Below are 72,089 nucleotides of genomic sequence, written 5' to 3'. Positions count from 1 at the left end.
TTGATGGTGCCACAATCGGGCAGCACCTCTGTACTCGGTCACACGTTCGGTGTTGATGACGACGTCCTTCTCCCCGTTCCAGCGGGCAGCGGAAGTAGTAGATCCTCCTTGGAATCCCGACATCACGACGGCATGGTGGCGGTGTCGATGGATAACTCCGGCAGGGCTTCGCCTAAGCGTATGCGGGAGTTGTATGTGGAGGAGGGGTGCTAGGGTTTGGGAGAGGGGTGCCTTGGGCGCCGGCCATGAAGGGGGGCAGCCAAGGTTGGAGGCAAGAGTGGCCGGCCACCCTCCCCTTGTCCCTCATTATATAGGTGGAAGCCCCAAGAGTTGTAATCCAAGTCTTCGAATAAGACCCCAACACCAAAACTTCCCAAAGGTGGGAAACCTACTCAAGGGGGGAGTCCTACTCAAGGTGGGACTCCCACCTTTCCTTGAGGTGGGGCTGGCCGGCCACCAAGGTGGAGCCCACCTGGGACTCCTCCCCCTTAGGGTTTGGCCGGCCATACTAGTGGAGTCCCTCCAGGACTCCACCTTTCCATAGTGCCTTTCTTCCGGACTTTTCTAGAACCTTCTAGAACCTGCCATAAATGCACCGGATCATTTCCAAACTTGGAATATGACTTCCTATATATGGATCTTATTCTCCGGACCATTCCGGAACTCCTCGTGATGTCCTGGATCCTATCGGAGACTCCGAACAAAACTTCGAACTCCATTCCATATTCCATATCTACTTAAACGATAGCAAACCTTAAGTGTGTCACCCTACGGTTCGCGAACTATGTAGACATGGTTGAGACTTCTCTCCGACCAATAACCAATAGCGGGATCTGGAGATCCATAATGGCTCCCACATATTCAACGATGACTTAGTGATCGAATGAACCATTCACATATGATACCAATTCCCTTTGTCACGCGATATTTTACTTGTCCGAGGTTTGATCATCGGTATCACTCTATACCTTGTTCAACCTCGTCTCCTGACAAGTACTCTTTACTCGTACCGTGGTATGTGGTCTCTTATGAACTTATTCATATGCTTGCAAGACATTTAGACGACATTCCACTGAGAGGGCCCAAAGTATATCTATCCGTCATCGGGATGGACAAATCCCACTGTTGATCCATATGCCTCAACTCATACTTTCTGGATACTTAATCCCACCTTTATAACCACCCATTTACGCAGTGGCGTTTGATGTAATCAAAGTACCTTTCCGGTATAAGTGATTTACATGATCTCATGGTCGAAAGGACTAGGTAACTATGTATCGAAAGCTTATAGCAAATAACTTAATGACGTGATCTTATGCTACGCTTAATTGGGTGTGTCCATTACATCATTCATATAATGACATAACCTTGTTATTAATAACATCCAATGTTCATGATCACGAAACCATGATCATCTATTAATCAACAAGCTAGTTATACAAGAGGCTTACTAGGGACTCCTTGTTTGTTCACATAACACACATGTATCAATGTTTCGGTTAATACAATTATAGCATGGTATGTAAACATTATCATAAACACAAAGATATATTATAATAACCATTTTATTATTGTCTCTTGGGCATATCTCCAATAGTCTCCCACTTGCACTAAAGTCAATAATCTAGTTTACATTTGTAAAGATATAACACCTTGGCCTTCCGGTGCTTTATCATGTTTTGCTCACGGGAGAAGTTTTAGTCAACGGATCTGACACGCTCAGAAACGTATGTATTTTGCAATTCATTTGCGTCTTAACGCATCACTAATTTTCCAAATGAGTCGGCATTAAATATGTTTGGTCTTCTGGTGGAACCTTAATTCCGCAGTCTGAAATAAGTCACTAATATTGTCACATACAATATAGCTTCAAAGTTCTGACACTATCGGAACTACACCAAGTTCTCGAAGAACTTCTCGACCCAACATCCTCAGTCATTGTTCAAAACAATCACATGCTTTGCCTATGTTTGTAGAATCCGTCACAATATTTAGATCTCATCTAAATCTAGCATAGATTTCATCTAGCTCATTGTGCTACCTTTTAATCAACACTTATCCTAATTGAGATTTGAAATTCATTTTTATATGTGACCAAACCAACATCGGTGCAACACCTTACAGCGATTTGTTTGTCATTTCTTCATACAAAATTATATATATATCCTTGGTTCTTCTTAAGTACTCAAGAATATTCTTACTGTTTTTCAATAATCATCACATGAATCATTCTGGTATATGCTTCTAACTTTTTAGAGCACAGGACATCTGATTTTGTACATTTTATTCGTGATCTAAAATCACTGATGTGGCTTTACTCATTGAGTGTCAGATACACTCAAGTCTTGTTAAACCTTCACATGAAAAGAACACCTTCTTCATATTTCTATGTTGAACTACTTCAATATCCATTCTATGTACTTTGACTTAAACTTATTATGTGTTTCAATCTATCTTCATAGATCTTGACACTAAATTTGTTCCAGTCCATATCCTTTCATTGAAGTTAATTTCCCAATGAAACCTTTTAATCAAGTATATAATTACATCATTTATAACCAACTATATGTCATCTACATAAAGTAATATAAATATGTCTCAGCGCTCCCACTTAATATCTTGCAAATGCAAGAATCTTCATCGTTTCTGATGAAATCAAAAACTCTTTGACTATTTCATCTGGTGAAGATTCCAACTCCGCGATACTTACTTCATCCAATTGAAGTTCGTATACCTATCTAGTATTCCACGGACTAGCAAAACTCTTGGTTGTATCTTGTATACACCTTTAATACACACTTTTGATAAGTAATGTATTTTGCCATCCTACTAGCATATCTCATAAAAGAAATATGTAGTGATTACTAGAATAATCCACATAGACTATAAGCATTGCTACGGAAGATCTAATCTTACTGTAGTCAACTCTTTGAACTTTGTCGTAAACAACTTTTCGACAAGTCAAGCTAGATCCATTTACTTTCAATAAGTATTCATCTATCTTGGATTTTATGGCGTATAGCCATTTTAACGGAGTCAGGGCCCATCATAACTTCTTTGTTTGTAGTTGGTTTATCATTGTTCAAAATCAATCCTTTGTCCACAAATCATTTATTTGATCACAAAGTAAACCATACCTACAAGGTTCAATATGTACTTCGATCTCTATGGCTAAAACACTTTGTAGTCAGGGGAGCCATGATCGTCGTGGCCGCTTCCGGAACCAATTTCCGATGCTGCGCTACCCTGATCATTATGCTCAGGTTCATAAACCTTATCAAGTTCTATTGTCCTCCCACTCAAATACTTCGCAAGAAAACAATTTCTTGGAAATAAGCAAGTAACATTGACAAAACACTTTTGTCTTTTACTTCATAGTGGAAAGAATTCCCAATCAATTCTTTGGGATAACCAACAAAGACATTTATCCGATTTTTGTTGAAAAACTCTTAGACCAAAAATTAAAGAAAGGACTATTAGGGTTTATACCCATGCCATAACTTGTATGGTGTCATTTCAATGGATCATGATGATGCTCTATTTAGTGTAAAAGCGGTAGTCTCTAAAGCATAATCCATAAAAATATAATGGCATCAATATTTTATCTCATCATTGACCCAACAAGGTTTGGATACATCTCTCGGAGACTCCATCATCACTATGATACTCCAAGAAATGTGAGTTGTGGAACAATTTCATAACTCTCTTAGATGTTCGCTAAAACTAGTAATTCAAATATTTCCACTATGATCTAATCATAGATATTTGACTTTTCTATAACGATGATTTTCACTTCATGCTGAAATTTATTTGAATCCATTCAAATGTTTCAAACTTCTTCCTTATCGAATATATCCACATATATATACTCAATTCATTGTTGGAAGTTTTCATGAAGTAGAAGAATCTCCCGCACACAACTATGCCCAGTGAACCACATATATCATCATGTATGTTTTCACTAAGTTAGTTGCCCGTTCAACTCTTGGCCTATGAACGGTATTTTAGTCATTCTCTTTAGAAAAGATTTGCAAGCGCCAAACGATTCAAAAATCAAATGACTCCAAAAATCCATTTGCATGGAGTTCCTTCATGCGTTCTTCTCTAAAATGACCTAAATGGCGGTTCCACAAATAAGTGGAATTCAAATCATTTGCCTTATGGCATTTTAGCGTCAGTGTTATGTATGTGTGTTTCACTTAAGATTTATAATAACTTATCCATCGTACATGGAGTAATGTCATAATTTCAACAACTCATTGTTTTATTTGACCAGAGCAAAATAACAATTATTAAGTTCTTTATTATAAATTCTAAGGGCTAGATAGAATGCCAACGACGAACATAATAACACTTTATTTTTGTTCCAGACGTCCATTCCTATCATATTCCTTGTCAGTCACTTAGGCCATTATATTCTTGTATTGCGTTATTTTGTATGACACTTCATACCAACCAATATGGTACTAATACCCAAGAATTTCATTGTATGACCTAATCTAGGAATACAACCATATCATGTATATCATTTATATACACCTGAGCTAGACTTTCTAGTCTTTTCTTTCTTTTTGCCAAAATATCTTTTGTAGTTTCTCTTTTTAGCTTTCCTCATTATTCAGAAAAACACTTCAACATCATTAACTTCTAGTTTTGTTGGTCAAATACCAATAACCTTGAGGTTCTTACTTTGAAGTTGATCATCATATGACAAGTGTTTCAGATTTCACTATTAGTAACCTTTTAATATGATGAACAATTTCACTCATAATTTTATCCATCATATCATGACGACTTTTCGAGACCATGTCTGTACATGCTAGGCTCGTAAAGTTTAACCTTAGTATTCGCATGTGCAAATCTGGCTTGCACCCATTGTAAGCACACGTAGAATCTATAACACCCGATCATCACGTGATGCTACGAAACTACGAGTCTTAGCAATGGTGCATACTAAGGACTATCACTTCATGGATATGCGAATATCGTTAGTGCCCCAATAGTTGGAGGATTGGGACGCCTGGCGTCTTCAACCTTCATACATTCCCATAAAACTTATGAGTTTATGTAGTCTCACCAAATTATACTCTATCATCTTGCAATAAGGTCTTAGATATCACATATATCTCATACCTTGATTATTTCTGAAAACTAAATTTTCAGCTCCTTACTTTTCAAACAGATTTGAATTTCAAGTTTCACGGAGACAAGATAACTTTAGGTACTAATTGAAACCATAGTTCTTTGAATCAACAATGTGAGGTTTACTAAAAGTTTGCAATAGGATTTAATCAATTCTTGATTCTTTTAACAATACGGTACCAATCCGTAAAGTTTCTTGTCAGATTTTAACAGTATTTCTATCTCAATTACAAGACTAGCGCATGGTAGAAAACGGATGCCAATACTACAAAATTAATTCAAAATACTACTCAGACTATGTTCATGATAATTAGTTCATGTTTTAATCTAATTACTAATGAACTCCCACTTAATACAACATCCCTCATAGTTGTTAAATGGTACACGATCCACATCCACTACACCAAAACCGATCATCACGTGAGATGATGTAGCTTCAATGGTGAACATCAACATGTTGATCATATCATCCATATGACTCATGTTCAACCTTTCGGTTTCCGTTGTCCCGAGGCCATGTCTGTACATGCTAGGCTCGTCAAGCAACCCCAAGTATTCTGCGTGTGCAACATGGCTTACACCCGTTGTTTGTGAATGTTGAGTCTATCACATCCGATCATCACGAGATGCTTCGAAATGACGAACTGTTGCAACGGTGCATACGAGGGGAGAACACTTTATTATCTTGATATTAATGTGAGGGATCATCTTATAATGCTACCGTCGCGATCTAAGCAAAATAAGATGCATAAAGGATTAACATCACATGCAATTCATATGTGATATGATATGGCCCTTTAGTCTTTGCGCCTTCGATCTTCATCTCCAAAGCACGGACATGATCTCCATCATCAACGGGCATGATTTCCATCATCGTCGGCGTAGCGTCAAGGTCCATGGCACCGTCTTCATGGTTGTTCACCTCATGTAGCAACTATTACAACTACTTTGAAATACTACTCAACATGAAATTTAAAGACAACCATAAGGCTCCTGCCGGTTGCCACAATACAATAATGATCATCTCATACATATTCATCATCACATCATGGCCATATCACATCACCAAACCCTGCAAAAACAAGTTAGACGTCTCTAATTGGTTTGCATATTTTACGTGGTTTAGGGTTGCTGACGTGGGAGTTGACGTGGGATCAACGTCGCCAGAAAGTAGCTTCCTTGTGACGGTAAAGCACTCGTCCGTTGGGAACCCCAAGAGGAAGGTATGATGTGTACAGCAGCAAGTTTTCCCTCAGTAAGAATCCAAGGTTTATCGAACCAGTAGGAGTCAAGAAGCACGTTGAAGGTTGTTGGTGACGGAGTGTAGTGCGGCGCAACACCAGGGATTCCGGCGCCAACGTGGAACCTGCACAACACAACCAAAGTACTTTGTCCAAACGAAACAGTGAGGTTGTCAATCTCACCGGCTTGCTGTAGCAAAGGATTAGATGTATAGTGTGGATGATGATTGTTTGCAGAAAACAGTAAAACAAGTATTGCAGTAGATTGTATTCGATTGAAAGAATGAACCGGGGTCCACAGTTCACTAGAGGTGTCTCTCCCATAAGATAAATAGCATGTTGGGTGAACAAATTACAGTTGGGCAATTGACAAATAAAGAGAGCATGACAATGCACATACATGATATGATGAATATTGTGAGATTCAATTGGGCATTACGATAAAGTACATAGACCGCTATCCAGCATGCATCTATGCCTAAAAAGTCCACCTTCAGGTTATCATCCGAACCCCTTCCAGTATTAAGTTGCAAACAACAGACAATTGCATTAAGTATGGTGCGTAATGTAATCAATAACTACATCCTCGGACATAGCATCAATGTTTTATCCCTAGTGGCAACAGCACATCCACAACCTTAGAACTTTCTGTCACCGTCCCATATTTAATGGAGGCATGAACCCACTATCGAGCATAAATACTCCCTCTTGGAGTTAAGAGTAAAAACTTGGCCAGAGCCTCTACTAATAACGGAGAGCATGCAAGATCATAAACAACACATAGGTAATAGATTGATAATCAACATAACATAGTATTCTCTATCCATCGGATCCCAACAAACACAACATATAGCATTACAGATAGATGATCTTGATCATGTTAGGCAGCTCACAAGACCCGACAATGAAGCACATAAGGAGAAGATGACCATCTAGCTACTGCTATGGACCCATAGTCCAGGGGTGAACTACTCACTCATCAATCCGGAGGCGACCATGGCGGTGTAGAGTCCTCCGGGAGATGATTCCCCTCTCCGGCAGGGTGCCGGAGGCGATCTCCTGAATCCCCCGAGATGGGATTGGCGGCGGCGGTGTCTCTGGAAGGTTTTTCGTATCGTGGCTCTCGGTACTGGGGGTTTTGCGACGAAGGCTTTAAGTAGGCAGAAGGGCAACGCGGGGGGCCACACGAGGGCCCCACACACCAGGGCCGCGCGGCCAAGGGCCAGGCCGCGCCGCCCTGTTGTGTCGGCGCCTCGTGGCCCCACTTCCTTTCCCCCTCGGTCTTCTGGAAGGTTCATGCAAAAATAGGCCCCTGGGCGTTGATTTCGTCCAATTCCGAGAATATTTCCTTACTAGGATTTCTGAAACCAAAAACAATGAGAAAACAAAGAATCGGCTCTTCGGCATCTCGTTAATAGGTTAGTGCCGGAAAATGCATAATAATGACATATAATGTGTATAAAACATGTGAGTATCATCATAAAAGTAGCATGGAACATAATAAATTATAGATACTTTTGAGACGTATCAAGCATCCCCAAGCTTAGTTCCTACTCGTCCCGAGTAGGTAAACGATAACAAAGATAATTTCTTAAGTGACAATGCTACCAACATAATCTTGATCAATACTATTGTAAGCACATGTAATGAATGCAGCGATTCGAAACAATGGTAAATGACATGAGTAAACAATTGAATCATAAAGCAAAGACTTTTCATGAATAGTACTTCAAGACAAGCATCAATAAGTCTTGCATAAGAGTTAACTCATAAAGCAATAATTCAAAGTAAAGGTATTGAAGCAACACAAAGGAAGATGAAGTTTCAGCGGTTGCTTTCAACTTGTAACATGTATATCTCATGGATATTGTCAATGTAAAGTAATATAACAAGTGCAATATGCAAGTATGTAGGAATCAATGCACAGTTCACACAAGTGTTTGCTTCTTGAGGTGGAGAGAAATAGGTGAACTGACTCAACATAAAAGTAAAAGAAAGGCCCTTCGCAGAGGGAAGCATTGATTGCTATATTTGTGCTAGAGCTTTGGTTTTGAAAACAAGAAACAATTTTGTCAACGGTAGTAATAAAGCATATGAGTTATGTAAATTATATCCTACAAGTTGCAAGCCTCATGCATAGTATACTAATAGTGCCCGCACCTTGTCCTAATTAGCTTGGATTACCGAGATTATCATCGCAATACACATGTTTTAACCAAGTGTCACAAAGGGGTACCTCTATGCCGCATGTACAAAGGTCTAAGGAGAAAGTTCGCATTGGATTTCTCGCTTTTGATTATTCTCAACTTAGACATCCATACCGGGACAACATAGATAACAGATAATGGACTACTCTTTAATGCATAAGCATGTAGCAACAATTAATGTTCTCATATGAGATTGAGGATATATGTCCAAAACTGAAACTTCCACCATGATTCATGGCTTTAGTTAGCGGCCCAATGTTCTTCTCTAACATTATGCATGCTCTAACCATTAAATGAGTGGTAAATCTCCCTTACTTCAGACAAGACGGACATGCATAGCAACTCACATGATATTCAACAAAAGAGTAGTTGATGGCGTCCCCAGAAACATGGTTATCGCACAACAAGCAACTTAATAAGAGATAAAGTGCATAAGTACATATTCAATACCACAATAGTTTTTAAGCTATTTGTCCCATGAGCTATATATTGCAAAGATAAAGAATGGAAATTTTAAAGGTAGCACTCAAGCAATTTACTTTGGAATGGCGGAGAAATACCATGTAGTAGGTAGGTATGGTGGACACAAATGGCATAGTGGTTGGCTCAAGGATTTTGGATGCATGAGAAGTATTCCCTCTCGATACAAGGCTTAGGCTAGCAAGGTTGTTTGAAACAAACACAAGGATGAAGCGGTGCAGCAAAACTCACATAAAAGACATATTGTAAAAATTATAAGACTCTATACCGTCTTCCTTGTTGTTCAAACTCAATACTAGAAATTATCTAGACCTTAGAGAGACCAAACATGCAAATCAGATTTTAGCATGCTCTATGTATTTCTTCATTAATAAGTGCAAAGTATATCATGCAAGAGCTTAAATATGAGCACAACAATTGCCAAGTATCACATTATTCAAGATATTATACCAATTACCACATATATCATTTTCCAATTCCAACCATATAACAATTTAACGAAGAAGAAACTTTCGCCATGAATACTATGAGTAAAGCCTAAGGACATACTTGTCCATATGCAACAGCGGAGCGTGTCTCTCTCCCACACATTGAATGCTAGGATCCATTTTATTTAAACAAAACAAAAACAAAAACAACAGACGCTCCAAGCAAAGTACATAAGATGTGATGGAATAAAAATATAGTTTCACTAGAGGAACCTGATAATGTTGTCGATGAAGAAGGGGATGCCTTGGGCATCCCCAAGCTTAGACGCTTGAGTCTTCTTGATATATGCAGGGGTGAACCACCGGGGCATCCCCAAGCTTAGAGCTTTCACTCTCCTTGATCATAGTGTATATCATCCTCCTCTCTTGATCCTTGAAAACTTCCTCCACACCAAACTCAAAACAAACTCATTAGAGGATTAGTGCATAATCAAAATTCACATATTCAGAGGTGACACAATCATTCTTTATACTTCTGGACATTGCACAAAGCTAATAAAAGTCAATGGAATCGAAAAATCCATCAAGCTTGACAAAACAGGCAATGCGAAATAAAAGGCAGAATCTGTCAAAACAGAACAGTTCGTAAAGACGTATTTTTAACAGGCACCAGACTTGCTCAGATGAGAAAACTTAAAACTAATGAAAGTTGCGTACATATCTGAGGATCACTCACGTAAATTGGCATAATTTTCTGAGTTACCTACAGAGAATTAGACCCAGATTCGTGACAGCAAAGAAAACTGTTTCTGCGCAGTAATCCAAATCTAGTATCATCCTTCTATTAGAGACTTTACTTGGCACAACAATGCAATAAAACTAAGATAAGGAGAGGTTGCTACAGTAGTAAACAACTTCCAAGACTCAAATATAAAACAAAAAATACTGTAGTAAAAACATGGGTTGTCTCCCATAAGCGCTTTTCTTTAACGCCTTTCAGCTAGGCACAGAAAGTGTGTATCAAGTATTATCAAGAGATGAAGCATCAACATCATAATTTGTTCTAATAATAGAATCAAAAGGTAACTTAATTATCTTTCTAGGGAAGTGTTCCATACCTTTCCTGAGAGGAAATTGATATTTAATATTACCTTCCTTCATATCCATGATAGCACCAACAGTTCGAAGAAAAGGTCTTCCCAATATAATGGGACAAGATGCATTGCATTCAATATCCAAGACAACAAAATCAACGGGGACAAGGTTATTGTTAACGGTAATGCGAACATTATCAACTCTCCCCAAAGGTTTCTTCGTAGAATTATCAGCAAGATTAACATCCAAATAACAATTTTTCAATGGTGGCAAGTCAAGCATATCATAAATTTTCTTAGGCATAACAGAAATACTTGCACCAAGATCACATAAAGCATTACAATCAAAGTCATTGACCTTCATCTTAATGATGGGCTCCCAACCATCTTCCAACTTCCTAGGAATAGAAGTTTCGCGATTTAGTTTCTCTTCTCTAGCTTTTATGAGAGCATTTGTAATATGTTTCGTGAAAGCCAAATTTATAGCACTAGCATTAGGACTCTTAGCAAGTTTTTGTAAGAACTTTATAACTTCAGAGATATGACAATCATCAAAATCCAAACCATTATAATCTAAAGCAATGGGATCATTATCCCCAATGTTGGAAAAAAATTCAGCAGTTTTATCACGAAGTTTAATGATTTCAGCAGTTTCAGGCAGTTTTTCGCGCTTTGCATTAGAAGTGGAAACATTGCCAACACCAATTCTTTTAACATTATTAGTAAGAGGTGCAGCAACATGTGTAGCATTAGCATTGCTAGTGGTAGTAATAGTCCAAACTTTAGCTATATTATTCTCTTTAGCTAGTTTTTCATTTTCTTCTCTTTCCCACCTAGCATGCAGTTCAGCCATTAATCTTATATTCTCATTGATTCTAAATTGGATGGCATTTGCTGTAGTAACAATTTTATTTTCATTATCCCTATTAGGCATAACTTTCAATTTCAAAAGATCAACATCAGCAGCAAGACTATCAACTTTAGAAGCAAGTATATCAATTTTCCCAAGCTTTTCTTCAACAGATTTGTTAAAAGCAGTTTGTGTACTAATAAATTCTTTAAGCATAGCTTCAAGTCCAGGGGGTGTGTTCCTATTATTGTTGTAGGAATTCCCATAAGAATTGCCATAGCCGTTGCTATTATTATAAGGATATGGCCTATAGTTGTTACTAGAATTGTTCCGATAAGCATTGTTGTTGAAATTATTATTTTTAATGAAGTTTACATCAACATGTTCTTCTTGTGCAACCAATGAAGCTAACGGAACATTATTAGGATCAATATTTGTCCTATCATTCACAAGCATAGACATAATAGCATCAATCTTATCACTCAAGGAAGAGGTTTCTTCGACAGAATTTACCTTCTTACCTTGTGGAGCTCTTTCCGTGTGCCATTCAGAGTAATTAATCATCATATTATCAAGAAGCTTTGTTGCTTCACCAAGAGTGATGGACATAAAGGTACCTCCAGCAGCTGAATCCAATAGGTTCCGTGAAGAAAAATTCAGTCCTGCATAAAAGGTTTGGATGGTCATCCAAGTAGTCAGTCCATGGGTTGGGCAATTTTTAACCAAAGATTTCATTCTTTCCCATGCTTGTGCAACATGCTCAGTATCCAATTGTTTAAAATTCATTATGCTACTCCTCAAAGATATAATTTTAGCAGGGGGATAATATCTACCAATAAAAGCATCCTTGCATTTAGTCCATGAATCAATACTATTCTTAGGCAGAGATAGCAACCAATCTTTAGCTCTTCCTCTTAGTGAGAAAGGGAACAATTTTAATTTTATTATGTCACCATCTACATCTTTATACTTTTGCATTTCACAAAGTTCAACAAAATTATTAAGATGGGCAGCAGTATCATCAGAACTAACACCAGAAAATTGCTCTCGCATAACAAGATTCAGTAAAGCAGGTTTAATTTCAAAGAATTCTGCTGTAGTAGCAGGTGGAGCAATAGGTGTGCATAAGAAATCATTATTATTTGTGGTTGTGAAGTCACACAACTTAGTATTTTCAGGAGTACCCATTTTAGCAACAGTAAATAAAGCAAACTAGATAAAGTAAATGCAAGTAACTAATTTTTTTTGTGTTTTTGATATAGCAAACAAGACAGCAAATAAAGTAAAACTAGCAACTAATTTTTTTGTGTTTTGATTTAGTGCAGCAAACAAAGTAGTAAATAAAATAAAGCAAGACAAAAACAAAGTAAAGAGATTGGATTGTGAAGACTCCCCTTGCAGCGTGTCTTGATCTCCCCGGCAACGGCGCCAGAAAAAGAGCTGCTGACGTGGGATCAACGTCGCCAGAAAGTAGCTTCCTTGTGACGGTAAAGCACTCGTCCGTTGGGAACCCCAAGAGGAAGGTATGATGTGTACAGCAGCAAGTTTTCCCTCAGTAAGAAACCAAGGTTTATCGAACCAGTAGGAGTCAAGAAGCACGTTGAAGGTTGTTGGTGACGGAGTGTAGTGCGGCGCAACACCAGGGATTCCGGCGCCAACGTGGAACCTGCACAACACAACCAAAGTACTTTGTCCCAACGAAACAGTGAGGTTGTCAATCTCACCGGCTTGCTGTAGCAAAGGATTAGATGTATAGTGTGGATGATGATTGTTTGCAGAAAACAGTAAAACAAGTATTGTAGTAGATTGTATTCGATTAAAAGAATGGACCGGGGTCCACAGTTCACTAGAGGTGTCTCTCCCATAAGATAAATAGCATGTTGGGTGAACAAATTACAGTTGGGCAATTGACAAATAAAGAGAGCATGACAATGCACATACATGATATGATGAATATTGTGAGATTCAATTGGGCATTACGACAAAGTACATAGACCGCTATCCAGCATGCATCTATGCCTAAAAAGTCCACCTTCAGGTTATCATCCGAACCCCTTCCAGTATTAAGTTGCAAACAACAGACAATTGCATTAAGTATGGTGCGTAATGTAATCAATAACTACATCCTCGGACATAGCATCAATGTTTTATCCCTAGTGGCAACAGCACATCCACAACCTTAGAACTTTCATCCTTTGTCCCGCATTTAATGGAGGCATGAACCCACTATCGAGCATAAATACTCCCTCTTGGAGTTAAGAGTAAAAACTTGGCCAGAGCCTCTACTAATAACGGAGAGCATGCAAGATCATAAACAACACATAGGTAATAGATTGATAATCAACATAACATAGTATTCTCTATCCATCGGATCCCAACAAACACAACATATAGCATTACAGATAGATGATCTTGATCATGTTAGGCAGCTCACAAGACCCGACAATGAAGCACATAAGGAGAAGACGACCATCTAGCTACTGCTATGGACCCATAGTCCAGGGGTGAACTACTCACTCATCAATCCGGAGGCGACCATGGCGGTGTAGAGTCCTCCGGGAGATGATTCCCCTCTCCGGCAGGGTGCCGGAGGCGATCTCCTGAATCCCCCGAGATGGGATTGGCGGCGGCGGCGTCTCTGGAAGGTTTTCCGTATCGTGGCTCTCGGTACTGGGGGTTTCGCGACGAAGGCTTTAAGTAGGCGGAAGGGCAACGCGGGGGGCCACACGAGGGCCCCACACGCCAGGGCCGCGCGGCCAAGGGCTAGGCCGCGCCGCCCTGTTGTGTCGGCGCCTCGTGGCCCCACTTCCTTTCCCCCTCGGTCTTCTGGAAGCTTCATGCAAAAATAGGCCCCTGGGCGTTGATTTCGTCCAATTCCAAGAATATTTCCTTACTAGGATTTCTGAAACCAAAAACAGCAGAAAATAGCAACTGGCTCTTCGGCATCTCGTTAATAGGTTAGTGCCGGAAAATGCATAATAATGACATATAATGTGTATAAAACATGTGAGTATCATCATAAAAGTAGCATGGAACATAAGAAATTATAGATACGTTTGAGACGTATCAAGGGTTTTCGAGTAAGATCCAATCTACCTACGAACATGAACCACAACGGTGATACTAGTGTTGTCAATAGAAAGAGTAAATTGAATCTTCACTATGGTGGGAGAGACAGACACCCGCAAAGCCACTTATGCAATACAAGTTGCATGTCGAACGTGGAGCAAGTCTCATGAACGTGGTCATGTAAAGTTAGCCCGAGCCGCTTCATCCCACCATGCCACAAAGATGCAAAGTACTCGAACTAAAGACAACAAAGCATCAACGCCCACAAAACAATTGTGTTCTACTCGTGCAACCATCTATGCATAGACACGACTCTGATACCACTGATGGGATTCGTAGCACAGAAAACAAAAAATTCCTACCGCGAGAACGCAATCCAAGCCAAGATGCAATCTAGAAGATGGGAGCAACGAGGGGATGAACGAGACTAACCCTTGAAGATTTCCAAAGCCTACAAGAGGAGGCTCTCGTTGCTGCGGTAGACGATCACTTGCCGCTTTCAAAAGCGCGTAGAAGATCTTGATGGTGCCACAATCGGGCAGCACCTCCGTACTCGGTCACACGTTCGGTGTTGATGACGACGTCCTTCTCCCCGTTCCAGCGGGCAGCGAAAGTAGTAGATCCTCCTTGGAATCCCGACATCACGACGGCGTGGTGGCGGTGTCAATGGAGAACTCCGGCAGGGCTTCGCCTAAGCGTATGCGGGAGTTGTATGTGGAGGAGGGGTGCTAGGGTTTGGGAGAGGGGTGCCTTGGGCGCCGGCCATGAAGGGGGGCAGCCAAGGTTGGAGGCAAGAGTGGCCGGCCACCCTCCCCTTGTCCCTCATTATATAGGTGGAAGCCCCAAGAGTTGTAGTCCAAGTCTTCGAATAAGACCCCAACACCAAAACTTCCCAAAGGTGGGAAACCTACTCAAGGGGGGAGTCCTACTCAAGGTGGGACTCCCACCTTTCCTTGAGGTGGGGCTGGCCGGCCACCAAGGTGGAGCCCACCTGGGACTCCTGCCCCTTAGGATTTGGCCGGCCATACTAGTGGAGTCCCTCCGGGACTCCACCTTTCCATAGTGCCTTTCTTCCGGACTTTTCTAGAACCTTCTAGAACCTGCCATAAATGCACCGGATCATTTCCAAACTTGGAATATGACTTCCTATATATGAATCTTTTTCTCCTGACCATTCCGGAACTCCTCGTGATGTCCTGGATCCTATCCGAGACTCCGAACAAAACTTCGAACTCCATTCCATATTCCATATCTACTTAAACGATATCAAACCTTAAGTGTGTCACCCTACGGTTCGCGAACTATGTAGACATGGTTGAGACTTCTCTCCGACCAATAACCAATAGCGGGATCTGGAGATCCATAATGGCTCCCACATATTCAACGATGACTTAGTGATCGAATGAACCATTCACATATGATACCAATTCCCTTTGTCACGCGATATTTTACTTGTCCGAGGTTTGATCATCGGTATCACTCTATACCTTGTTCAACCTCGTCTCCTGACAAGTACTCTTTACTCGTACCGTGGTATGTGGTCTCTTATGAACTTATTCATATGCTTGCAAGACATTTAGACAACATTCCACCGAGAGGGCCCAGAGTATATCTATCCGTCACCGAGAGGGCCAATTCATTGAGTTGTCAGGGTAACATGGCCAAGGTGTTACAGTACTATATAAGATTTATCAAAAAAACATGTGGTAATCTACAAGCCCTTTGAATACAAGAGAGGAAAATGAAATAGGGTGGCAGATTCCTTATCCATAGTTCAATACCAGTTAAATGCACTAATGGGCACTGTAGCATTATATGCTTGGATTGTTGATGTGGTAAAGATCTATGAGTCGGACATGGACTTTTAAATTAGTTGTTTACCTAATAAAATCATAAGGTAAAAAGTAGAATTATTTTAGGAGATGCCAACACACTCATAAATAACATCTTGCTAGCCATTCACAAGTCTAAAATGGGAGGACACTCCGGGGAAAGAACCACGTTATATAGAATAAACTAATTTTGTATTTTCCTAGAATGATAATTGATAATGGCCAATTATCATGAAATGCGCTGCTTGACAGATCAACAAACCATGAAAAACAAAATACCATGGCATGTTGCAGCCTTTGTGTCCCTGACATGACTTGGGCTCACATCTCTATTTATTTTTATTAAGGCTTGGCCAAGTGTGGTGTTTTCGAGGCCGAGCTACATGTAGCTCTTTATTTTTTAACACTCAAAGTTTGTATAAATTTTAAAAAAAATATTAAAAAGAATTCTAGAGGTAGACAATGATGTATGCTATAATGTTGTAAAATCTCAATGCAAACTAATTTGTATTCTAGGCCACACGAAATTGACAAAATGAAATTTTATAGTATTGAAATGTGCACTATTTACTATAAAATTTGTCAGAAACCTTTTTTGTGTGTAGCCTAGAGTATAAAGTAGTTTGTATTGAGATTTTACACCATTATGGATCCAACGTTAGCTATCTACAGAATTTTGATTCAGATTTTTTAAATCTTTGCAACATGAATTCTGAGTGTTTGAAAATGAAGGCCTACATGTAGCTCGGCCTCCGTTTGCACTTTCCTAGCCCTATCCACCTCTCAAAACAAGGATATTATCCTTGTGGTTGTTAACTGATCCAAAAGGTATGATCGCTTCATTGTCGTGAAACACCCAATTATAGTCAAGATGTTAGCCAAAAAAATTCATTGATAATATCTTCAAATTACATAGCCTACCTAATATTATTGTTATAGATAGGGATATAATCTTCGCTAGTCACCTCTCATTGAAATTTATTCACATCATTAGGCATTAAACTCCTCATGATTACTTCTTACCATCACGAGGTCCACTATCCTCCATCGGCCTTTGGGCCGGCACCCCAACCCTAACCTCTCCCGCACCCCATCCTCCGCCGCCACCGCCGGTAGCGCCACTGGGGCAAAGTCCCTCGGTGCGTGGCAGCGGCGGGGGCCCTTCCTCGTCGATGCATGGAGAACGGCGGTCGGATCCCACCTCCTCGATGCATGACGGAGCAGGCGCGTGTGGGATGGACGACGACGGCGGCGGCCCTCCTCCCGTCGGCTGTCCCCTGGCGAACCGGCCGGCGCGGTTGGGATGGGCGGATCTGCGGTCTCCCTCCTCTCGTCGGCTTCCTGCAGCACTCCGACAGGGGCTGGTGGTGGGCGGCGGCCAGGCCCTCGGTCTGCGCCATGCCAACCACCCCCACCTCTCGTCGGTGCGTGGATGCGATCTCGGGCATCTTCCGCGACACGAGGGCGTCCGGGGCAGCAGCCTTGGGTTCGACGGAGGAGGTGGCCTCTTCTTTGCCGGAGAGGGTCGGCCTGCGGTTGATGGTGGTGGATTTTTGATCTATCACCGCCATCCGGCGGTGAGATGGAGGTGCATGGATGCCGGTGATGGTGTCGCCGGTGGAGGGTTGGGTTGGCCAGCCCAGGATGGTCGCCGACGTGGGGTCCGACCTGAATAAAGGCGGCGGTCCTAGGGCCTCTCTTGCGTGAAGAGGAGGACCTACCGGAGGCCTGGACTCGTGATCTGGCCGGAGGGTTGAGTTCCGGAAGGCTCCGCCGGCGAATGTAACAGTGCTTTGCTAGGAGTTTGCTGGATCGGAGGTATTCGGTCGTGCGCACCCATGCGTTTATTCCGACCGTTTGGTTCTGGAGGGAGCGGCGCGAAGCTCTTTTTCTGTGTTGACATCAAGTGACTATGGATCCATGATGAAAGTCGGAAGAAGAGAATTTCATGAAGGCCGGAGGGGAGGACTAGCTAAGGGTGGTTCAAGTCTCCGCGCCGTTGAGGGGTTTCAGGGTGAAAACCCAAGGTCTGGCCTTAACTGGTTGTGCCTGGCAGTGACCTTGGTGGAGGCATTGTTTTGAGAGTGGGGACTATCTTCAGGGTGAAAACCTAAGATCTTTGATCGGACGACGATAGTGTTTGAGCACTGTTCCCTTCTTGGAGGCGTCGTTTTTTGGAGAGTCTGTAATTCAGGTGTTGTCATGGCGGTGAATGTATTGCTGTTGTTAGGCCCGAGATACTGTAGCGGGACTTTTGTTTCTTAGTTTTCTTTTCCTTTTTTGGCTGTGTGCATTCGTAGTCTTGATATTAACATATTCCCTTTATCGAAAAAACATATAGATGTCCAGACCTAAAGGGTGAATCAATGCCTTGATATCCACGTACGGTGCATGTCCTTTACACAGCCTACAAAGTAGCACTCCTGGCTAACACTAGCGTAATGGTGGTACAAAACACTAGTTCACACACTTGAAGAACGGCACCATTCTAAGCTCTATATGGTTTGCCTCCTCTCCGAGTTGCTGAAATGTTCTTATTAGATGATACTGCTGAAGAAGTTGCAGCAATGTTAGCTAAAAGATAAGAAGCTAATCATATCATCAAAGAAATTTGCAACAAGCAAAAGAAAGAATGATTCACTACACCAGCCGAAACGGACCTAAAAGGGAACTTCAAATTGGAGATAGGATCTACCTCAAGGTACACCCATATATACATTCCTCTCTAAGAATCCAGAGATGCATTTAAAATTGTGTGGCCCATTTAGAGTATTGGAAAAAAAATTAGCACTACATAAAAGTTACTCTTACTTGAAGGATGCCTTCTACATCCAACATTCCACGTAAGCTAGCTCAGGGAAAATATTTGACCAGTGGACATTCCAACACCAACTCTGCCCCTCATTGATGCTAAGAGCATCTCCAGCCGCGTTCCCCAAACCGCGCCGGATTGAGCGTTTGGGGACGTGTTTTGTTCGTGCCGCCTTTGGGGGACGTCGCTCCCCAGCCGCGTCCCCCAAACGCCTCCTCCAAATGAATATTGGTGCACGAAAATAAAGGTTTTCATTCAATTTTGATTATATATTACAAAATTTGAATGAAAACGGCTAGATTTCATCTAAACCTAGACTACTGACCGCCCGGCGATGCGTTCGACGGCCCCGCCCCGTCGTCGCCTCCCCTACGCCGCAGCTCCTCCTGCGCGCGCCTCCTCTCCTTGCGTTCGGCGGTGGCCAGACGGTGCCGCTCCCGCCGCGCGTCCTCCTCCTCCGCCCTCCCCTGCTGGGCCGCCTGGAGGGAGAGCTCGACGGCGCGATGAATCTGCGCCTCTTCGCGGGCACGGGCGTCGTCCTGGAGCTTCTTCTCCGACTCGAAGGACTCGACGAGCGCGCGTTGCTGATCGGCCGTCTCATCCGGGTGCGGCCCGTCGTCATCGGACCACTCGAACTCGTCGTCGTCGTCGTCCTCCACCTCGGTCTCCTCCGCCTCGGCCTCCTCCTCCTCCATTGGCGCATCGTCCTCCATCATCGCCGCCGCCAACACGTCAGCCTCCGCCGCCAACTGGTCCGCCCGCCTCCCCCAGATCGCCGCCAGCGCCGCCTCCCGCTGCCGACGCTCCTCCGCCGCCAGCTGCCGCTGGCGCTCGATCGACTCCCGCCGCCGGCGCTCGATCGATTCCCGCCGATCTCGGTACAGCGCATCCCGCTCAACGCGCTGGCGCTCGTCAGCCCACCGCTGCTCCATCTCCGCCCGGTACCGGCACCGTCGCGCCTCCTGTCCCGTCGAGGCGTCGAACTCCGCAACGGTGGCGTCCTGCTGCTCGTGCCACCCTGCTGCCGCCGCGGCCTCGTCAGCTGCGGGGCCATGGGCGCAGAACGCCGCCAGATCCGCCGCCTGCGCCGCCTCCCGCTGCTGGCGGGCCTGCTGCTTCATTGCCTCCCGTCGCTGCTAACGGTGTGCACGCCATCGCTCTTCCCGGGCCGCTGCTGAGGGATCGGTGTTGACCTGCGTTTCCGGGACTGCAAGTGGAGGGGACGGCGGTGGAGGGAAGTGGCCAGCGCCGGGGCGGTTCGCCATTGCTACTGGTGGTGGAGGAGATGGCGGTGGAGCGACGAGGGCTGTGTTTGTTGCCGGCGGGGTGTGGTGGCTACCGTTGAGCCGGGAGACCTTTTATAGACGCCGGCGTCGGGAAGAAAGCGCGGGAACAGGCGAGAAGAGGCGGGAAGATCGCGCGGGAACGGGCGGTGGCGTGCGAACGCCGGCGACGCGTGGAGGCTGCGCAGCACCGACGAGACGTCTCGCCTGCCCCTCCGTCGCCATTAAGGCAAAGATGCCGCCGTGTGTCACTGCGCGTGAATAACTTCCGTCGCGAGGTAGGCGACGGTTAGTTTAAAATTAACTGTGCCGCTGACGGGTCAGCCCCTCCACTCCCCGCCTCGCTTTTCGTTGTGTCCAGCGTGCCCGGTGCATCCCCTGTGGGACGGGGACGGGCTCGGGGCGCCGGACACCGTATGGGGGCGCGCCGGACAAAAATGGGCTTTGGGGGACGCGGCTGGAACGGTTTTTTTGTCCGGCGCGCCCCAAATCCCTTTGGGGGACGCTTTGGGGGATGCGGCTGGAGATGCTCCCATACGGTGTCCGGCGCCCCGAGCCCGTCCCCGTCCCACAGGGGACGCACCGGGCACGCCGGACACAACGAAAAGCGAGGCGAACCGACGTGGGCCCAACGCGTCAGCGGCTCGGAAGCCTAAAACCCCGTCGTCTACCTTTGGTCAAGCGACGTTAATGGCGTCCCTGTTTTCCCAGGCGACGCAGGGACGCGTCTCGTCATGCATGGCCGCGTGGCCGTCCGCGCCGGCGTTATTGCGTGCAACCACCCGCTGCCGCCGCTGTTTAAAGACACCCTACAGTTCTCACTGCTCACAAACCATCTCGTCGCCGCCGCCTCCCCCCTCCCAGATCTTCTCCTCGCCGCTCCAAAAATGTCGAGCTCGTCCTCCCGCAAGATCGCCGCGGCGAACGGCTTCGGCCGCAGCAGCCTCACCGTGGCGGAGGCGTGGGCGCTGTACAACGCCCGCTATCCAGTCCCGCCGGACATGCGGCTGTCAAGCAGCGGCGGCTGGAGGATGGCCGTGAACGGCATTGGCGTTCTGCCGCCGCCGAAGCCGCGCACGGACCAATGGAGGGACGCCATCAAGGCCCGTCGGGCTCAACTCACCGCGGAGGAGCGGTTGGATCCGACGTGGGCGGCCAACGACAACGACGCCTGGTGGACGACGTACTTCAAGGCGAAGTACGACGTCGAGATGCACAGCACCGACGGGCTCATCGGCGGCCCCAACAGGTTGAACAAGGACGGCCGCGCCCTGTTCTGGGGCGTTCCGGGGCGCACCCTCGAGAATGTCATTCGCGGCATCCGCAACGGCGCTCCAAGGCTGGATATGCCGTCGTCACCGCCGCCGTCTCCTCAATGGCAGCCGAGGAGGACGACGTACTCGTCCTCCTCGCACTCTTCTTCCTCGGGACCGGTGCGATCGACGCCGTCCTCGTCTTACTGGTCGGCGCCGTACACCGTCCCCAAACGGGAGGTGAAGGAGGAGCCAGCGACGCCCGTCAACACGAGGCGTGGCGGCAGCGGCAGCCGGCGGCAGCAAGGGAGGCGCGGCGGCGCCCTCCTCATCCCGAAGCCGGAGGTGAAGGAGGAGCCGGAGGACGCGTCGCAGGCGGCGCTGCTGGCGGAGTATGAGCGGCAGCAGCGGCTCATCACCCGGCGGCGACCCCGAGGACTGCCCGGTGCGCGGGCGGCGTTCTTGGCGTCCATGAACGACAAGGACGCCTGGAGGGGCGACCTCGACGCGGCGATCGCCTTGTCCATCCGCGACTCCGGCAAGCCGCTGGTGGACCTCACCGACGACGGCGAGGCAGGACCAAGCGGCGCGGTGAAGGACGAGCCCGTCGGCGAGCCCGTCGGCGAGCGCGTCAAGCAGGAGGTCGTCACCGACGATATGTACAACTTCCAGCAGTACTACGACGCCTCCGGCCGTCGCAAGTGGTTCTAGATTAGGTTTAGTTTAAATTTAGTCAAATTTCGTTCGAATCTATGTAAGTTTGGACGAATCTTAGTCGAATCTCGTTAAGTTTAAAATTTCCGAATTTTTGTTTGGGGGACGCGACTGGGGAGCGACGTCCCCCAAAGGCGGCACGAACGAAACACGTCCCCCAAACGCTCAACCCGGCGCGGTTTGGGGGACTCTTTGGAGGACGCGGCTGGAGATGCTCTAATGGAACTAATTAGAGAGACCCAAAGAAAGTGTTGGACATGAAACTGATTGCTAGGAAGCAAAAGGACATCCTTCCTCCTTTGTCGTCCACCTAGGAGGATTCAAATTTCATGAAAAATATACTCCCAGTCTCCCACGACTCTTCCAGCCTTGAGGACAAGTCTGATACTAAGGAGGGAGAACTGTCAGGATCCTTGTTCAATACCTAAAGAAATGTTAATTAAATTTGATCTTCTGTTTACCGAACCTCTACTTGTGTTGTCGGTTTGAACTCATATCGTTGATCGTCAATCTAATGACCCCCACATCCTCACTTACTGCTTCACGCCAGGAGACGTTGCAGCTCCTTGTCGGTCGTCCATCCAACGGCTCAGATTACGCCAACCGTCGTTGTTGCAAACCGTAGCTCAGATCATCCCGTGGAAGTACAGTAATGGAGTGTCGCAAACTCTGAAGTTTACTGAATATTACTTGTGAGGTCTAGTAAGTTGTAAGAGCAAACCCTAGCTCAGATCATCCCTATGTAAGTAGACTAATTGAATGTCGTAAACTGTAAATTTCTGAATTTGTCTTTGTTTTGTTGGGGCACAGGGAATCCATGCGCATCGACTGATGGACAGGCCGGAGTATTCCGAACATACGTCCATAGTATAGTAAATCGGGATTGCCTCTCCTCTCCTATTAAAAGCATCTCCAGTCACGTCCCCCAAATGACGTTTGGGGGACGGCGGACAAGAAATGGAGAAAAACGCGTTCTAGTCGTGTCCCCCAAAGCTAAATAGCGCCTCATTTTATGTTCGGCCTCCCCGGTAGAGACTCTGTACACAGAGTCTCTACCGGGGATGCCGGACACAAAAATAGCGTCCGAACGCATGCATGCAGCCCCTTCTCCCCCACGTGTCATTCTCTTTTCCCACACTTTCTCGCACCTACTTTTCCCACATGGGGCGGTCCCCTCTATTAAAATGCATGCATCCGGACGCTGTTTGAGGGACGCGGCTGGGAAGGGTCTCTTTTTTGTACAAATTTTTAGTCTGTTTTTGTCCGGCGCGGTCCCAAACATGCCCCTAATCATTTGTGCCGGACGTTTTTTGAGGGACGCGACTGGAGATGCTCTAAGTTTCGGTTTTTAAAAAATCAACAAAAATATGCACTTAGCACGTACATTACATGCATGCAAAATTTTAGTTCATATGTTTCTGAGTTAATCTAGTATTTATTTCGATTTTACTGGTCATGTGGATAGGAGTACCCTGCCCAAAAAAAATCGCGTTTGGAGTTCTCCTCCTTTTCAAGAAGAACTTCTAGCGCTGATTTGCCACAGTAAAAGATAGAAACACAAAATTGTACTATATATTTTCTGCATAAACTGAATAAGTGAATATACAGGTTTGATCCCAGCCATTAAATCCACATCCGGACGGCCCTCCAACGGTGCCCGGTTGGTGGAGTGCGCCTAGCCAAGACGATGCACATTTACGATCCTCTGCATCTTCATCTCTGCCCGTTTTTAAATACCTCCGCTCCCCGTCCCGTAGCGTACACATCCAACTCTGCTCTCACTGCTTCATCAGTCATCAGTAGCCAGTCGTTAACAGCAGCAGGAGGAATCAGAAGCTCTCTTCAGCCAGCCATGAGCCAGGGAGGCGGAGGCGACGGTGTGAGCCCCGGCAACGTCCCGGTGTGCTACTACGGCGCGGGCGGGCGCGTGTCGGCCTCCATGGAGCGGCGGGTGCGCGCCGCCGAGGTGTTCCTGCGGTGCGCCGCCTGCGGGCTCGCCGTGCTCGCCGCCGCCCTGCTCGGCGCCGACCGCCAGTCCCGCACCTTCTTCTCCATCCACAAGGTCGCCCGGTACACCGACATGCAGTCCCTCGTGTAAGCCCACCTGCCCTTCCTCCTCTCCACCTCGTCTTGATCTCATGCCGTCTCTGTTAGTAGCAATAGTAAATCCAGCGGCTCTCTTTACGAAATTCCCTCTCTTGGGTAGTCAGGGATCATGGGTTCACTGAAGTTGTGTAGCAGCAAGAAGATCATTTTTCTGTAGAGTGAAGCAGCAAGCTTCGGAATTTCTTTTCCTTTTCACACGAAGTAGCCACTGTGTACGGAGGTTCACACTGTAGGGTAATGCTCCAGCGATGCTGTGCCGCAGAATCATTAGTATGCACTAGTCACCGATGGGATCGAGCCCATATTTTCAAGATTCTCGTTACCAGTTTTCACACATCGAGCATGTACCTTGCCTTCGGTTGTTCAGTAGCCACCGCGCGCCCACTACCCAGTGCCAGTAGCTCGGTCAATCTCCTAGTACCACTTCCTTTCGAAGCTACGCTGGCTCAGTTATAGTAAAATCTTCTTCCCCCGAAACTTCTCTTTCAAAAGAAATCTTCCTTAATTCGGCACACACGGATCAAGTTAGCCACCACATCAACTGTTCAAACGCACTGTGTGCACGCGCGCACGAGCGAACCAACTAAACTATCGGCCGGCACACATCCAAGTGAACTAACCGTGAGGACGATGGCTGGCTGGGGACGGTAGAGAGATCGATTAATGGCAGGAGAGAAGAACCACCAAGAGACGTCCGTCCGTTCGTCGCAGACAAGGGAAACAGCCGCTTAAAGACGGAGACGATGGCACGGTTGAGCTATTACATTTCCCTGTCGGAGCCAACGGCCCATCGCCCATATGAGCCGGTGCCACCGCACAGAGCTGCGTGGCCGCACTTGGCCGTGGAACTCCATTAATGGTACTGGCCTTGTCCTTGATGGCATCTCTCGCAGGGGGAAAGAAACAAGGCCAATTTCTTTCTTGGCCAAGTGAAACGGGTGAGAGAACGTACGGCAAGTGTTCAGGCTCCATCGGTGCTTTCACTCTGCTGAGCACTCGCAGGCTAGCAGCTCGCACCTACCACGTGGTTCCTGCTCGACCGATACAGTGTCGAATGGTTACTTCGATCATTCATGGCCATGCGTAAATGCCTGAACCTACCCCTCGTCTACCGGCGAGAACGATTCAGGCACGTCTAGGGTTTTACTACATCTAAAAACAAGATTTTATCGAGTTTTTCATAGCTCTGTTCTTTGTTGGCCTAACTTATGAGTAGAATTTGGGCGAAAATGCGTAGTAGTATATACAGTGCTCCATGATAAGTGATTCAGGATGTTTGGCACCCATCAGTGGTCAGTATTTAAGCATCAGATTTGTGTGTTTGTATTGGCAAACTTGGTATCTTCATCTTATCATGTCCATATTTTTAACACCTACAAACTATAGCTAGCTCTCGCTAGCAGGACCATCTTCATACTGGACCAATGCATGGAGTCACGTAATGTGCAAGTACATAGTACAAACCACAGAAAGGCTAATCAAGGCCACCAAGTCGTAACATGTCGTAGTAGTAGTAGTAATTTTGTAGGCGAACATGAAAGTACTGCTTGTTACAAGTAGCGTGTCTTCGGGAAGAGCCCCCTAAACAGCTGGTGTTTTTCCCCTGGAAGTATGAAGAATCAGCTATCACAGGGACAGAGCGCACGGCTAAATTAAGGTCACTTGTCTTTGATGCAGGATTTTGGTGATAGCGAGTGGAATGGTTGCTTGTTACAGCCTGCTACAAAGTGCGAGGTGCCTGGTGAGCGTTGTGAGAGGTGGCATCCTTCTCAGCAGGCCCTTGGCATGGGCTATCTTCTCCTGTGATCAGGCAAGTAGCTGCTGTCACCGTCAGCTTTTCTTGTCATTTGTATGATTCCGTTAGCATAATGCATGTTTGTCTCGTTGTTTTGTCACTGTCAATGGACAATGGGTGACTTAATTTCCAGCTATAATGAGCACTTGCTATGTTGCTCTTGATTCTTGAAACTGAACAGATATTTTCTACTGTTGAAGGAATTAAACAATTATTCATTGAAGTGCAACCTAAACCAAAGTTTCAAACAGAAATAACGAGATGATAGTCTTCGTAGGAAACCCTTTTAATAAACAACCCAAACGCTTCCCCAATCAAGAGCCCTAGTGGCACATGTTGGTAGTAGTTGTAGTTATTTCTACAAGAGAATAGTATCAGTAGTGTATGACCAAAGTCATGCACTTGCCAGATGTGTTAACTGCACAAATTACTGATACAAGGACTACTTGTATTTTCTTTTGCTCTACAGATAGAGAAAATCCAATTAGAAAACTTTCTATCCATAGTTCCATACCGACCTTTCCAGAGAGAAAAAAAGAAGACTATGCTTGAATTTCGCACTTATAGCATAATATGGGGCACTTCCATCTCTGACTGTAGAAAACTTACTGTCCATACTGACATTTCCATCTCTGACCCTAGAAATTATAGATTGGGCTATCGTCCGGTCACATGCCCGTCTAGCTGCTGCAGTGCTGCTGGTATGTGGTATCTAAACATGGCCGAACAGCAGACCATGTATCACAATCAACGCATAGCTATATCTTGGTATGTTCCACGATAATTGGCAAAACCATTATGAGGAAAAACACACCTAATTCAGACTTAACTATTAGTGGCTGGCCCAGCATTCCGGTCCATATGCCAACCCAGAGCGGTGATGCATTTTCAGTGACCCTATGTATGCCATACTAGAGATCTTGCATGTTGCCAAATTGACAAGTGAATGATCTCTCACGGTCAAATATCAACATGTGCATTTGCTGCCTGAATTCAGTAAGCACCCGGGATGAACAGGGCATACTGGTATTAGGTGAGATCAGAAGTTCAGAACCATCAAAACACCCCCACCCACATGGTGGTGGTATGAATGCGAAGCCCTGAGTTGTTGATCTCCCACAACACATCAATGTTCATCTGGAGGAAGCCGTGTTTACTTTGCTACTACTGGCTTCTAAGAGTTCGACACGATAGCTTATAGTATTAGTACTGAACTGACACATATAAAATAATTTGCTGGCCGATCTTGACCTTTTGAGTACCTTGAAACTAAGTTCTTCCTGCTATCTTTGAGACTTCCTCAACTGTGAGTGACTGGTTTGTAAAAGTGAAAAATGTCGATGCATGTGCAGGTTATGGCGTACATCATAATCGGAGCGGTGGCGGTGGCGATGGAGGCGGCACTGATAGGCAAGTATGGGCAAGCGGAGTTCCAGTGGATGAAGACGTGCCACCTGTACCAGCGGTTCTGCACGCAGGCGGGGGGAGCCGTCGCCTGCGCCATCGCCGCCAGCGCCAACATGGTCGGGATCTCCCTCCTCTCGGCCTTCAACCTCTTCCGCCTCTACGGCCATGGCAAAGGCGGCAGCAAATGATCCAGACCTTGGCCAGGCTGCTTTTAGGGTTTATCACCGTCCCAAATCAAGGAAGAGAACCGAACCGTACGTAGCTTGCCCTTTTCCGGTTTTAGTTTGTTGGCGTTGACATGTTTGTCAGTGTTTAGCCTTAAAAAGCCTCTGGGACACGAGACTGGTTTCTCTGTATATGATGTGAAGTGATCGTTAAAGGTGTTTGTAGTAATATGTGCGTAATAAAAGAGCCAGGCAGCGATGTACAAGTGCTGCTGCAGTGCATGCGGCATGCCAGTCAACTGTTTTGGTAGGCAGGAGGCGAAAGTACCTCTGCAGTTTTTGTTTTTGAAACTTGTAAACTGGAAGTGAAAAAATACATTTAGAAATTGCACCGGAGCTCCAACTACTTGTACTACGGTGGGAGCAAACCAGTCCAATTACCTTAAAATTGGTTTCGGGTGATTCTAAAACTTGATAGTCTGTGCTAATCAGTCCGAATTGGAACACAAGACTGTTACTCTGTGCTAATCAGTCCTAATTGGAGCACAAGACTGTTACTTTGTGCTAATCAGTCAATGCGCAAAATTTGCCAAGGAACCCCTCGGAAACAGAAGTTGCTGGTGTGGACGATGTCGCCGCCGTAGAAACCACGGGAATGTTGCCTGAGCCCCGCCTTCATCGTTGGGATGAAGAGCCACCGCATTGTGGCAAAGCCCCTTTCCCCTCTCCATGGATCTTAATTGCTAGTGCTTTTGGTGAGGTTTAGCTAGGGTTCTGCTGTAGGGATGATCAAAGTCGCTTCGGTTGAAATTCTGGCTTAAGCCGCGCTTGATTGGTTCATCTAATCGCTTATGTGTACGAGGAAGTGGTAAAAAGATTTGATTTTGTCAATCTAGTCAGTTAGAGCATCTCCACCGGTGACCCCCAAATACTAGCCGGCAGCACACATACCGGCTACGTATTGGGACCGCCCGCCGGCAGCAAACGCCAGCTAAAATATTTAGACTCTCCATACCGGTCAGCCCAATAGCATGTGCCGGCAGCACATGGCAGAGGAGAGAGAGAGAGTGTAGGTAGGGAATTAAAAAGAAGAGAGAGAGTGGTAGGTGGGGGAGAGAGAGAGGCTGACGCGTGGGCTGGCGGGAATCTTCCTAGGTGGAATTTTGCTGCTTGTGTTGCCGGTACCCCCGATAGCTTCCCTTGAGCACAGGGATCGGTTGAGGCTCGCCGGCTATTCTATTGGGCTCATGACGACGTGGATTTTTATTGGGACCGCCGGTGTGAGCAGTTTCTCTCTCTAGACTCCCCAAACTGCTGTCGGCGATGATTTGGAGCTCCCCGGTGGAGATGCTCTTATGTTTGGGTTGTTCAGCGCTCGGATGTGATGAAAGTTTCTCAAATGAGGTATGCTTTGGTTGATCATGGTACAATGGCATCCTGTTTTGACCTGAATGAAATGGCCAAGTTAGTTCACTATATATGTCCTATTTTGTAGTTCAAATTAATTGTTTGCCATGAAACTTTGTCAAGTAAAGTTACTTTTTATTCAGCGCCGCAAAACTGTTAGTATTGTTGCATATTTGTACACTGTAGGTGTGATGAATATATGCTATTAGTGGAGATTGAGCACTTTATGGAATAGGTGAAAACTTGTCAAATATTAGTGCAACTGTTGACAAATTTGATAGTTCTAGTTGTGATACTTGGTCAATATTATGGATAGAAGATATATGTTGAAGCAACTAGGATATGAGAAGTATAATACTATCTCTGTCCATTTTTTGATGTCAAAAGTTTGTCTAAATTCAAATGTATCTAGACACACTTTAGTGCATAGATATATTCGAATTTAGACGAACTACCGGACATCTATTAGTGGACAACGCTTCTTGTCCTTCGAAGAAATCACATGAATCTAGTAGCATTTCATATGCAATATTGACCAAGTGCTCACTTACTCATTGGTGTGTCTATCTGAACTGTCCCTGTCAGTTTTGCTGCATCTAGGCCGGATAGACTAATTAAAATCAAAAGGGTTAAAGCTTATCTGTTTCCATGTGTTGGAACAATCTGCAACGGGCGTCCTGGTGGCAAATTGTCAGGGCCATTACCAAGTGTTCTACAGTAGATGCCTCCAGCTGTATGTGCGAAAAGAAATGGACAAAGCAGATGTTAGTTTAAGAGAGATATGAACTGGGATCGATCTCTTCTTCCAGTCCAAATGAAATGGACAAAGTAAGTGTTAGTTTAAGACAGACATGAAATGAGATCACTCTTTACTTTCGGTGGAATGATCAGGTCAGCTCCAAGAACGAGTATAGTTCAGGAATACCCAACTGAGAGATAATGAAGTTCTGCCCTGCTCAGTTTTTTTTTTACTTGGTAAGAAAAGGATTGAAAGCAGTGAACGAAACAAGCATTATATCATGGTTCGAGTTTACTTACAATACCTTGTCCCTACCAACAACCAGAGCTCGGCTATAAATTTTGGTCTATGGGTAACTCCTACTCCTGGTTGCTGGTGAACATCTCGGACATTAGGACAGCGACAAAATGATAGAAATACACCACCCCCGTCCGTTTGGTATGACATGTAACGATTATCTTTGGAGGCATTCTTCTTCCTTCGCTTCTCCATAAAAGCATCAAGCTTTCCATCTCCTGTAAATGGACAGCATGAACTGAAGCGTAAGGCCAGAGATGTCCATAAGTGTGGAAAATTAGCAGTCACATGAACCATGAGTGTGTTACCTTGAGCTCATTGTACTTATCCATCAACTTCCTTCGACGAATTTCAGCTAGACAACAAACGAAAATGAAATAAAGATATGCAGAGAAGCACGGCGTGGAAGAGGGTGTAATGGGATTTAGGAACAAACATTTCTTCAGATAACATGGCCGTTTTCTGGCCTTCGCTGCTTCCCTCTCTTTCTTAATGTGTCCACGCAGAATTTCTGATTGAACGTTTTTCTGAGGATTAGACCTCGATCAACTGCTGATCCTGAAGATAAACACATATACCATCAACCAACGAACAAAAATAGGAAGACTGATAACATTGCTCAATACAAGGAACCCAGCCCTGAAATAACCACACACTGTATATTTGGTCTAAAAAAATAAACATGTAACAATAAAAAATAAAATAAGATTAACCAAGCATTTCACAGTGTATATCCTCTAACATTATATCGAATTGGATTAACCATGTGATTATCGGATAAGTGTCTATTTCTGATTGTACAATGCATGAATGCATCATTTCCACCTGGCATCATCAGAAAATGAGACTTGCTCATCCTTCTTGAGTATGTGTAAAATAAAAAATCACTCTGACTGGACAAATAAGTCTAAATCATGAACATAAAGTGCCGTGATTGCATGGTTGCAATTATGCTTTACAAGGATGCTGAAGTCAAATGCCTTATTGTCAAACATTGAAATATTTACATATAAATTCGTACATTTTTTTGTTATAATAATGGTTGCACAATGACCTATCTAGATATTCAAAAGTTTCACCGCAAATTACAACAAAATATCAGTAAGAAAAATGTCAAAACCTTTTACGAAATTCAACTTGTCAACAAGTATAAAAACCTTACAATCCAGGTAATCTGACTCTTCGCTTTTTAAATGGCATTAGGGTCCTTCAAATTCTTAATTGACTTTCGGAGTTTCTGGAGAGACACATTAAGAAAGTGTAGGATACAAATTTAATTCTGTAAAAAACAAACCTCTACGATGACTCATGAGACGGCAGTGGACAGACAGAGGTATAGAATATACCTCTTTTTCTGCGGGGAGTTCCTGATCAAATAAGAAATTGTATATTTTCCTAAAACTGCAAGCAAACGAAATTGACCAAAGTGTCAAACACACTAAACTCGAAAATGATACCTAAACCACTTGATATAGAATACAAAACCATAGAGGAGACCTTAAAAGTCATGAAAATGGATATGATTGAAAATAATCAGCTACGCAAAAAAACCTGATATTTGCTGTTGGGGGGATGACCCCCGGTATGCCAAAGGCATGCCAAACCGGATGGTTTGAGTCATCAAGATACCGGTTTAATGTTTATACCGGAGCACAAAGTTAAGTGTTTGACTGAGTAAAGCTAAGCCGGTATCCCCAGGAGGGGTATACCGGAACCAGGTAAAGAAGACACCGGGCTACCGGTAAGAACAGCATGTCGGCAAGACTGGTCAAAGATTCTCTCCAGAGCTAGAAGACGAAGATGAGCTAAGCAAAGTAACTTTAAACGAAGCCCTGGCGCCAAAGAGGAAGGTGACGCCAAAAGCAACCGGAGGACGTCAGCCTCCCTGATTAAAGAAGATACCGGCGTCACATATGATTAAAGTTACTTTGTAAAGTAGTTTGTTTAGTCAAAGATGCCATTAGGGTTTGCTAGGGTTTCCTTCCCCTGTAAGCCACCCTCTCCCCTATATAAGGAGAGGGGGCACTGCCCTTTGCGGGGACGACTCACCATGTATGAATGTTAGACAGAAACTTGTATCCTCGTGAGATCAATTAATAGAAGGATCTAGAGCAAAGTTCTTCCTTGCGTCTTTCTTCTTCTACCTCTAGTTCTTGAGGAAAGCACCCGGAAGTTCATCCAATCTAATCCAAAACCCTCACCCGAATCCTCTAGCGTCCATCCGGCCCCAACTTAAGCCATCCCATGGCATCTGCTCGTTCACCACGACGACAGTTGGCGCCCACCGTGAGGCATGAAGTGGCGCTTGCTGGAGTTCACATTCGGGCGGGCATCCTTGAGGTCGCCGGCGAGCGGACGGTGTCTGCGCTCGTCTAGTGCCTCTACTCCATAGACTTCATCAACGACAACGCGGGCTGCTTCGCCAACGGCGGCATCTTCCCCAAGAACGGCCGCGTCATCGAGTTCGGCAGCCACCGTGTCTACTTCGGCACTGTCCCAGTGCGCCAGCGTCTCTCGCCGGTGCTGGTGGCGCCGGATCCGCCAAGGTGGCTATGTGCTGGCCGCGCCGCCGGCAGCGTGGAGGTGATGATGGCTGGCGCGGTCGATGCTGGCAAGGAAGCTGTGGAAGAAGGAGCTGGGCGTGCGGCATCAACCCGTGCGGCCAAGCCACCGCTGGAGCGCGACGCAGGCGCTGCGGGAGCATCGTCCGCACCACCGGAGACACCACTCCAAGCGGCGATGAACGTGCTGGCCACGCCCATCGCGCAGAACATCGACCCGGCAGCAGCGCAGGCGGAGCTGGAGGCGCAGCGCCAGAAGCTGCTCGAGAACGGCAAGGACATCGTCAGGGCGCAGCGCGAGCTGAACCTAACCCTACGTGAGTATAACGCTGCCCATGGCTTTGCTTCAGTTAGCGCTCATGCTGCTAGGATACCGGAAAACCGGCTTAAGGCACGCAATCTAGATCAGGATTTGCGTAAGGAAATTCTTGCCGGCAAAAGTACCTCTGCATCAGTGAGCATCGTAGAGAAACCTAAGTATAGTAGCCCGGATAAAACCATAAAAGCTGCTAAGGCTGCAGTAGAACTGTGTGAATCGCTTTCCGGTGAAGTTTTGGCAAAACAGCAAGAGCGCGTTAGAGATCTGCTAGAAACAATTGAGCAGCAGAATGCTGAGCAGCTTGCTAAGTTGAACAAGGCTGTGGCCTCAAAATCCGCACGTTCAACAAAGAATGCCGGAAGCAAGTCCCATGGGCAGGCATCGTCCCCCCATCCGGACAGAAGAAGAGAAAAAGAGATCAATGCGCAGCAGATGACTGTGTATGATCCGGTTCTTGCCGAAAAACAACAAGCCGGGCAACACGATGCCGGTAGAAAAAGCCAAGGGGCAGACCGAGGCTACGCCAAAGGAGGCTACGCCGGAAACAATCCTGCCGGTAGATATGAAACCGGGCAAAATTATCGAGCTGCAAGGGCGGCGTATGAGGAGGAGGAAATGCTCCCCCCGAGGTACCAGCAGACAAGGGCCGCGGTACCGGAACATTACGATGAGGTTGATTCAACAAGACTCACAGCACACCGGAACCCATTGGGAGAACGCCTGGGAGAAAGATACCTGCCAGAACGGGATGCAAGGCACCGTCTGGATAGAGTATATTTGTCAGAAATGATCGAGGCAGAAGGTCCTCCGGGCCCAAAATGTTTTGGTCCAAGGATCATGAAAGAGGAACCACCAGTTCGCAACTTCCAGTTGCCCCGTGACACGAAAACATATGATGGCACCACTAAGCCGGAAGATTGGCTCGCAGATTACGTGACCGCGGTATACGTCGCTGGTGGCGGAGGAACCGTAGCTGGAGGAGGAAACCGGCGTTGGGCCGTGAGAATTGTACCATCATTCCTAATGGGACCGGCACGACTCTGGCTGAACAACTTGCCGGCAGGAAGCATAAACGGTTGGTTGGACTTTGAGGAAGCTTTTGTGAGTAATTTCAGCAGCACATACCGGAGGCCCAACAGGCCTCAGATGCTCGCTTTGTGCGTGCAGCGCCCGCAGGAAACAGACCGGGACTACCTGGCCCGGTGGAACTCCACGAGAAACTCCTGTGAAGGGGTGATAGAGGCACAAGCCATTGCTTGGTTTTGCAATGGATGCCGCAGAGGTTCGCCGTTGTGGCAAAAGCTGCAGCGGAACATGCCGGTAACTCTGGCGGAAATGATACGTGTGGCAGATAACTACGCATTGGGAGACCCATTGCAACCGGCAGTACAAGCTGAGCCGGAACAATCAAACCCGCCTCGGCGGCGCCAAGAGCAACACCGGGATAACCGGAACAACAAAAGAAGGGAAGATTTCCCGGATCGAAGATACGGTCCGCAGCAAGTTGCTGCAGACAAAGAGAACTACGAGGCCGCGGCGCCGAGAGAGCAAAGAACCGGATCGCAGCCACGGGCGGGTCCTAAGAAACAATGGGTCGAAAAGAAACCCTGGGGCTAGAAAAAGAATTGGCAGGAACCTGTGAAATATACCATGGAAGCCGCGATGGATCAACTTTGCAGGTGGCACACTCCGAATACGGCTCACCCGTCAAATCATCTGACGAAGGATTGTTCTTGGACCAAATACTTGATGCTCAAGGGAGCAGTAAAAGATGCGCAAGCACAAGGATGCTCCACAATGCTACCACCATCTCAAGATATGCTACGTCAGCATCAACTACTACAACCACCGCCGCTTACCGGAGCAAATGCTTTACCGGTACAGCCTCAGCCAAACCGGCAACAACACCAGCAAGTTAACCAGGTGGGAGAAGGCAATGGCCAACCACCTCCACCGGCACCTTTGGGCCGGAATGTTTACCATGATCCAGATATGTGCTGCGTTGTGTTCGTCACTGAGCCAACCGACAGACAAAGCCTGCATCGCCGTTCCATGGAAGTGAACGTTGTGATGTCGGCAGTGCCAAAATACATGCTGTGGTCAGATCAAGAGATCTCCTGGTCGTTCAAGGATCACCCCAAGGTAATGCCTAATCCGGGTGGTTATGCTCTTGTCTTGGACCCAATCATGCAAGGGCCAAACGCTCGAGTCAAGTTCAGCAAAGTGCTGATAGACAATGGAAGCAGCATAAACATCATGTACCGGAACACCATGCACACGCTGGGCATAACAGAAAACATGGTACAGCCAACCCGCACAACATTCCACGGAATCGTTCCGGGCTTGTCCTGCGCAACAGTTGGAAAAGTCCGGGTGGATGTGTCGTTTGGAGGACGTGACAATTGCCGGGTTGAAAACATTGAGTTCGAGGTGGTGGACTTAGATAGTCCTTACCATGCGTTGCTGGGGAGACCGGCATTGGCAGCTTTCATGGCCTCGACTCACACGGCCTATCTCAAGATGAAGATGCCGGCACCTCGTGGACCCTTAACTGTGGTGGGAAACTACAAGATTTCGCTGGAAACCGCTTCAGCCGGATCAAACCTGGCATAATCGCTGGTGATCGCAGAGGAAAAAAGGAGGATGCAAACTGATGTTGCGCTGGCTCGGTCCTCACAGCTGAGCTTAACGGCAATGAGTGCGAACTTGGGCACACCGGCATTCAAGCCGACAAAAGAAACAAAGGACATTGTGCTGGACCCGGCTTACCCTGAGCGCACTGTTCGTATCGGTGCCGGCATGAATGAGGCATAGGAAAGCGCGCTCGTCAGCTTCCTCCGTGAGAATCGGAATATCTTTGCCTGGTCTACTGATGACTTGTTAGGTGTTCCGAGGGAGCTGGCTGAGCACTCTTTGAATGTCCGGAAGGATGCGAAGCCGGTGCGACAACCTTTACGCCGGTTTGTTGAGGATAGGAGGAAAATCATTGGAGAAGAAGTGACAAAGTTGTTGGTTGCCGGTTTCATCGTGGAAGTGCTGCATACTGAGTGGCTGGCCAATCCGGTGCTAGTCGAAAAGAAGAAAGATGAGAACCTCGAAGCAAAAGCTCCAAACGTGTGGCGCATGTGCATCGACTACACCAGCTGAACAAAGCTTGCCCGAAAGACCCTTTCCCTTTACCTCGGATCGATCAAGTGATTGATTCCACTGCTGGTTGTGAACTGTTGTCTTTCTTGGATGCTTATTCCGGTTTCCATCAAATCCCCTTGAAAAAGGAAGATCAAATAAAAACTGCGTTCATTACCCCGCACGGGGCTTATTGCTATGTCACCATGCCTTTTGGTTTGCGCAACGCTGGTGCAACGTACCGGCGCTGTATGCAAAAATGCTTGTTCGATCAAATTGGAAAAAATGTGCAAGTTTATGTGGATGATATAGTAGTAAAAACTAAGGTAAAAGAAACCTTAATCGAGGACCTGCGGCAAACATTTGATAACTTGAGAAGATTCCGGATGAAGCTCAATCCGGCAAAATGCACCTTCGGTGTTCCTGCCGGCAAACTGCTTGGCTTTCTCGTATCAAGTCGGGGAATTGAGGTTAATCCGGTAAAAATCCGGGCAATCGAAAGAATGACTATACCGCGCGATCTCAAGGACGTGCAAAATTTTACCGGAAGCTTGGCATCGCTAAGCCGGTTCATAAGCAGGTTGGGAGAAAAGGCTTTGCCACTCTATGCTCTCATGAAAAAATCCGATACGTTCGTCTGGACCCCTCAGGCAGACGCGGCGTTTAAAGAGCTAAAAACAATGCTGGCCACAGCGCCTATACTGGCTTCACCTCTAGAAAGAGAGCCTATGCTATTATACATAGCAGCAACAAACCGGGTTGTGAGTGTGGTAGTTGTAGTTGAAAGAGAAGAGGAAGGAAAAACCGTGCAGAGGTCGGTATACTACCTGAGCGAGGTGCTCTCCCTCTCAAAACAAAACTACCCGCACTTCCAGGAAATGACTTATGGCGTGTTTATGGCCGCCACAAAGGTTAAGCATTACTTTGAAGAGCACCCCATGAAAGTGGTGAGTGAGGCACCCATTTCCGATATCATGTGCAACAAAGATGCTAGCGGTAGGATTGCAAAGTGGGCAATCCAGATATCACCATATGTACCGGTGTATGAAAGAAGAGATGCCATAAAATCGCAAGCCTTGGCTGATTTCCTTGTTGATTGGGCGGAAATGCAATACAAGCCGCCAGACCAAAAAATAGAATACTGGAAGATGCACTTTGACGGATCCAAACTCAAAGAGGGTCTAGGTGCCGGTGTGGTGCTTACCTCACCTAAGGGAGATCATCTCCGGTATGTTTTGCAAGTACATTTCAGGGCATGAAACAATGTCGCTGAGTACGAAGCTCTGATTCATGGACTTAAGGTCGCAAAAGAAATCGGTGCGCACCGGATCATTTGCTATGGAGATTCAGATCTTGTGGTGCAACAATGTTCCGGAGATTGGGACGCAAAAGATGCCAACATGGCTTCATACCGGTTTCACGTGCAAAAGATTGCCGGCTTCTTTGAAGGCTGTGAGTTTCACCATGTGCCACGAGCGGAAAATGAGGCCGCGGATGCTTTGTCCAAGCTGGGCTCATCTAGGCAAGAAATTCCTCCCGGAATAGCCTTGGCACACTTAAGAGCACCATCGATCAAACCAAGCCCGGAATCGGAATCAATTTTCGTACCGGAATCACATGTGGTACCCATGGATATCGATGAAGGGAACCCGGGGACTGCTCCGGCAAGCTCGGGGACTGTTCCGGTAAGCTCGGGGACTGCTACGTCCATACCGGAAGAAGCAATGCTGGTGGATAACATGGAGATAGACGTACCGGTAATTCTGGTTCGAGAGGCACCATCTTGGGTTAAACCTATTAAGGAATTCCTGATCAACGGCACCTTGCCGGTTGACGAAAATGAGTCCAGAAGAATACAAAGAAGGTCTAAAGCATACACCATCATCAATGGTGAGGTGTATAAGAGAAGTGTCACCGGTGTCCTTCAAAGGTGTGTGGAACCGGAAGAGGGAAAGGAAATGCTTGAGGAGATTCACCAAGGAGAATGTGGGCATCACGCTTCGTCAAGGGCGCTAGTGGCAAAAGTTTTTCGGCATGGGTTCTATTGGCCCACTGCTTTGGAAAATGCTGAGGATTTGGTAAGAAAGTGCAACGGGTGCCAGAGGTACGCCAAGCAAAATCATACCCCAGCATCCGGTTTAAAAACCATACCGCTAACTTGGCCGTTTGCTGTTTGGTGCCTTGACATGGTTGGCCCATTCAAAACTGCAAGGGGAAATATGACCCACATCTTGGTTATGGTGGACAAATTCACCAAGTGGCTAGAAGTGAAACCTATTGCAAAATGTGATGGGCGCACAGCGGTGAAGTTCTTAAAAGATGTTATCTTGCGGTATGGCTACCCGCATAGCATTATCACTGACAATGGAACCAACTTTGCTCAAGGTGAGTTTAAAAGATTTTGCGAGGATAACAATATCCGGTTGGATTTGTGCTCAGTGGCACACCCACAAGGCAATGGCCAGGTGGAAAGAACAAATGCTTTGGTACTTTCCGGTATCAAACCAAGACTCATCGAGGCGGTGGAAAAGTCACCGGGGTGTTGGCTCGATGAGCTACCATCAGTGCTGTGGAGCATAAGAACGACTCCAAACCGGTCCACCGGATACACTCCATTCTTTATGGTTTACGGAGCAGAAGCGGTCATACCAACCGACATTCTCCATGACTCACCAAGAGTGCAGCTCTATACCGAGCAAGAGGTAAAAGAGGCCAGAGAAAACGATGTGGACTTGCTAGAAGAAGCAAGAGAGTTGGCACTGGCAAGAACAGCCATTTACCAGCAAAACCTTAGACGCTATCATAGCCGGAAGGTTAACACGAGAGTATTTCGGGAAGGAGATCTGGTGTTGCGCCTAGTGCAGCGCACTGAAGGCCGGCATAAACTTTCACCCCCATGGGAGGGACCCTTCATTGTGAGCAAAGCTCTCCACAATGATGCCTATTACCTGATCGATGCACAGGAATGGAAAAAAGGAAAGGCGGACAGGTCCGGAGAGGAGACCAAGCGTCCGTGGAACGTAGCTCTATTGCGTCCTTTCTACTCTTGAAGTTGTGGTGTAAGAAGTTCCTTTTTGTACCTTATTTGCTATGAATAAAAGATGTCGGGACCTCGAATGAATCTCGGGGACTACCCCTATTGAAATTGCATGCAATATGTTTATTTTTTCAGTTTACCGGTTGCTTGTTGAACATTTTTTCTTTCCGGTTTAGTAACGTGCTAAACCTACCGGAGTCTTCGACTCTGCTGCTGTCCGCAACCCGGCTTCATGGCAAGCAAGATAAACCGGTAGGGATTAAGCACGTGAACTGCGAAAATAGAGAGTGGGAACGAACAATCCGGAAAAATTTAACTAACCCCGGTTGTACCGGTTTTTTGTGAAAATTTCGAGTTATTTCTAAGTTCAAGAAAATGCTTGCTTGGTAAAAGAACTCTGTGCTCATACGCCAAAACGCCCAGAGAAGGTAGGCAGAGCCAAAGCAAAAGAGCCAAGTGTGCATTGAATTGGATGCGGAAACAATTCCGGAATCTTTGCAGTGCAAGATAAAAGCAATACAACGAGCAAAATGCTAAGACAATAGACAAACATAAGTTAATAGGCTACCGGTATAACATACCGGCATAGATTGTTGTAGCACAACCAAAAGAACGGCTAAGTTTTATATTACATCATAAAACCCCGGTATACCGGGGTAGAATTTGATGAGCATTGTTTTGAAGTAAGCAGGACGGGCAAACACATTACAGGAGATACTTAAGCAGGAGGAGCTTCGGGAGGAACGACACCGGCCTCTGGAGCTTCCGGAGGCGCATCACCAGCTCCAGCATCTTCATCTTCCTCATCCTCTCCTTCTTCGTCTCTGAGGTAGTCTTTGACGTCGGGAGGAGGGGGGATGAAGGTGCGGACCAGGGCGTACTCTGCGATCCGGTAGGCTCGATCCTGCCGCTTCGCGGTGAGGACCGGATCCATATCGGTTGGAGCATCTTTGCGCACGCCAAGGAGGGCGTCCAGGTCCAAGTCCTCGTACCAGGAGCAGGCGACGCGTAGCGCCGTATCCGCTCCGGCACGAGCCGCTGAGCATTGCCACTCCCGGATCCTCCGGCCGGCACCTTTCAGGCGATCGGGGGTGAGCGACAAGTTAGCCGGCACCTCCTCCTCAGGCCAAAGCACCTTAAAGAGCTGGATCGCCACATCGGGGATGTCGGCAAGGTTCCGGTCCACCGCGCGCATGTGGGAGACCCGAGCAGACAGCGCGACCAGGTGGTCATAAGGGTCCCAGGGCGCATCCAGGTTCTTATACGCTTGCGCGATCCGGCGCTCTGCTACCTTCTTCACCGCATACGCCTGCGAATCCGGAAAGAGCCTTACAAGACAAAAGAAAAAGATAAGTACATGCTACCGGAAGAGATAAGCTTATAAGCAAAACCGGAAAAGAAAGAAGACAACTTACTGAGGGCAAGCGCGTCGGTCTGCATGACCAGTTGGTCATACTCCTTCTGCTCTCCCTCCAAGCGCGCGGCCTGATCCTCGGCTGCTTTCCGCGCCTTGGCTCCCTCCTCTAGCTCCGCCCGCAGCACCACGGTGGAGTTGTTGGCGTCCTCCAGAGCTTCGTTCAGCTTAGCCTCAGCGGCGGCTTGGGCGGCCTTCATCGCCTCATTGTGCTTGAGCCCGAGCTGGATCAGCTGGTCCTTCAGCCCCTTGGAGTAAGTCTCCTGGGCGTCCAGAGCCTCGCGGTGCTCCCGGATGAGCTGCTCTTTTTCACCTAGAGCCCGGAAAGAAAGCGTTAACAAAATTGCAGCTGGTAAAATGAAAAAGAAACAAGTTAACCGGAAAAGAAGGAGCGGTACCTTGGAGTGCGGCGAGCTGAGTCTTGAGGGCTTCGATGGAAGCTTCCGGGATAGCTGTTAAGCAGAAAGTTATAAGTACTAAGAAAGGAAACCTTCCGGTAAGAAGATGCCGGAGGCACAGAAGCTCACCTTAGCACTTGCTGTGCGCTTCAGCAAGGTCCCGGTGCTTCCGGGCGTCGGCCGTGCTCTGTTCAAGAAAGAGTGTTAACTAAGCTTCGCGCTAAGAGCTATATTCTTAACCCGAAACTCGGGGACTGGCTATGCCGGTTTTTTGAGTTTCTACCTAAGTTTCGCGCTAAGAGCTATGTTCTTAACCCGAAACTCGGGGACTGGCTATGCCGGTTTTTCGAGTTTTTACCTAAGTTTCGCGCTAAGAGCTATGCTCTCAACACGAAACTCGGGGACTGGGAAGATAGACAAGATCCGGAAAGAATGAGACCGACATGAATTGAAAAATTGAAAAGAGTTTGGTGAAACTTACCACCATGTTGTTGGTGGCATCATACCACGCGCTGTCCAGCTCCTTCACCGCGCGGCGCAGCCGGATGAAGTGCTCCTCCGTGCACCGGGGCCCAGAGGGGTCTAGCGCCGGAAGCCGGTCCTTCCCCAGGCCGCGTGTAGCTGCAGACACGTCCGCAGCATTCCACTTCTCAGCGTATGGAAGCAAGTGCCCCAGATCGCGGCCTTCGCGTTTCAGCTCGGTGATCCAGCCCAGGATGCCGGAAGGCTTTTCTCCAGCCGCGGCGGGGCCGACGTGCAGCACCAAGGACTGCGGGCCGGCGGGTGAAGTGCCGGAAGCCGTGGCCTTTCCTTTGAAAGCCTCCGGCTTGAGGAACTTGGTGATCTTGAGGGTTTCTGGCGGCGGCGTTGGAGTGGCCCCGCTTAGCTCGACTTTCGGAGCTTCCGGCGGAGGCGCGGGCGAGGTCTTGGGAGGCGATGGTACGCCCTGCCCCAAGGTAGAGCTTGCCGGCGCGGAAGAGTCCGGTGCGGCCTTGGAGGGGGAAGAGTGCGAGCTCTTCTTCTTCTTTCTTTTCGGGACGGGAGGAACCAGAGGTTCCGCCCGCCCGGCAGCTTCTGCATCGGCACCGATGTTGCTGGCGCCGGTATCTTGTTTTTCTGGAGGGGAGATGAGGTCCTCCTCCGCGCGGTGTTCAGGAGGTGTAGGGGCCGCGCGCCCCGCACTTGAGGTGCCTCCCAGAGGGGAGGCAGAAGAGTTGCCGGTACCAGATGGTACCGGGCTAGACTGAGGAGGAGGAGTTGAGGTCCTTGCGGTTCTCTTAGAGCCTTCCGGCTTCGTGCCGCTGGCGCTCTTGGAGAGCTTAAGCGCAGGGCTGAACAAGAAAAAGAGAAAAGATCGGAAAAAGCAACCAAAAGGAAGAGTTTGAAAAACAAAGCAAACAGAGGAACAAAAGCTTACCCAGAAGAGACCGGCATCGTTTTCCCCTTGTAGCGCCTCCTGCCTGCTTCTTTCCCCCCAAAGACTTCCGTCCGGAAGCGTTTCGTGGGAGGAGCTTGGCTTGAGCTGGCATCAGGTGCCGGGGCCTTGTTCTTCTTGCCCTGGGGAACGAGCTTATCCAGGAACTCGGGGCCGACCTCGGCCTGCAGAGGATCCGCATGCTCATGAACCTCGGTTGGGTGCTAGCTGAGGGAGCATCTACAGAGGAGGAATAACAGTAAAGCATGAGAGACCGGAAAAGAAAGCTACCTCAAGCACAGTGAGATCGTCGCTGGAACCGGGAGCTTCAGACGAGAAGTTACCGGGGCGCGAGGTGTGGGTCCGGCCCATCTTGAGGTCAGTCCAGTGGATGTAAGGATCTGGGTCCACCGTGTCCAGAGGGCGCTTCCGGCAAGGGCCTCGCCGATCCGCGTCGATGCAAGGGAAGCGGTCTTTGGCCTGAAAACAAATGAAAAATCAGTTAGCCACAACATAAAAGTTACCGGTACAACAACCCGGGTTGCACAATCTCTTACTTCTTTGGTTGGAGGGTTAGTGGAGCTAAGAGGCAGGAAGCCCCACTCCCAGTCATCCGGCATGGCAGTCTGGCAGATCTGATTAGCCTTGAGGACTATGTCCTCCTTGCTTAGAGGGAGGCCGGTGATCTTGGTAGGATCGCCAGGACCGTACATCTCGCTCATCTTATGAGCCCGGCGCTTCAGAGGAAGCACCCGGCGTGAGATGAAGGTGCGGATGATGTCGTCAGAGCAGATGTTCGTCTCTTTCCTTAGCTTCTCCATGAAGCGTACTACCCGGTTCGTCTCAATGTGATTCGTCCCAGGAAAGTAGCCCCAGTTGACCTTTGTGGGCGGCGCCGGATTAAAGGCCGGCAGATTGATGAGATCTGCGGCGCCGTTGTTCTTCACGTAGAAGAAGGTCCCTTGCCATAACCGGCATGACTCGAGACCAGAGAATTTAAAGAAGGGGCTCCCTTGGCGGGAGCCGATGATACAAGACCCGCATTGTACGGGGGGTTTGGGCTTAGGAATGTCCTTGCCCTGAACGGAGTTAATCCGAAGAGAGAAGAAGCGAGCAAAAGTCTCGCGAGTGGGACGGATGCCGATGTAGCCCTCCATGAAGGTGGCATAACAAGAAAGGTAAAAAACGGCATTGCCGGGAAGGTGGTGAGGCTGGAGTTGGTAAAAATCCAGAATTTGGCGGAAGAAATCAGAAGCAGGAAGGCCGAAGCCGCGCTCGAAGTGAGCAAGAAACACAACGAACTCACCGGGTTCGAGTACCGGTTCGATCTCGTCGCCGGGAAGCCGGCAAGATACTCCTTCCGGTATCCTTCTAGACCGGTAGAGTCAGTCGATCTCGTGATGCGTGACGTCGGAGCCTTTCCAGGCTCCGCGTGTGATACCGGATAGATCTACTCCGGGGACTTGGCTAGAGCTGCCGGCCTCTTGATCTTTGCCGGTGTCGGTTTCCATCCGGGCAAGATTAGCGGATAGCCCGTCGGAAGCTTCGCTCTGTTGGCTACTGGAGGATGACACGGAAAGAGACTCTTCGCTAGACATACGAATCTACCCAGAAAGACAGATTTCCCAAGATCTACCATTGCGCGAAGATCTACGAGTAAGAGAAAAAGCAAAAGAAAATAGGAAGTAAATATCCTACCGGCCCAAGATCTGAAAAGCAAAGAAGAGAGAGGTAAGCGCGAATCGAGCCTAACCTGAGGCGGCGGAGATACTAAGGGAGAAGGTCGCCGGTGGGGCGGCGAGCTCGTAGTTGCTGAGGAAGGCCGGCGGTGAGGAAGCGGAGAAGAGGTCGTCGGAGCACGAACGGTGCGACCGCAACAGGTGCACTGCAATGAATCTCCGCGCAGCGAAGCCTGGCGAGGCTCGGCGGAGCAGCGGCGGAAGTTCGCCGGGCGGCGGAGCTCTGGCGACGAACGGAAGCGGCGAGGGCACGAGAGGGCTAGGAGCTCTGTGCGCGCGAGAGAGTTGAGAATGCGAAGAAAGGAGGAAGAAGGAGCAGTTTCCCCTTATATAGGAAGAAGAGATAGTGGGCTGGAAACCGCTGGGCCGCGGCGGTTCGCTTCGTGGGCCGCCACGTGGCGCGAGGATACACGCGCGGAAAATAGAATGCCACAGGGAAACCGCACGGATCCGGAACGGTAGCAGGATCCAGTGTGGCGCCATAAGGCCGGCGCGAAGGTTTAAGGAAGTGACCCCACGACATCGGCGTCGTGGTACAAAGGCGCATGTCACTGACAGGCACTGTACCCGAGAAATTCTCGACTTCGCCGAGGAGAGATTTAATGTCTAAGATACCGGAGAATAAGATACCGGAAAATACCTTGCAAAGAGAGAAAAGACGTGAGTCCGGCAAAGATGTCGGGATCTAAACTGACCACCGGAAAGATTAAACCGGTACCTTAAGATGTGGGAACCTGGCATGGTCTGTTGGATAAAATCCACCGGACTATACCAGCTTCGGGGACTAATGTTGGGGGGATGACCCCCGGTATGCCAAAGGCATGCCAAACCGGATGGTTTGAGCCATCAAGATACCGGTTTAATGTTTATACCGGAGCACAAAGTTAAGTGTTTGGCTGAGTAAAGCTAAGCCGGTATCCCCAGGAGGGGTATACCGGAACCAGGTAAAGAAGACACCAGGCTACCGATAAGAACAGCATGTCGGCAAGACTGGTCAAAGATTCTCTCCAGAGCTAGAAGACGAAGATGAGCTAAGCAAAGTAACTTTAAACGAAGCCCTGGCGCCAAAGAGGAAGGTGACGCCAAAAGCAACCGGAGGACGTCAGCCTCCCTGATTAAAGAAGATACCGGCGTCACCTATGATTAAAGTTACTTTGTAAAGTAGTTTGTCTAGTCAAAGATGCCATTAGGGTTTGCTAGGGTTTCCTTCCCCTGTAAGCCACCCTCTCCCCTATATAAGGAGAGGGGGCACTGCCCTTTGCGGGGACGACTCACCATGTATGAATGTTAGACAGAAACTTGTATCCTCGTGAGATCAATGAATAGAAGGATCTAGAGCAGAGTTCTTCCTTGCGTCTTTCTTCTTCTACCTCTAGTTCTTGAGGAAAGCACCCGGAAGTTCATCCAATCTAATCCAAAACCCTCACCCGAATCTTCTAGCGTCCATCCGGCCCCAACTTAAATCATCCCATGGCATCTGCTCGTTCACCACGACGACATTTGCCCACCTTATTTTGCAGGATTCTAACAGAACATGTTAAGACTAAAAGGGATAGAACCCTGCACTTCGAAACGGTAGAAAGCAAAGCATATTGGGCAACGAACGATTTGACTCTTACAACCCATAGGAAAAGGAGAAATCTTGTAAATAGAACAAACTTCAAAAGATAGTATACGGTACAGTACAGTCACTGACGAGCTACAGTAATTGCACCCAACAATGCAGTAAACCAACAGCCTGAACTTAAGCATAACATAGTTGAGATAGGGAAAGTTCATATGTTAACTTATTTTTAGTTTACAGTGACATTTAAAATCTAAGTATATCAACAAAAACAATTGAAAATAGATTAATAGCTAAAGACAATTCTTGGAGAATACATAGCTAAAGACAAATTTAAGGTTGTCTCTGTTCCATGTTCCTGGATTACTTTCAAAAAAATAGTTAGTTGGATTAAGCAACAAGGAAGGACCCCAGTAGATTGAATTCCACCAATACGCCAGAGATTCCAGCAAAAAACGGGTACAGAAATCAAATTGATCGCAATATCAATGTATTCACGTGAATTTTTCAACAACATTTCTCAAGCTATTATGCAGGACAATAGCATATGTAATTGAAGCAGCATGACACCTCCAATGCCAATGTGTGGTTTAACACTCAGGGTAATAAGGCATAGAGCATGCATGCTACATATGTACAGGTTCATGCGAAGATAATAAGAATGACAGCTGAACTCAGAAAGGCTAAAACTGAACTGGAAGGTGTGCGCACACTCTACTTCACCACTACCATATACTACTAATCCAATCGAATCAAACTCTGCTCCCCGCGGCAACACGCTACGTCTAGACTGAATTGCAGAAGCAACTAACCTTCTTGGGAACCTGGATCACCTCCCTAAGCTTCGGCGGCCGCACATTCGTGCTCATCTCCATGGGCCTGTTCGAAACAAAAGAACACATCAGAATGAGAAATTCGCCCCCCTAAATTGGCTAAATCCTAAACAGCAAATAGGAACCTGCACGGCGTCGAACCGGACCTCTTCCTGCTCTCCCTGCGAGCCTTCTTCTGCGCAGCCGCGGCAGTAGGAACCCCTCGCGCCGCCAGCGACCCGTGGTGGCGGCGGTTCAGGTAAACGCGAGGGCATGGGCTTTACCTGCTCGTCGCCCGATTCCTCAGAGGCTGAGGCGGGCTCGTCTTTCGCGCTGCGCCTGCTGGAAGTCGATTTCGCGGCCGCGGTGGCTGATGCGGCCTCTAATGGCGGCGGGCGGCGGCAAGTCTCAGTGTTCGGATTTCACAACCTGAGCACGATTGGGCCCGGCCCGGTAAAACCCTAGCCGGACCGCGAGTACCCCAACCAAATAGGGCCAATCAGCCCAAAATACGTAGATTACTCTTACGCTGATTTCACTTTCTTGACAAAAAATAGATATTGACTTTTTTGAGTAGATATCTTTACCTACTAATAAAATAAGTAAGGTTTATCCCCATTATTTTCGTCCGTTTTTGGATTGCCCATAATTTTTGGTCTAAATTACGGACAATGCCACCGTCAAAGTGAATACCGCGCGTTGTTCGTTCCAATGATCCATCGCTTGTTGATTCGATTCCACTACTCGGTCGGTCTCCTTCGTGGCGTCGTGTATCGGCCCAACAACAGTTCATATTGCCAGCCTACGGTTCAGCACTGGAAGCTTTGACGTGAGCCCACGTACGAATGCTCGCGCTCATATATACTCCGATCCAGGAGCTCGATCAGCAGCAAAAACTTTTGTTAGGGTTTCTTCATCTCGGTGGGCGCCGCTGGCATGCTCTGGACTTCTCGCATCTGCTGCTTTGTTGTAGATGACCATCACGAAGCGTCTCTCAATGTTTAAAATAGCCGGCTACAGGATATAGCTGCGGCCTCCCAAAACAGCTATAGCTCGGTTATAGCCGGCTATTTAAGGACTTTGACACCTTTTAGCGGGCTATGCAGTTAGCCGCACCATGCGGAAAAAGGCTATAGCGGGCTATTTTAAACTATGGCGTCTCTTGCCGGCATATTTGGCGACATAAGAGGCATCAACGTCTACGCTCACGACGGCCTGTTTTTGCCTGACCGGTACTACCGGTACCAGGAGCGGTAGTACCGCTACCCTACTGACCCCGTGATACGTCTCAAACGTATCTATAATTTCTTATGTTCCATGCTACTTTTATGACAATACTCACATGTTTTATACACACTTTATATCATTTATATGCATTTTCCGGCACTAACCTATTGACGAGATGCCGAAGAGCCAGTTGCTGTTTTCTGCTGTTTTTGGTTTCAGAAATCCTACAAAGGAAATATTCTCGGAATTTGACGAAATCAACGCCCAGGGTCTTATTTTTCCACGGAGCTTCCAGAAGACCGAAGAGCATATGAAGTGGGGCCACGGGGCGCCGACACCACAAGGCTGCGCGGCCAGGGGGTGGCCCGCGCCGCCCTATGGTGTGGGGCCCTCGTGCCTCCACCGACGTTGCCCTTCCGCCTACTTAAACTCTTCGTCGCGAAAACCCTATTAACGAGAGCCACGATACGGAAATGGTTCCAGAGACGCAGCCGCCGCCAATCACATCTCGGGGAATTCAGGAGATCGCCTCCGGCACCCTGCCGGAGAGAGGAATCATCTCCCGGAGGACTCTTCATCACCATAATCGCCTCCGGACTGATGTGTGAGTAGTTCATCCTTGGACTATGGGTCCATAGCAGTAGCTAGATGGTTGTCTTCTCCTCATTGTGCTATCATGTTAGATCTTGTGAGCTGCCTATCATGATCAAGATCATCTATTTGTAATGCTACATGTTGTGTTTGTTGGGATCCGATGAATATGGAATACTATGTCAAGTTGATTATCAATCTATCATATATATGTTGTTTATGATCTTGCATGCTCTCCGTTGCTAGTAGAGGTTCTGGCCAAGTTGATACTTGTAACTCCAAGAGGGAGTATTTATGCTCGATAGTGGGTTCATGCCTCCATTGAATGCAGGACGGTGACGATGAAAGTTCTAAGGTTGTGGATGTGCTGTTGCCACTAGGGATAAAACATCGATGCTTTGTCTAAGGATATTTCCGTTGATTACATTACGCACCATACTTAATGCAATTGTCTGTTGTTTGCAACTTAATACTGGAAGGGGTGCGGATGCTAACCCGAAGGTGGACTTTTTAGGCATAGATGCATGCGGGATAGCGGTCTATGTACTTTGTCGTAATGCCCTAAGTAAATCTCATAGTAGTCATCATGATATGTATGTGCATTGTTATGCCCTCTCTATTTGTCAATTGCCCAACTGTAATTTGTTCACCCAACATGCTATTTATTTTATTGGAGAGACACCACTAGTGAACTGTGGACCCCGGTCCATTCTTTTACATCTGAATACAATCTACTGCAAACATTGTTCTCTACTGTTCTTCGCAAACAAACATCATCTTCCACACTATACATTTAATCCTTTGTTTACAGCAAGCCGATGAGATTGACAACCTCACTGTTACGTTGGGGCAACGTATTTTGATTGTGTTGTGCAGGTTCCACGTTGGCGCCAGAATCCCTGGTGTTGCGCCGCACTACATGTAGGGATTCGTTGCATGGAAAACAAAAAATTTCCTAGCGCGAGAACGCAATCCAAGCCAAGATGCAATCTAGAAGATGGGAGCAACGAGGGGATAATCGAGACTCACCCTTGAAGATTTCCAAAGCCTACAAGAGTAGGCTCTTATTGCTGCGGTAGACGATCACTTGCCGCTTGCAAAAGCGCGTAGAAGATCTTGATCACGGTGCCACAATCGGGCAGCACCTCCGTACTCGGTCACACGTTCGGTGTTGATGAAGACGACGTCCTTCTCCCCGTTCCAGCGGGCAGCGGAAGTAGTAGCTCCTCCTTGAATCCGGCAGCACAACGGCGTGGTGGCGGTGGCGATGGAGATCTCCGGCGGAGCTTCGCTAAGCGTTGCGGGAGAGGTGGAGGAGAGGGAGGCGGCTAGGGTTTGGGAGAGGGGGTGGCCGGCCTCCTTGGGTGCGGCCAAGGTGGTGTAGTTGTGGTGTCCGGCCCCCTCCCCTATGCCCCTCATTATATAGGTGGAACCCCCAAGTGTTGGACTAAAAGTCTTCGAATAAGACCCCAACCCAAAACCTTCCATGTGTAGGGAAACCTACCCAAGGTGGGACTCCCACCTCAAGTGGGACTCCCACCCTTCCATGAGGGGGGGTGGCCGGCCCCCTAGGTCGAGTCCACCTTGGACTCCCCCCTCAAGGGTTGGCCGGCCATGGGTGGTGGAGTCCCACCGGGACTCCGCCTTCCAAAGTGAATTCTTCCGGACTTTTCTAGAACCTTCTAGAACCTTCCATAAATTCACCGGATCATTTTAAAACTTATAAAATGACTTCCTATATATGAATCTTATTCTCCGGACCATTCCGGAACTCCTCGTGATGTCCGGGATCCCATCCGAGACTTCGAACAATACTTCGAACTCCATTCCATATTCAAGTTCTACTATTACAACATCAAACCTTAAGTGTGTGATACGTCCATTTTGCATCACTATTTTATATCATAATTTGCTGTTATTCATTGATATATTTCATATTTGGAGATGATACTTATGTTATTTCATCTATTTTGCATGTTTCATGATTATTGGAGGATCGCGCACCGGAGTCAGGATTCTGCTGGAAAAAGCGTCGTCGGAATGCAATATTTCGGAAGATCAACAATTGACGGAAATTATATGAAAAATCCTATTTTTCCAGAAGACGAAGATAGCCAAAAGGAGGAGCCAAGGAGGGCCGCCATGGGCCCCCCTCATAGGCCGGCGCGGGCCCTGCCCTGGCCGCGCCGCCATGTGAGGAGGGGGCCCACAGCCCCCTCTGGCCTCTTCTCCTTCGCGTACATCTTCGTCCCGAAAACCTAAGCTCCAGAGGATAGTCGCGAAGAGTCACAACCGCCTCTGCGGGGCGGAAAACACCAGAGAGAAAAGAGCTCTCCGGCAGGCTGAGATCTACCGGGGAAATTCCCTCCCGGAGGGGGAAATCGACGCCATCGTCACCGTCATCGAGCTGGACATCATCTCCATCATCATCATCATCATCTCCATCATCATCACCGCCGTCTCCACCGCTGCACATCGTCACCGCTGTAACAATTTGGGTTGGATCTTGATTGTTTGATAGGGGAAACTCTCCCAGTATTGATTTCTACTTGTTATTGATGCTATTGAGTGAAACCATTGAACCAAGGTTTATGTTCAGATTGTTATTCATCATCATATCACCTCTGATCATGTTCCATATGATGTCTCGTGAGTAGTTCGTTTAGTTCTTGAGGACATGGGTGAAGTCTAAATGTTAGTAGTGAATTATGGTTGAGTAATATTCAATGTTATGATATTTAAGTTGTGGTGTTATTCTTCTAGTGGTGTCATGTGAACGTCGACTACATGATACTTCACCTTTATGGGCCTAGGAGAATACATCTTGTATTCGTTTGCTAATTGCGGGGTTACCGAAGTGACAGAAACCTGAACCCCCGTTGGTATATCGATGCAGGAGGGATAGCAGGATCTCAGAGTTTAAGGCTGTGGTTAGATTTATCTTAATTACTTTCTTGTAGTTGCGGATGCTTGCAAGGGGTATAATCACAAGTATGTATTAGTCCTGGGAAGGGCGGTGCATTAGCATAGGTTCACCCACACAACACTTATCAAAACAATGAAGATTAATTAGCTATATGAAGCGAAAGCACTAGACTAAATTCCCGTGTGTCCTCAAGAACGTTTGGTCATTATAAGTAAACAAACCGGCTTGTCCTTTATGCTAAAAAGGATTGGGCCACTCGCTGCAATTATTTCTCTCGCACTTTACTTACTCGTACTTTATTCAACTGCTACATCAAAACCCCCTGAATACTTGTCTGTGAGCATTTACAGTGAATCCTTCATCGAAACTGCTTGTCAACACCTTCTGCTCCTTGTTGGGTTCGACACTCTTACTTATTGAAAATACTACAATACACCCCCTATACTTGTGGGTCATCAAGACTATTTTCTGGTGCCGTTGCCGGGGAGTGAAGCGCTATTGGTAAGTGGAATTGGTAAGGGAAACCTTTACTGTTTGTGCTGATTTTATTTCTGCCTGCTGCCATAATTCATTATGGAGAGATCTTCTCTTGAATTTTTATTTGGAAAATCTACTACTACTGCAAAGGTAGTGGATGAGGCACAAGGTGAGGAAGAGGTTCCATACAAAATACCTATGAAAATTATTGAACGTGTTGTGGATAACCGTTATGCAGGGGATGGAACTGTCCATCCTGGAGATCATTTATTGTTCTTACATGAATTATGTGGTTTATTCAAGTGTGCAGGTATTGCTATGGATGAAGTAAGGAAGAAACTATTCTCTATATCGCTGTCTGGTAAAGCGGTGTATTGGTATAAATTACTGGATGATGGGGATTCTCTTGAATGAATGATATTGTGCCCCGATTTTATTCTAAGTTCTATCCTCCAAGTGAAATTCACAAAGACCGGAACCGCATATATAATTTTTGGCCTCGTGATGGAGAGAATATTGCCCAAGCGTGGGGGAGATTGAAGTCTTTAATGCTCAAATGCCCCATTCATGAGCTTCCTGGTAATGTTATCATTGATAATTTTTATGCAAGACTTTCTTTTCAAGACAAGACCTTGCTGGATACTTCTTGTTCTGGATCATTTACACGCAACAAAGAAGAGTTTAAAAGGGACCTTCTTAATCGGATTCAGGAGAATACTGAAGGATGGGAGAACGACAAAGATAGAGAGTCAGGTATAAAATATGATTATAAATGCATTGAAGCTTTTATGGATACTGATAAATTTCGTAATATGAGTGCTACTTATGGTCTTGATTCTCAAGTCGTTGCAAATCTTTATAAAGCTTTTGCCTCTCATTATGAATTGCCTAAGAAGAATTTTGATAAGTATGATGAACCGTATAAAGATAAAATTGATTCATCTATAAATAAATGTGTGGTAATTGAAACTGTTGATCATGTTATTCCTGAAGCTTATATTGAAAAAACTCCTTTCCCTGCTAAAATGAAGGAGTATTCTGTTATCAATAGTGCGGTTAATAAAAGTGAAAAGAAACCTATAGAACCTGAAGAGCAAATAAAAGTTGAACCTGCTATTGCAATAGTTAAAGATCTTGTGACTGAAAATGTGGAAGATGGTCATATTATTTTCTGTGAAGATGCTTCTAATATTGTTTCACATCCTAATAAGTCTAGGAAAACTAGTGTTCCTATGCTATCTGTTAGAATTGGTGATCATTGTTATTATGGTTTATGCGATATTGGTGCAAGTATTAGTGCTATTCCTTATGAGCTCTACACGGAGATTATGCACGAAATTGGTTCTTGTGAACTTGAAGATATTGATGTGGTTATTCGGCTAGCTAATAGAGAAACTATCTCTCCAATTGGTATTGTTCGAGATGTGGAAGTTCTATGTGGTAAGATTAAATATCCTGCTGACTTTTTGGTACTTGGTTCTGCTGCTAGTAAGTATTGTCCTATCATTTTTGGTAGACCTTTTCTAAATACTTGTGGAGCTGTTATAGATTGCAAGAAAGAGAAAATTTTGACTAAATTTGATGGTGAATCTTATGAGTTTAATTTCTCTAAATTTGCCAAAACCCCTTATAAAGCTGATTCGCCTAATAATGATTTTAAAGTTGAACAGTGTGCATCTATTGCTCTTGCTCCTAATAATCCTTTGCAGCAACATCTGGAGAATAGTGAGAGTGAAGTCTTTAGGGAAGAAAGAAACGAGCTTGATGAAATTTTCCTTCGTCAACCTATTCTTAAGCATGATTTACCGGTAGAAGATCTAGGTACAACACTGCCACCAAAAGAAGATCCTGTTTTTGATTTAAAACCATTGCCTGATAATCTTAAATATGCTCATATTGATGATAAGAAAATATATCATGTTATTATTAGTTCTAAGCTTTCAGAGTTCGAGGAAGAAAGGTTATTGGAAATATTGAAGAAACACCGAGGAGCTATTGGCTACACTCTTGATGACTTGAAGGGGATCTCTCCCTCTATTTGCCAACATGCCATTAATATGGAAGATGATGCAAAACCTGTTGTTGAACATCAGCGTCGTCTAATTCCTAAGATGAAGGATGTGGTAAGGAATGAGGTATTAAAACTTCTTGAAGCTGGTATTATATATCCTATTGCTGATAGTAGATGGGTTAGTCATGTGCATTGTGTTCCTAAGAAAGAAGGAATGACTGTTGTACCTAATGATAATGATGAGCTCTGATACGTCCAATTTGCATCACTATTTTATATCATAATTTGCTGTTATTCATTGATATATTTCATATTGGGACACAATACTTATGTTATTTCATCTATTTTGCATGTTTCATCATTATTGGAGGATCAAGCACCGGAGCCAGGATTCTGCTGGAAAAAGCACCGTCAGAACGCAATATTTCGGAAGATCAACTGTGGAAGGAAATTATACCAAAAATCCTATTTTTCAAGATGACGAAGGAAGCCAGAAGGAGGAGCCAGGTGGACCCAGGGTGGGCCCACACCATAGGGCGGCGCGGCCCATGGCCTGGCCGCGCCACCATGTGGTGTGGGGGCCCCACAGCCCCTTTCGCCTCCTTTTCTTCGCGAAATCCTTCATCCCGAAAACCTAAGCCACAGAGGGTACCTCGCGAAGAGTTACAGCCGCCTCTGCGGGGCGGAGAACACCAGAGAGAAAAGAGCTCTCCGGCGGGCAGGAGTCCGCCGGGGAAATTCCCTCCGGGAGGGGGAAATCGACGCCATCGTCACAGTCATCGAGCTGGACATCATCTCCATCACCATCATCATCATCTCCACCATCATCACCGCCGTCTCCACCGCTGGACACCGTCACCGCCGTAGCAATTTGGGTTTGATCTTGATTGTTTGATAGGGGAAACTCTCCCGGTATCGATCTCTACTTGTTGTTGATGCTATTGAGTGAAACCATTGAACCAAGTTTATGTTCAGATTGTTATTCATCATCATATCACCTCTGATCATGTTCCATATGATGTCTCGTGAGTAGTTCGTTTAGTTCTTGAGGACATGGGTGAAGTCTAAATGTTAGTAGTGAACTATGGTTGAGTAATATTCAATGGTATGATATTTAAGTTGTGGTGTTATTCTTCTAGTGGTGTCATGTGAACGTCGACTACATGACACTTCACCATTTATGGGCCTAGGGGAATGCATCTTGTATTCGTTTGCCAATTGCGGGGTTGCCGGAGTGACGAAACCTAAACCCCGTTGGTATATCGATGCAGGAGGGATAGCAGGATCTCAGAGTTTAAGGCTGTGGTTAGATTTATTCTTAATTACTTTCTTGTAGTTGCGGATGCTTGCAAGGGGTATAATCACAAGTATGTATTAGTCCTAGGAAGGGCGGTACATTAGCATAGGTTCACCCACACAACACTTATCATAACAATGAAGATTATTTAGCCGTATGTAGCGAAAGCACTAGACTAAAATCCCGTGTGTCCTCGAGAACGTTTGGTCATTATAAGTAAACAAACCGGCTTGTCCTTTGTGCTAAAAAGGATTGGGCCACTCACTGCAATTGTTACTCTCGCACTTTACTTACTCGTACTTTATTCAACTGTTACATCAAAACCCCCTGAATACTTGTCTGTGAGCATTTACAGTGAATCCTTCATCGAAACCGCTTGTCAACACCTTCTCGCTCCTCGTTGGGATCGACATTCTTACTTATCAAAAATACTACGATACACCCCCTATACTTGTGGGTCATCAAGACTATTTTCTCGTGCCGTTGCCGGGGAGTGAAGCGCTATTGGTAAGTGGAATTGGTAAGGAAAACCTTTCTTGTTTGTGCTGATTTTATTTCTCGCCTTTCATTGTAAGTCATTATGGAGAGATCTTCTCTTCAATTTTTATTTGGGAAATCTACTACTACTGCAACGGTAGTGGATGAGGCGCCAGGTGAGGAAGTGATACCATATAAAATACCTATGAAAATTATTGAACATGTTATGGATAACCGCTATGAAGGGGATGGAACTGTCCACCCTGGAGATCATTTATTGTTCTTGCATGAATTATGCGGTTTATTCAAGTGTGCAGGTATTGCTATGGATGAAGTGAGGAAGAAACTATTCTCTTTATCGCTGTCTGGTAAAGCGGCGCATTGGTATAAATTACTGGATAATGGGGATTCTCTTGAATGGAATGATATTGTGCCCCGGTTTTATTCTAAGTTCTATCCTCCAAGTGAAATTCACAAGGATCGGAATCGCATATATAATTTTTGGCCTCATGATGGAGAGAGTATTGCCCAAGCTTGGGGGAGATTGAAGTCTTTAATGCTCAAATGCCCCATTCATGAGCTTCCTGGTAATGTTATTATTGATAATTTCTATGCAAGACTTTCTTTTCAAGACAAGACCTTGCTGGATACTTCTTGTTCTGGATCATTTACACGCAACAAAGAAGAGTTTAAAAGGGACCTTCTTGATCGGATCCAAGAAAATCGAAGGTTGGGAGAACGACAAGGACAGAGAATCAGGTATAATTTATGATTATAAATGCATTGAAGCTTTTATGGATACTGATAAATTTCGTAATATGAGTGCTACATATGGTCTTGATTCTCAAGTTGCTGTTAATCTTTATAAAGCTTTTGCCTCTCATTATGAATTGCCAAAGAAGAATTTTGTTAAGTATCATGAACCGTATAAAGATAAAATTGATTCATCTATTAATAAATGCGTTGTAGTTGAAACTGCTGATCATGTTATTCCTGAAGCTTATATTGAAAGAACTCCTTTCCCTGCTAAAATGAAGGAGTACTCTGTTATAAATAGTGCGGTTCATAAAAGTGAAAAGAAACCTGTAGAACCTGAAGAACAAATAAAAGTTGAACCTTTGTTGCAATAGTTAAAGATCTTGTGACTGAAAATGTGGAGGATGGTCATATTATTTTTACGTGAAGATGCTTCTAATATTGTTTCACATCCTAATAAACCCAAACAAGCTAGTGTTCCTATGCTATCTGTTAGAATTGGTGATCATTGCTATTATGGATTATGTGATATTGGTGCAAGTGTTAGTGCTATTCCTTATGAGCTTTACACGGAGATTATGCACGAAATTGATTCTTGTGAACTTGAAGATATTGATGTGGTTATTCAGCTGGCTAATAGAGAAACTATTTCTCCAATTGGTATTGTTCGAGATGTGGAAGTTTTATGCGGTAAGATTAAATATCCTGCTGACTTTTTGGTACTTGGTTCTGCTGCTAGTGATTATTGTCCTATTATTTTTGGTAGACCTTTTCTAAATACTTGTGGAGCTATTATAGATTGCAAGAAAGAGAAAATTTTGACTAAATTTGCTGGTGAATCTTATGAGTTTAACTTCTCTAAATTTACTAAAACTCCTTATAAAGCTGATTTGCCTAGTGATGATTTTAAAATGGAGCAGTGTGCATCTATTGTTCTTGTTCCTAACAATCCTTTGCAGCAACATTTGGAGGATAGCGAGAGTGAAGTTTTTAGGAAAGAAAGAGATGAGCTGGAGGAAATTTTTCTTCGCCAACCTATTCTCAAGCATGATTTACCGGTGGAAGATTTGGGTACAACACCGCCACCAAAGGAAGATCCTGTTTTTGATTTAAAGCCTTTGCCTGATAATTAAATATGCTCATATTGATGATAAGAAAATATATCCTGTTATTATTAGTTCTAAGCTTTCAGAGATTGAGGAAGAAAGGTTATTGGAAATATTGAAGAAGCACCGAGGCGCTATTGGCTACACTCTTGATGATTTGAAAGGGATTTCTCCTTCTATTTGCCAACATGCTATTAATATGGAAGATGATGCAAAGCCTGTTGTTGAACATCAGCGTCGTCTAATTCCGAAGATGAAGGAAGTGGTAAGGAATGAGGTATTAAGACTTCTTGAAGCTGGTATTATATATCCTATTGCTGATAGTAGATGGGTTAGTCCTGTGCATTGCGTTCCCAAGAAAGGAGGAATGACTGTTGTGCCTAATGATAATGATGAGCTCATCCCTCAAAGAGTAGTTGTAGGGTATAGAATGTGCATTGATTTTCGAAAAGTTAATAAAGTTACTAAGAAAGATCATTACCCTTTACCATTTATTGATCAAATGCTAGAAAGATTGTCTAAAAATACTCATTTTTGCTTTCTTGATGGTTATTCTGGGTTTCACAAATTGCTGTTAAAGCTAAAGATCAAGAGAAAACCACTTTCACTTGTCCCTATGGAACTTATGCTTATAGACGTATGCCTTTTGGTTTATGTAATGCTCCTGCTACTTTTCAAAGATGCATGTCTGCTATTTTTCATGGTTTTTGTGAGAGTATTGTAGAGGTATTCATGGATGATTTTTCCGTCTATGGGAATTCTTTTGATAGTTGCTTGCGAAACCTTGATAAAGTTTTGCAGAGGTGTGAAGAAACTAACCTTGTTCTTAATTGGGAGAAATGCCACTTTATGGTTAATGAAGGAATTGTATTGGGACATAAAATTTCTGAGAGAGGTATTGAAGTTGATAGAGCTAAAGTTGAAGCAATTGAGAAGATGCCCTATCCGAGGGATGTTAAAGGTATTCGTAGTGTTCTTGGTCATGCTGGGTTTTATAGGAGATTTATTAAAGATTTCTCCAAGATTTCAAAGCCTCTTACTAATCTTCTTCAAAAAGATGTACCTTTTGTTTTTGATGATGATTGTAAGGAAGCTTTTGAAACTCTTAAGAAAGCCTTAACAACTGCTCCTATAGTTGAACCTCCTGATTGGAATTTACCCTTTGAGATTATGTGTGATGCTAGTGATTTTGCAGTAGGCGCTGTTCTTGGACAGCGAGTAGATAAAAAACTGAATGTTATTCATTATGCTAGTAAAACTCTTGATGCTGCTCAAAGAAATTATGCCACAACTGAAAAAGAATTATTAGCTGTAGTCTTTGCTTGTGATAAATTTAGATCTTATATTGTTGATTCAAAAGTTACTATTCATACTGATCATGCTGCAATTAGATACCTTATGACAAAGAAAGATGCTAAGCCGAGGCTTATTAGATGGGTACTTCTTTTGCAAGAATTTGATTTACATATTGTAGATAGGAAAGGTGCTGATAATCCTGTTGCTGATAATTTGTCTAGATTGGAAAATATTGCTTATGATCCTGTTCCCGTTAATGATAGTTTTCCAAATGAACAATTGGCTGTAATAAAGGTGAGCTCGTGAGACAAATTCTTGGTATGCCGATTATGCTAACTTTATTGTTTCCAAGTACTTGCCTCCAACCTTTTCAGCTCAGCAAAGGAGGAAATTCTTTTATGACTTGAGGCATTATTTCTGGGATGACCCACACTTATACAAAGAAGGAGTGGATGGTATTATGCGAAGATGTGTTCCCGAATATGAACAACAAGAGATATTGAGTAAATGTCATGGTAGTGCTTATGGAGGACATCACGCCGGAGAAAGAACCGCGCAAAAGGTTCTACAATCAGGTTTTTATTGGCCAACTCTCTTCAAAGATGCGAGAAAGTTTATTTTATCTTGTGATGAATGCCAAAGGGTTGGTAATATCTCCAGACGTAATGAAACGCCTTTCTATGAATTATACTCTTGTTATTGAACCGTTTGATTGTTGGGGATTTGACTTCATGGGACCTTTTCCGTCTTTAGAAGGTAACACTCACATACTTGTTCTTGTTGATTATGTTACTAAATGGGTGGAAGCCATACCTACAAAAAGTGCCGATGGTGAGACCTCTTTAAGAATGCTTTTAGACATTATTTTTCCTAGATTTGGAGTGCCTAGATATATTATGACTGATGGAGGTTCTCATTTTATTCATGGAGGTTTTAGAAAAACTCTTGCTAAGTATGGTATTAGTCATAGAATTGCTTCCGCTTATCATCCTCAAACTAGTGGTCAAGTGGAATTATCAAATAGAGAAATTAAATCTATTTTGGGAAAGACCGTTAATAAAACTAGAAAGAATTGGGCTAGTAAATTGAAGGATGCACTATGGGCTTATAGAACTGCTTATAAAAATCCCATGGGAATGTCACCTTATAAAATGGTTTATGGGAAAGCTTGTCATTTACCTTTAGAACTAGAGCACAAAGCTTATTGGGCTGTTAGAGAATTAAATAAAGATCCTAAACTTGCTTAGGTGATAAGAGGTTGTTGCAATTAAGTTCTCTAGATGAATGGAGAAGTGAAGCTTATGAAAATGCTAAACTCTTTAAAGAGAAAGTTAAAAAATGGCATGATAGGAGGATTATCAAAAGAGAATTTAATATTGGGGATAAAGTCCTATTGTATCGGTCTCGTCTCGGATTCTTTGCGGGGAAATTACTCTCGAAATGGGAAGGACCATATGTTGTCGAGGAGGTGTATCGTTCAGGAGCAATCAAAATTAGCTCTCTCCAAGGCAATGCTACGCAAGTGGTGAATGGACAAAGACTCAAGCATTATATCTCAGGTGATTCCTATAATGTTGATGTTGATATGATTCAAGTGGAAACACCGGAGGCTTTCATCAAAGGGCAAATTGACAAATCCGCGAACTCGACTTTGAATAGGTAACTTGATCTTGGTAATGAAAAGTACGCAATTTACTTTCCGAACAATATTTTTGCTGTTTTAGGAAAATATGAAAAATTACGAGTTCGAAACGGAGTGGAAAGGACGCACGAGGGGCGCCACCATAGGCCGGCGCGGCCTGACACAGGCCCGCGCCGACCTATGGTCCGCCGCCCGTCGCCCCTTTCCGACTCTGGTTCGATCCGGTACTTTCCGTTTGTCGTGAAAATTTTTGCTATATAATCCCCGGACCCTGGAGGTCCGTATATCGTTTTCTCGACGTGTTTTGTTTCGAGCTGTTTCTGCCAGGATCTGTTTTCAGTTTAGAAGCACCATGGTCTCCAAGAACAAGGGCAAGGAGTTTCCGGATGAAGATGATCGAGATCTTGGGTGGAAAGAGGAAGACAAGGACGTCAAGGAAGAGGATGAAGAAGAGATGGAGGAAGATTCGCGCGCACACCCGCGTGCTACCATCGCAAGCATCAAGGTGGTGGACAACCCTTTTAGTGCAAACAAGAGCGCAAGAATTCGCACTGGAGGAGCGGTTCCACGTCATTACCTAGCTCCGAAGACATCCTTATCAGGCACTTATCACCCCTTCCACAATCTAATTTTCAATAATCAAATTGAAGGGACTCCCAAGGCAGCATTGCCTAGCCAGTGGGATATAGATCGCTCTAACACCGCAGAAGGAGGGAGCCCGAGGCTGAAGAGTGGGGAAATAACTCCAAGAGCCGGGACTCGCCGTCGGATCGACTCCTTAACCGCGTCGAGCACAATTCGAGAGATGATTCGCAATCTCACATACAGGATTGATGAGCTTCAGGAGCTTATTGAGAAGCTTGTCGTGAATTCATCACCACCATCACCGAAGGAGTAATTCATCATCGGTATTGGCATCCCCTTGGTTTGTTCCAAGCTTGGGGAGTGCCGCGGTATCACATCATCACTATCTTTTACTTTTCTTGTCAAGTAGTGTCATATCATGAGTAGGGAAGTTATCATATAAGATGGGTTGCAGTTTGGAAGTATCTCTCCTTTAGTTGGTTATCTATGTATCCCTTGGCGTGAGTTATCGTTATGGAATATTAATGAGAAGTCTTATCATTTACATATTGCACATCTTATTCTAGTTTGCAATCTCTATCATATGATTTACCTTGTTGTTAGTATTGGTATCACTTTGGGAGCATTGAATAAATCTATTTGGTTTTGGCAAACTTAGCATTGGTCAATAGAAACAACACTTTGAGGTTTAAGTAGAAAAGAGAAATACATGTAGATGTTTCATTGTCTTTCTTTCTTGTTAGCTCATAGCTTTTTATTCTGAAGTTAAAATTGTTTGTGCTTACAAGGAAGATGCATGATTGTTTCTATCACATGTATATTTGTTTGTTTCCCTCGACTCGTATGCTTGCTAATTAACCTTGCTAGCCAAAGACCTGTACTGAGAGGGAATACTTCTCGTGCATCCAAACCTTAGCCCAAACCTATGCCATTTGTGTCCACCATACCTACCTACTACATGGTATTTTCTGCCATTCCAAGTAAATACTTCATGTGCTACCTTTAAACAATTCAAAACTTAGTATCTCTTATTTGTGTCAATGTTTCATAGCTCATGAGGAAGTATGTGGTGTTTTATCTTTCAATCTTGTTGGGCAACTTTCACCAATGGACTAGTGGCTTCATCCGCTTATCCAATAATTTTGCAAAAAGAGCTGGCAATGGGATTCCCAGTCCCAAATTAATCAAACCAAATAGAAACTCCTCCATGGTATGTGATTGATGGACGGCACCCGAAGGATTCGGTTAGCCATGGCTTGTGTAAGCAAAGGTTGGGGGGAGTGTCATCATCATAATAAAACTAAAATAAAAAGGCACTCCTTCATGGTATGAGATTGTTGGCAGGCTCCCGAGGATTCGGTTAGCCATGGTTTGTGAAAGAAAGGTTGGAAGGAGTGCCACACAAAATAAAAATAAAATGGGAGCCGCTCTTTGAAGGTTTGTCTGGCAAGGGGGTTAGAGTACCCGCTACCAGTCGTTGACAACAACAAACACCTCTCAAAATGTTACTTTTATTCTCTTTATATGATTGCAAAACTAAAAAAGCTCTAGCACATGATTTAATCACTGCTTCCCTCTGCGAAGGGCCTGTCTTTTACTTTATGTTGAGTCAGTAAACCTATTTCCCTCCATCTCAAGCAAGCATTTGAGTAGTTGTGATCAAACCATTATATTGTGATTTGCTTCATCATGTCTTTTATTCTTCCTCGTTTAGTACAAGTTTTATCTGAATGAATATAGCTTTGCAAGTTATCAATGATCATGAAGAGACCATTATGATTGAGTATGCAAGTTGTGCCTTATAAACTTTAACATGGGAGCGCTGCTCAATGAGACAAGTATAATCTGTTAATTGTTCTCTGACCAAGAACGAAGTTTGCCATCACCAATTATGATTTCTTATGCACCTTTATTTGTGATTACCTTATACTTGTTTCAAGTTGAGTTATATGAGGAAGTTGTTTACTATAATGTCTTGTGCGAATAAATATGATGCTTCTTGTCCGTATTTTATTTATCGACTCTTCACTCTATAAACATGTGGTCCTGTTTACCGAGCTCAGTTTCGCTTGGGGACAAGCGAAGTCTAAGCTTGGGGGGAGTTGATACGTCCAATTTGCATCACTATTTTATATCATAATTTGCTGTTATTCATTGATATATTTCATATTGGGAGACAATACTTATGTTATTTCATCTATTTTGCATGTTTCATCATTATTGGAGGATCAAGCACCGGAGCCAGGATTCTGCTAGAAAAAGCACCGTCAGAACGCAATATTTCGGAAGATCAACTGTGGAAGGAAATTATACCAAAAATCCTATTTTTCAAGATGACGAAGGAAGCCAGAAGGAGGAGCCAGGTGGACCCAGGGTGGGCCCACACCATAGGGCGGCGCGGCCCATGGCCTGGCCGCGCCACCATGTGGTGTGGGGGCCCCACAACCCCTTTCGCCTCCCTTTCTTCGCGAAATCCTTCGTCCCGAAAACCTAAGCCACAGAGGGTACCTCGCGAAGAGTTACAGCCGCCTCTGCGGGGCGGAGAACACCAGAGAGAAAAGAGCTCTCCGGCGGGCAGGAATCCACCGGGGAAATTCCCTCCGGGAGGGGGAAATCGACGCCATCGTCACAGTCATCGAGCTGGACATCATCTCCATCACCATCATCATCATCTCCACCATCATCACCGCCGTCTCCACCGCTGGACACCGTCACCGCCGTAGCAATTTGGGTTTGATCTTGATTGTTTGATAGGGGAAACTCTCCGTGTCGATCTCTACTTGTTGTTGATGCTATTGAGTGAAACCATTGAACCAAGTTTATGTTCAGATTGTTATTCATCATCATATCACCTCTGATCATGTTCCATATGATGTCTCGTGAGTAGTTCGTTTAGTTCTTGAGGACATGGGTGAAGTCTAAATGTTAGTAGTGAACTATGGTTGAGTAATATTCAATGGTATGATATTTAAGTTGTGGTGTTATTCTTCTAGTGGTGTCATGTGAACGTCGACTACATGACACTTCACCATTTATGGGCCTAGGGGAATGCATCTTGTATTCGTTTGCCAATTGCGGGGTTGCCGGAGTGACAGAAACCTAAACCCCCGTTGGTATATCGATGCAGGAGGGATAGCAGGATCTCAGAGTTTAAGGCTGTGGTTAGATTTATTCTTAATTACTTTCTTGTAGTTGCGGATGCTTGCAAGGGGTAAAATCACAAGTATGTATTAGTCCTAGGAAGGGCGGTACATTAGCATAGGTTCACCCACACAACACTTATCATAACAATGAAGATTATTTAGCCGTATGTAGCGAAAGCACTAGACTAAAATCCCGTGTGTCCTCGAGAACGTTTGGTCATTATAAGTAAACAAACCGGCTTGTCCTTTGTGCTAAAAAGGATTGGGCCACTCGCTGCAATTGTTACTCTCGCACTTTACTTACTCATACTTTATTCAACTGTTACATCAAAACCCCCTGAATACTCGTCTGTGAGCATTTACAGTGAATCCTTCATCGAAACTGCTTGTCAACACCTTCTGCTCCTCGTTGGGATCGACATTCTTACTTATCGAAAATACTACGATACACCCCCTATACTTGTGGGTCATCAAGCTCATCCCTCAAAGAGTAGTTGTAGGGTATAGAATGTGCATTGATTATCGAAAAGTTAATAAGGTTACTAAGAAAGATCATTACCCTTTACCTTTTATTGATCAAATGTTAGAAAGGTTGTCTAAAAATACTCATTTTTGCTTTCTTGATGGTTATTCTGGGTTTTCACAAATTGCTGTTAAAACTAAGGATCAAGAGAAAACCACTTTCACTTGTCCCTATGGAACTTATGCTTATAGACGTATGCCTTTTGGTTTATGTAATGCTCCTGCTACTTTTCAAAGATGCATGTCTGCTATTTTTCATGGCTTTTGCGAGAATATTGTAGAGGTATTCATGGATGATTTTTCTGTCTATGGGAATTCTTTTGATAATTGCTTGTGGAACCTTGATAAAGTTTTGCAGAGATGTGAAGAAACTAACCTTGTTCTTAATTGGGAGAAATGCCACTTTATGGTTAATGAAGGAATTGTACTGGGACATAAAATTTCTGAGAGAGGTATTGAAGTTGATAGAGCTAAGGTTGAAGCAATTGAGAAGATGCCCTATCACAGGGATATTAAAGGTATTCGTAGTGTTCTTGGTCATGCTGGGTTTTATAGGAGATTTATTGAAGACTTCTCTAAGATCTCAAAACCTCTTACTAATCTTCTTCAAAAAGATGTACCTTTTGTTTTTGATGATGATTGTAAGGAAGCTTTTGAAACTCTAAAGAAAGCCTTAACAACTGCTCCTATAGTTGAACCTCCTGATTGGAATTTACCTTTTGAAATTATGTGTGATGCTAGTGATTATGCTCTAGGCGCTGTTCTTGGACAGCGAGTAGATAAAAAATTGAATGTTATTCATTATGCTAGTAAAACTCTTGATGCTGCTCAAAGAAATTATGCTACAACCGAAAAAGAATTGTTAGCTGTAGTCTTTGCTTGTGGTAAGTTTAGATCTTATATTGTTGATTCTAAAGTTACAATTCATACTGATCATGCTGCAATTAGATACCTTATGCAAAAGAAAGATGCTAAGCCAAAGCTTATTAGATGGGTGCTTCTGTTGCAAGAATTTGATTTGCATGTTATAGATAGGAAAGGTGTTGATAATCATGTTGCAGATAATTTGTCTAGATTGGAAAATATTGCTTATGATCCTGTTCCTGTTAATGATAGTTTTCCAAATGAACAATTGGCTGTAATAAAGGTGAGCTCGCGAGATAGCCCTTGGTACGCTGATTATGCTAACTTTATTGTCTCCAAGTACTTGCCCCCAACCTTTTCAGCCCAGCAAAGGAGGAAATTCTTTTATGACTTAAGGCATTATTTTTGGGATGACCCACACTTATATAAAGAAGGAGTGGATGGTATTCTGCGAAGATGTGTTCCCGAATATGAACAACAAGAGATATTGAGTAAATGTCATGGTAGTGCTTATGGAGGACATCACGCCGGAGATAGAAGCGCGCAAAAGGTTCTACAATCAGGTTTTTATTGGCCAACTCTCTTCAAAGATGCAAGGAAGTTTATCTTATCTTGTGATGAATGTCAAAGGGTTGGTAATATCTCCAGACGCAATGAAATGCCTATGAATTATACTCTTGTTATTGAACCATTCGATTGTTGGGGATTTGACTTCATGGGACCTTTCCCCTCTTCAGAAGGTAACACTCATATACTTGTTGCTGTTGATTATGTTACTAAATGGGTGGAAACCATACCTACAAAAAGTGTTGATGGTGAGACCTCTTTAAGAATGCTTTTAGATATTATTTTTCCTAGATTTGGAGTTCCTAGATATCTTATGACTGATGGAGGTTCTCATTTTATTCATGGTGGTTTTAGAAAAACTCTTGCTAAATATGGTATTAATCATAGAATTGCTTCTGCTTATCATCCTCAAACTAGTGGGCAAGTACAACTATCAAATAGAGAGATTAAATCTATCTTGCAAAAGACTGTTAATAAATCTAGAAAGAATTGGGCTAGTAAATTGAAGGAAGCACTATGGGCTTATAGAACTGCTTATAAAAATCCCATGGTATGTCACCTTATAAAATGGTTTATGGAAAAGCTTGTCATTTACCTTTAGAACTAGAGCACAAAGCTTATTGGGCGGTAAGAGAACTAAATAAAGATCCTAAACTAGCCGGTAAGAAGAGATTGCTGCAATTGAGTTCTCTAGATGAATGGAGAAGTGAAGCTTATGAAAACGCTAAACTCTTTAAAGAGAAAGTTAAGAAATGGCATGATAGAAGAATTATCAAAAGAGAATTTAATGTTGGGGATAAAGTCCTATTGTATCGGTCTCGTCTCAGATTCTTTGCAGGGAAATTACTCTCGAAATGGGAAGGACCATATGTCATTGAGGAGGTGTATCGTTCAGGAGCAAATAAAATTAGCTCTCTCCAAGGCGATGCCACACAAGTTGTGAATGGACAAAGACCCAAGCATTATATCTCATGTGATTCTTATAATGAAGATGTTGATGTTATTCAAGTGGAAACTCCGGAAGCATTCATCAAAGGTCAAATTGACAGTCCGGCAGAGTTTGACTTTGAATAGGTAACAGTACTAGTAATAAAAAGTTCGTGTTTTACTTTCCGAACAATGTTTTTGATGTTTTTGGAAAATTTGAAAAATTACGAGATCGAAACAGAGTGGAGGAGACGCACGAGGGCGTGCCCCCATAGGCCGGCGCGGGCCCCAGCCTGGCCGCGCCGCCCTATGAGGTGGCTCCCTCGTTGCCCCTCTCCGACTCTGGTTCGACCTGGTACTTTCCTTATGTCGTAAAAATTCCTGCTATATAATCCCCCGGACCCCTGGAGGTCCGTATATCATTTTCTCGACGTGTTTTGTTTCGAGCTGTTTTCTGCCATGATCTGTTTTCGATCTAGAAGCACCATGACCTCTGCCAACAAGGGCAAGGGGCTTTCGGAGGAAGAAGTGAAGAAGATGCCATCAAAACAAGAGCAACAAGCTGTTGGGAGCAAGCAAATCTTGGTGGGATCGGTTGACACTCGAATTTCTTTTTCTCATAACTTGCAGGGACCCTTACCACCTGCACCCAGCCTCGACTCTTTCCCTGTTTTGGAGGAAGCTTTACGGGTTACCGATGAGTTTTGTGATCAATACCGTGCTCTGAGAAGGGAAGTGGAGATACTTCAGGAGGAGAATTATCGACTTCGCAGAATGCTAGAGCGGTTCCTCACTCCCATCAAGGTTGTCCCATCATCATCACCACCACCGAAGGAGTAATTCATCATCGGTATTGGCATCCCCTTGGTTTGTTTCAAGCTTGGGGGAGTGCCGCTGTAAGGGTACATTGCCCCTATGTGTGGTTTTGATAATTAATGACAACCCCTATGGACTAATGTTTTCATTGAGTTTATATGAAGGAATATTCCATAGGTACTACTTGCTCTCCATGTGTTGGATTCAAGTATGGATGCCATGAAGATAAATGTATACCTTGTGTATTGGCATCAAGAACATCGTATGAGAAGATACAAGGTTGAGTTGGACAAGTTCAAGATGAGTATCTTGAGTGGATCACACGCTTGAAGCTTGTCGTCCATTTGGTGATAATGGACATGTGAAGATGTGCATCAATGGGGCTTTCCCATCATAGTGTATGGGGGAGCATTTGTGAGTCTTCACGAAGCAACATTGGTCAAGTGTGGCATTCCGGCTTGAGTGAAGCTTGAAGAGTTATCATCAAGATCAAGCGGGATGCGCAAGGCAAAGGTATGGCCTTGCTAGGTTTTCCTTTTACCGGTCTCAAGGTGGATGTTGGGAGACCGGATTATAGGATAGATAGCCGCACTATTAAGAGGGGCTTTCGGTTGAGTAACTTGATCACATCGTCTTAGGGAGCTCAATCCTTTGCATACTTTGCATATCCTTATTGCTTCTTGGTGTTTCTCTGTGTGAGGTTCTTGAGCTTGTTGCTAGCTTTATAACAAGCCCAAGTTCATCGAAAACGGAATCCGCATGCATCTTCTATTGCGTTTTCGAGTTTGGACGTCTTTACCGTTTCTTGACGGTGGGAGACTTCCTCTCTAAAATCATCTAAAAATATTATATGAGGAGTCTTCATATTTCCAGTTTTTGTTGGGGTTCTATTCGTCGTTATCTTTCCAACAAAATTGGTTTCATGCGATTCGGAGTTCGGGAGCAATAGTTATTAAAAGAAAAGGTAAAAGAGAAAAAGAAAAGGAAAAAGAAAAAAGGGGGGGAGGCGGCCGGTTGCCGCCCGGCCTGCCGGACCGCATGCCGGCCCACCCGGTCGACCGGGCGGCCACCGGCCCACCAGCCGGGCAGCCCAGCTCCACCTCCGGTCCAACCGGACCTTAACCAGGCCGCCACTCTGTCCGGCCCAGGCGCCGGCCTCCTACCGGGCCACCCGGCAGCTTCCCCAGCCCGACCGGGCTCGGCGCCGGATGGGCCTTAGGCGCCCCCGCACGGCCCACCTCCCCGCGCGCTGGGCCTTATCCGCCGCCCTGCGCGGCGCGCGCCCCGCCCGGTCACTGCTCCGGCTGGGCCGGCCTGCAGACCGGCCTGTCCGGCTGCTGGTCCGGTCAGCCGGCTGGGGCTCCGTTTCTGCCCGTTTTTCTTCCTTTTTAATGCGTTTTTCTCTTGGTTTTTCCCCCAACGGTTATTTCTCTTCTTGGACTATAAATAGGTCTTCTTCCACCTTGAGCAACTACTTCTTCCCCTTTCTCTCACCTCCATTGCTACATTTGAAGAAGTTGCTCTCTCTCTTGTTCCCCCCCATGATTCTTGCTCATATTTGAGGATTTGAGAGAGGAGATCTAGATCTACACTTCCACCAAACCATTTCTTCTCTAAGTGAGGGAATCTCTTGGGATCTAGATCTTGGAGTCTTTAGTTGACTTTCCCCCTTGTTCTTCCTCTCCAATCTCATCCTAGCATTCGTTGCTTTGGTGGGATTTGAGTGTGAAGGACTTGAACACCTCCGGTGTTCTTGCTTTGCATCATTGCATAGTGTTGAGCTCTCCACCACGATTTGTTCGAGTGAGAGACCGTGAGCTTGTTACTCTTGGAGGGTGACCTCCTAGTTGGCTTGGTGATTGGTGCTCCGGTGATCTCTTCAAGAAGATTGTGAAGAGGCCCGGGCTTCTCCTTCGTGGAGCTTGTGAAGTGGTTGTGGAGCTTGCCATCTCCGGAGCGGAGGAAAAGCTAACCATAAGGAAGGGGCCATTATCCTTCGTGGGTGTGGTTCGGAGAATAGGGTGAGCCTTCGTGGCGCGGGGAATCCTTCGTGGGACCTCCACTCCTCCAAACGTGACGTACCTTGTTGCAAAGCAAGGGAACACGGGAATACATCCTCGTCTCCGCGTGCCTCGGTTATCTCTATACCCGAGCTCTCTTTCCTTGTGATAGCCATCGTGCTTGAAGTATATATATATCTTGCTATCACTTGTGCTACATATATCTTGTGCCTATCTTGCTTAGCCTTGTGCTACATATATCTTGTGCCTATCTTGCTTAGCTCTAGTTGCCATTGTTATACTTAGTTGAGTTTAGCATATTTAGGGTTTGTGCTTGTAAACTAAACGTTAGTTTAATTCCGCATTCTTACAAGACAAATCCGCAAGAGTTTGTAATTGCCTATTCACCCCCCCCCCCTCTAGGCGACATCTCGATCTTTCAATTGGTATCAGAGCAAGGTCTCTCCTAGTTTAAGGCTTCACCGCCTTGAGAGTAAAGATGTCGGCTAGTATAGTGCACAATGACACAATTGTATTTAATGGCACAAATTATCTTTTGTGGCGAAATTGCTTGCTTTGTAATCTTCGGACCTTGTGTCCACATATAGAGCAATTTCTAGATGTTGGTTTTTCTCCTCCGATGGATTCTCAAAATCTATCTTTAGAGGATGAGAAAAACTTACATCTTGAAGCTCAAGTATCTAATGAGCTTTTATTCTCCTTGAGACCCGATTTTCGTAGGTTCTTGATATATATAAAGAGAAAATCGTCTCATGAGATGTGGATCAAGCTTAAGGAAATGTTTGGTGGATCCACTTCTAAATTGGTCGGTGGTGACTCCGAGGAGCTCTCTTCCCCTTCACATCATGAAGAGCTCCAAGTTGCTTCCACCTCCGGTCGTGATGATATATCATCTTCTTCCACTTCACCAACGTGTTGGAAGACACAAGGTAATGATATGGTGAGTGGTGAGGGAAATTGCAATGTTGATATTGTGCTCATTAGTGATGACTCTTCATCTCTATCTCATTGCAATGGTTCCTCTTTGGACTTAAACACATCTTGCATTGAAAATAATATACATGCTTGTGTTGATAGTCCTTGCATATCATGTGTAAATTGCTTACATAGATCTCATGAGGATATGCTTGCCTTGTCTTGCTCCCATAATCAAAATGTTTCTATTTCCTCTAGTTGCTTGTTGACTAACATTGTAGAGGAAACCAAACACTCTATGGATCAAGACATGTTTTCAAATGAGGATTCAAGAATATCTTCATCTTCATTCTCCGGTATGCACATGTGCCTTATGGTAAATGGATCAAAGGTATCTCCTACTTTGACTCCTAACACTTCCTCTAATGATGAGAGTGATGATGATGATAATGATGAAGAATATAATACCTTGGTGCATAATATGGCAACGATATATGCTTCTCTTCATGGTAATAAAAAGGCTCGTGCTAATCTCGAACACTCTATGGATATCTTGAATAAATATAAGGAAACCATAGTGAAGTTGGAGTCCCATGTTGAAAATGAGGAAATAAGATTCACTCTCCTCAAGCATGAGCTAAAAGATGAGAAGCATGCTAATTTCATGCTTACACAAAAAATTGAATCCTATATGCATGAAAATGAGAAAACTATTGTTGATGCTTGTGCTACTAACTCTAATTCTTGTGAAGCATCGACCTTAAAGGAGAATGTTGAGCTAAGGGCTCAACTTGAGTTGCTAACTAGCAATTATAGGGAATTGGAAGAAAGTCATAAAAAGCTCTCAAGCTCTCATGATGAACTTCTAATTTCCTATGATGGGCTAAAGTTAGCTCATGAGGCAAGTATCACTAAGGTAACATCTTGTGAGCCTCATATGGACATTAGCACAATCTCTACCCAAAATGTTATATTGCCATGTGCTAGTCCTTGTAATCCATCTAGTCAAACTAGTGATACACCTTGTGTTGGATTACTTGATTTGCCTTGTTGCTCTAACAATGAAGCTTCTACTTCCTCTAGTACTTGTATTTCTACTAACCATGTAGAGGAAATAAAAGAGCTCGAGGCTCAAGTTCTTTCTTTGAAGAAAGACTTGGAAAAGCGTCATGAAGGGAAATCCGCACTTGACAAGATGTTGAGTATGCAACAATCCCCC

At 45.2% G+C, this 72,089-nt stretch overlaps 2 protein-coding genes across 9 annotated transcripts; one reads left to right on the top strand and one right to left on the bottom strand.

Annotated features, from left to right (window-relative positions):
* The first annotated feature begins 24,154 nt into the window (after positions 1 to 24,154).
* LOC127297102 (CASP-like protein 2U2) lies at positions 24,155 to 28,106 on the top strand. The gene is made up of 3 exons (XM_051327364.2): positions 24,155 to 24,499; positions 26,189 to 26,321; positions 27,659 to 28,106. Exons 1-3 carry the CDS (start codon positions 24,258 to 24,260, stop codon positions 27,899 to 27,901), a joined length of 618 nt encoding a protein of 205 aa, XP_051183324.1. The 5' UTR covers positions 24,155 to 24,257; the 3' UTR covers positions 27,902 to 28,106.
* A 1,725-nt stretch (positions 28,107 to 29,831) lies between these two features.
* On the bottom strand, positions 29,832 to 47,136 carry LOC127297103 (uncharacterized). Of its 8 annotated transcripts, none has more exons than XM_071819414.1 (8): positions 43,147 to 44,795; positions 42,881 to 43,069; positions 42,593 to 42,774; positions 31,615 to 31,721; positions 30,757 to 30,878; positions 30,629 to 30,675; positions 30,328 to 30,538; positions 29,832 to 30,236 (listed from the first exon to the last, which is right to left on the bottom strand). In XM_071819414.1, the coding sequence occupies exons 1-5, from the start codon at positions 43,744 to 43,746 to the stop codon at positions 30,763 to 30,765; spliced, it is 1,194 nt and encodes a 397-aa protein (XP_071675515.1). In that variant the 5' UTR covers positions 43,747 to 44,795; the 3' UTR covers positions 29,832 to 30,236; positions 30,328 to 30,538; positions 30,629 to 30,675; positions 30,757 to 30,762. The 8 variants fall into 8 exon arrangements, 6 of the variants coding, with proteins under 6 accessions (XP_071675515.1, XP_071675514.1, XP_071675516.1 ...); XM_051327367.2 differs by lacking the exons at positions 29,832 to 30,236; positions 43,147 to 44,795 and adding exons at positions 46,705 to 46,771; positions 46,851 to 47,136 and having other exon boundaries at positions 30,263 to 30,538; XM_071819417.1 differs by lacking the exons at positions 29,832 to 30,236; positions 43,147 to 44,795 and adding exons at positions 46,705 to 46,771; positions 46,872 to 47,136 and having other exon boundaries at positions 30,263 to 30,538.
* Between the last annotated feature and the right edge of the window lie 24,953 nt (positions 47,137 to 72,089).

Source organism: Lolium perenne, chromosome 4, assembly GCF_019359855.2.
Source record: "Lolium perenne isolate Kyuss_39 chromosome 4, Kyuss_2.0, whole genome shotgun sequence".
Taxonomy (NCBI): domain Eukaryota; kingdom Viridiplantae; phylum Streptophyta; class Magnoliopsida; order Poales; family Poaceae; genus Lolium; species Lolium perenne.
Note: the sequence above shows the minus strand (reverse complement) of the source record. Positions and strands in the feature narration are given on the sequence as shown.

Coding starts and splice junctions, on each gene's coding strand:
- LOC127297102 (XM_051327364.2), top strand. CDS start 24,258: ATGAGCCAGGGAGGCGGAGGCGACGGTGTGAGCCCCGGCAACGTCCCG. Junction 24,500..26,188: donor ACCGACATGCAGTCCCTCGT/GTAAGCCCACCT, acceptor TCTTTGATGCAG/GATTTTGGTGATAGCGAGTG. Junction 26,322..27,658: donor CTATCTTCTCCTGTGATCAG/GCAAGTAGCTGC, acceptor ATGCATGTGCAG/GTTATGGCGTACATCATAAT.
- LOC127297103 (XM_071819414.1), bottom strand. CDS start 43,746: ATGGAGGGCTACATCGGCATCCGTCCCACTCGCGAGACTTTTGCTCGC. Junction 31,722..42,592: donor ACGATGCCGGTCTCTTCTGG/GTAAGCTTTTGT, acceptor GTTTGCTTGCAG/TTTTAGGAAAATATACAATT. Junction 30,879..31,614: donor TCTCATGAGTCATCGTAGAG/GTTTGTTTTTTA, acceptor GTTTATCTTCAG/GATCAGCAGTTGATCGAGGT.